Source organism: Phyllostomus discolor, chromosome X (genome assembly GCF_004126475.2).
Source record: "Phyllostomus discolor isolate MPI-MPIP mPhyDis1 chromosome X, mPhyDis1.pri.v3, whole genome shotgun sequence".
Lineage (NCBI taxonomy): Eukaryota > Metazoa > Chordata > Mammalia > Chiroptera > Phyllostomidae > Phyllostomus > Phyllostomus discolor.
The window spans coordinates 68107423-68179511 of NC_050198.1; the positions used below are offsets into that span (position 1 = coordinate 68107423).

The following is a 72089-nucleotide window of genomic DNA, read 5'->3' on the forward strand; positions in this document are numbered from 1 at the left end:
ATATAAAATAGAGGGCAAATTGGTGTGCCTTAAGTTAACCATCAGAACTGCTAACTGAATTTTCCATGGTGATTGCACCCATTGCCCTAAAATATCCCATAGTAGCATGGGCACTCTAATTCAATGAATAATAAATTTAAATTAAATAAAGTAGTTAACACAAATTGATCTGACAAAATGAAATCTCATGGATAGCCCCATACCAGTTAAAATAGTTAATAAGGCCCAATGTAAATTAAACCAGGTCTTCAAGGATTTAAACTTATTATATAAGACCTAGTGAGTGAATGAGGTAATTATCTCAACTGCGTCTCCATTCAACATCCCATTTTGGCTTGACCTTAAACCTGGAAAGAATAGATGATACCTTACAGTGACTTACTGAAAACAGGAGGCCCCCACACCCAGTATTATTGTAATTACTGACTATCTAACCAGCAACTGCCAAATATTTTGCTATTATATATTTAACTAATATGTTTAGTTCAGTGTCTATTTCAACAGCTTAGTGGCAGTTTGGCTTTACCTTTAAAAGGGCAGAATACATCTTTATCAGTTAACACATGGTGCACTGCAGCAACCTGGCCATAACATACACTCATTTCAGGCAAGACCTTAAGTGCATTCACCTTTTTCTAGGAACACAGATATGGCATTACATTGATGACATCCTCCTCTAAGGAAATTCATTTGACATGCTCATTAAGAACATGCAAAAACTCACAAAAGAGCTTACAAAAAGGGGGGAGGTCATTGCCCCACACATAAATCAAGGCTTCACCACCTCTGTTATTTTTCTGAGAGTTATTTAGTAATCCAAGAGCTATTCCATTTTCCTAGCACTTTAGGAAACAGCTAATGACTCTCTCAGCACTCACAATTTTAACACAAGTCGAATACCTTTCAGCCCTTCTTGGCTTCTGCAGGCAACACATTTCTCATTTACAATTTTAGATTATCTCACTGATGCTGTTACTTGAAAATGTGCCCACCTTAAATCGGGTCTTATTCAACAAAAGACTCTGAAATCTTCCCAAACTGAAATCAATAGGTACTGTTGTTAGTCCCTTCAAAGACTCCTTCACTGCAGAGACTTTAGCAATCTCCTCTCATGCCTTCTGGAGTCTCTGGACAACCAATGATGGTCATTAGCTGGCCATAGGCTTCTGATGCAATAAACTACCCTTTTCAGCCTTGCTTTCACAAACTGGAATGGCAACGGCTGGCTATGTACTGGGCTTGCCTATAACTCAGCTACCTATATGCTAATGAAAACAGCACCCTGCAAGGTTAACACAGCTACTAAGAACTCCTTGCTACAGGATGGAGCCAAACCTGTGCCCTCTCCAAGTAAGGGTGGCTTCCCCTGTCCCCAGTTCCTTGCCAGATGCCATGGTGTTGGAGGAGTTTACCTTTCTTTCAGATTCTTTGGCTTCTTAGAGAGTCCCTCAGGGTCAACTGAGTAAATAACACTAGGAATCTGTGCACTTTACAGATGATATTGCCACTAACAAATATGATAAAGTTTAGTGGATAGTTGTTGTTTTTCATCCCTTAACCAGGATAGCCTTAATAAAGGTTGGAGTCCAACGGTCAGCACAAGTGGTCACATGTCAGATAGTCAATGTAGAACTGAATGCTGTGGTCAGTAAATGGCTCTATCTATATATGTTCACAAATTGTTGGGCCATTGCCTCAAAATTGTCCTTTTGTGGGTAAAGAACTCTGCAAAGCTCTTGCCTCACAGATACCCAAAATATAAATCAAGGTCACACGTGTCTCTACATATATTAAAGTCTCAAATATAAAGCCTCATCAGAAAACTCCCTATGCTCTTTGGAACTCCAGCCATTACTGACAATGATCAAAGGACTAACTGCACTTTTCAGAATGTACAATGTTGGGTTATTAAGGAAGGTATTCAATGGAACTTCCACCTTCTCTATAGGTCCCAGGCAGGTGGTTAAATTGGGAAGTATATGAGGCTTCTCAAAGGACTCCTGTTTATGTTTTAAAAAATCTGAAAAGAATCCCATATTTGTTGTTGACTTTGCTAGAGGCATTGATTAATCCAAATTTGTATTCCCTGTGTACATGCACTCCCTACAACAATGCCATACAGGTCCCTTGATATACTTCATTGACCATGAATAGGAACACTTCTAACGTTTATATATTTTTTTGCAACAACCTTTGATGTGGCCCAAGCAGGAACTTTGTTTCCTAGGGAGGTACTTCTGCTACCACTTAGAATTCTCAGTCATCATCTAGGTTTAAATTGATGTCAAGGCATTAAGAGTCAATTGTGGTGTAAGGCATAAAAATAAGGCCTAATATGATGTGTGCCTTGACATCTCTGGAAAACTAGAAGGTCCTCAAATGGCCTAACTGGAAGTTCCCTTCCTCACTGTAATCACATGGATAAGATACCTTAGTCAAATAACCCTTCTTATCACAGGGAACAGACGTAGTGGCTGCTTATGTAGGTTTCAGTTCCCTTCCAGCCAGCAGGATTATTTAGACAAACCAACCATATCCTCCACAGAAACAAGGGTGCATCTCAGTCTCTTGTTGCTACAAAGCCTGCCTTCCACAGCTCCTACTGATTCACTCTCTTCCTGAATGCAACTTCTGTGTGGTCCTGCATGGCATGGTATCCTCCATTCCAGATTGTGAATAGATGTGACTAATAATTTGCTTTGTCTTGACTGTCAAGTATTTGTCATGTGTCTGATAATCCTTATAACCCTCAGGCAGGACTCCCTATCTCACCAAGAAGATGAAGGAGATATGACTAAAACATTGACCACTCTCAAATCAAGGAGGTAAGCAATAACTTTTTAGCTACAACTTAAAAACAAAATGTGCAAAGAAAATTTCTGAAAAAGAAAAGTAATAAGAAGGGCCTCACCTGAACAGATATTAAAAAATATTATGCAGGCACAGCAAATAAAACTGTTTGGTACTGGCACATGAATAGAAAGTCAGAGCAAAAAAAAAACAGAAAATAGTCCAGAATTAGACCCAAGTAAATATAAGAATTTAGTATATGATAAAAAATATTTTTTAAATGAGGAAAACATCAATTGCTCAATAAATGATGTTAGGACAACTGGTAACTCATTTTGAGGGAAAGAGAGACAAACCTGGATTAACTTATTTCTTACTTAAAAATAAATGTCATATGGCTGAAAGATTTAAACATAAAGAAGATATTTGGAAAATGTTTCTTAGAACAAAATGTACAGAAAATGTTTATATCCATGAAATAGAAAAAGCCTTCTTAAAGCAAGACACAGAACCAGAAACTTTAAAGAAAAATAATGATAAATTTAATGACATGAAAAGTTTACAAATTTTCTCAACAGAAAACACTCCAGAGAAGTCCAAAGGTAAATGGAAACTGGAAAATACACTTACAACACATATGACAAAAACAGAACTAGATTTCATATGATACAAGGAACCTTTCCAAGTCTTTCTTTTAAAAATATTTAAAGATTTTATTTATTTTATTTTTAGACGGAAGGGAAGGGAGGCAGAAAGAGAGGGAGAGAAACACCCGTGTATGGTTGCCTCTCGCACGCCCCCTACTGGGGACCTCGCCCACGGTCCAGGCATGCCCTGACTGGGAATTAACCTGGCAATCCTTTGTTTGTTTGTTATTTATTTATTTTATTTATTTTATTTTAATCATTGTTCAAGTACAGTTTTTTCCCTTTTATTCCCATTCCAGCCCACCCACCCAACCCTCCCCACTTCCCTCCCATTACCACCCTGCCCCTAGTTTTTGTTCATGTGTCCTTTAAATTTGTTCCTGTAAACCCTACCCATTCTCCCCTGAAATTCCCTCTTCTCTCCCCTCTGGTCACTTTGGTTCACAGGCTGGTGCTCAATCCACTGAACCACACCAGCCAGGGCAAACCCTTCCAAGTCTTTCCAAATGAAAAGTAATCAACCAATGCAAGAATGAGCAAAGTGCACAAACAGACTAATAATATATATATATATATATATATATATATATATATATATATATATGACTTGTAAATAGGAAATAGAAAAAGATGATTAATCACACCCATAATTTAAAAAATCAAAATGTAAACAAGTATACAATATTATTTCACTTAGATTGCTAAAGATCCAAATATTTCTCCACACATGGAAGAATAGTCACCTACAAAGAAGAGATGAATCTGTGAGCCAATAGGAACCCTCATATTTTATTGATTGAAAGGTATATTGATGGAATTAGTTTGGAAGACATTTAAGAACATCTATCAAGTTAAAAAATGCATATATCTGTTGATTCATTAACTATATTACTCAGGATTTATCCTGTAGATATAACATTCTAAAATATATATGCATTCACACATAAGAATATTTTTTGCAGGTCTGTTTATAACAACAAAAGTGTAGAAATACTCTCCATGCATCCATTCAGGTAAACGTTTTAATAAATTCTGTACAATGTTAAGCTGTTCAAAGAATATGGTGGATTTACATGTACCTATAAAAAAGTTTCTGAAATATATGGTTAACTGTACAAAAGCAGAATATAGAACAGTGTCAATACTATGCTTTCATTTGTGTAAAACAAACATAGATCAACAGATATAACTTTTATATGAAAGTATATAGAAGAAGCTGTTAATACTGAATGCATCCAGGGAAAGGATCTGGGTGTCCTGGGTGGTAGGGATATATCTTATCAAATATATTTCTTGCCTTGTTGAAAAAATTTACCATATGCAATGTGTTACTGTTTTAATAAAACAATGTTGTTAATTAAGAACAGAGAAAGAAAGTCATGAGATATTTGGATTAAGAACCAGACAGAAAATATTCCTCTTAGTATGCATATTATCTGAAATAAAAGAAAATAAATTTACAAGTGTTGAAACAGCAGAGAAAGGGTGTGGTTTAAAAGTTTCTATCATGCAAGGGATGACAAGTGGAAATTAATGGTATTGATGCTGTTATTACTAATTGAAGATTTCTAGGATGTCATTGGTGCACTTTTTGTTTAAAGTAATGCTTCAGTGTTTTAACTACTGAAGAATAATTGACAAATATAATTGTAGATATTGGAGTGATTATTTGTTAAGTATGTATTGTGGAATAATTACTCAGATCAAGATAATTAACACATCTGTCACTTCACCTCACATAATTACTGCTTTTGTTGTTTCTTTATTGTTTAGGAGCTTTTATCAGTTCACATTTTTGTTCCCTGATGCTGTTTTGTCATGCATTTTGCCCAATATTGAAATAACTTTTGGGGGGGTATTCTTCTTCTTATAAAAACAATACACATTCATTATAAAACATTGAGACAATATAGAAAAGTATAAAGAATATATTAAATGTATCTATGAACCTGCTACCAGAACAAATTCTGGTGTCTCTCCTTCTAGAATTATACATTTATATTAGTAAATTAGAAAATTATACATATATAATAAAACATATATATTAGAAAACATATATATGTTTTAATCAATACTATAAATTGCACATTTTGCAGTATCATGTTATACATACTATATATAACCAGTTTTTCAACCAATGTTAAATAATAGACAGGTTTCTATGATAACTAATAAGGATATATATCATATATTTTATATATACATATCATGTGTAATGAATATTCCTCTGTAGGTGTACTGTAGTGTTGAAGTTTTATTATTTATTTACTCAATTTATTATTTGCTGATATAAATAAGATTTTTAATTCCTCAAAGCAGCATCTCATCTGTAGTTGAGATTTTCAGAGGAACTACTTTACAGTCCACACAGTATTCTTTTTTCTTTTTAAAAAATATATTTTATTGATTATGCTATTACAGTTGTCCCATTTTCTCCCCTTTATTCCCCTCTGCCTTGTACACCCCCTCCCACCCTCATTCTCCCCTTTATTCATGTCCATGTGTCATACATATAAGTTCTTTGGCTTCTATGTTTCCCATACTATTCTTAACCTTCTCCTGTCTATTTCCTACCTACCATTTATGCTACTTAATTCCCTGTACCTTTTCCCTTTCCCCTTCCCTGCTGATAACCCTCCATGTGATCTCCATTTCTGTGTTTAGGTTCCTGTTCTACTTGTTTGCTTAGTTTGTTTTTGTTTTTGCTTTTGTTTTTTTAGGTTCAGTTGTTATTTGTGAGTTTGTTGTCATTTTACTGTTTATAGTTTTTATCTTCTTTTTCTTAGATAAGTCCCTTTAACATTTCATATAATAAGGGCTTGGTGATGATGCACTCCTTTAACTTGACCTTATCTGAGAAGCACTTTATCTGCCCTTACATTCTAAATGGTAGCTTTACTGGATAGAGTAATCTTGGATGTAGGTCCTTACCTTTCATGACTTGGAATACTTCTTTTCAGCCCCTTCTTGCCTGTAAGGTTTCTTTGGAGAAATCAGCTGATAGTCTAATGGGCACTCCTTTGTGGGTAACTGTCTCCTTTCCTCTTGCTGCTTTTAAGATTCTCTCCTTCTCTTTAACCTTGACTAATGTAATTATGATGTACCTTGGTGTGTTCCTCCTTGGGTCCAACTTCTTTGAGGCTCTCTGAGCTTCCTGGACTTCCTGGAAATCTATTTTTTTTGTAATATGAGGAAAGCTCTCCTTCATTATTTTTTCATATAAGTTTTCAATTTCTTGGTCTTCCTCTTCTCCTTTTGGCATCCCTATGATTCATACGTTGGAACGTTTATTGTTGTCCCAGAGGTTCCTAAGCCTCTCCTCATTTTTTAAAATTCTTGTTTCTTCATCCTGTTCTGGTTAAATGTGTATTTCTTCCTTCTGGTCAAAATTGTTGAGTTCAGTCCCAGTTTTCTTCCCATCACTGTTGGTTCCCTGTACATTTTTCTTTATTTCACTTTTTAAAGCCTTCACTTTTCACTCTATTTTGTGGCCATACTCAACCAGGTCTGTGAGTATCCTGATTACCTGTGTTTTGAAGTGTGCATTTCATAGGTTGGCTATCTCTTCATAGCTTAGTTGTATTTTTTCTGGAGCTCTGATCTGTTCCTTCATTTGGGCCATGTTTTTTTTCTTTGTCTCTTCATGCCAGTTGTGCGGTAAGGGGCGGAGTCTTAGGTATTCACGAGGGTGGGGCAACCAAAGTCACTGTGTTGTGATGCTGTATGTTGGGGAGGGTTCTAAGTGGGAACAGTGTCACTTGGTCAGCTCTCATCTTTTAGTCACTTCACCCACTTCCCACAAGGAAATTGGGACCTTCTGGTGCTGATTCCTAGGTGGGTGGGTTTGTGTACATTCTAGGACCCTGTGGGTCTCTCCAATGAACTCCCCTGTGAGGCTGGGAGTTTCTCCTGATGCTTCAACCCTTGTAGGTTTTTTTCAGTCAGAAGTTTTGAGGCTTTATTTTCCTGCACTGGAACCCTAGGTTGCACAGTCTGTCTCACTCCCCAGTTGTTCCTCCTGGTTTATCTTCATGCAAATGTGGAACTTCCCACCCCACCAGCCACTGCCTCACCTGGTCCTCCAGCCTCTGCCTTTCCGTGAGTCCTCTCTACATGGGTGCCCATCTCCACCCCTCCTACTGGTCTGGATGAATGTTTCTTCTTTAACTCCTTGGTTGTCAGACTTCCATACAGTTTGATTTTCTGTCAGTTCTGTTTTTTTCTTATTTAAAATTTGTTTTTGTCCTTCTTTTGGTTGTGTGAGGAAGCACAGTGTGTCTACCTATGTCTCCATCTTGGCTGGAATTCTCCACACTATTCTTTGGAAATCAATATACATATGTGAATGAGATATATTAACTGCTCATTAAAGTTATTTAAGTTATTTGGTTGCTTTATTTCCAGGGTTTTTGAAGATTCATAGGTGAATCTAGTTTGAGAATCTAGAAGAAGTGCTTTAAAAATACCAAGGAGGGGTCACTCACTAAAAATACCAAGGAGGGGTCACTCACCACAGCTAGCAAGAAGGATGCTTGGAGGCTGAGGACAGAGCTGGTACACCAATGGCTCTGAGTCAGAAGGAGTTGGGCAATGGGTGGAGCTTGGCAGCCAGGTAGCGGCATTGCTGAATGGACACAGTTTCTGCAGTAGGCCAGGGACCATGGGGTGCTGCCTCCCCCAGTGGCTTCTGCACTGCGGCACTATCCAGGCAGATCCCTGACTCTTCTGTGACATCAGGTTGTCTGCAAGGGCTGGCCCCCCTGCCAGAACTCCCTGACTCTATTATGACTGCAGAGGAGCTGAAATATGTCAATATTCACAACCTGGGGGCCACAATAATCCCTGTTATACTTCCTGGAGGTGAAACTAGGCAAAGAGGCTCCAACCTGTGAAAAGTGAGGTCATTGCTATATTTCCAGGAGCCATTGATTTTTTAAAAGATTTTATTTATTTATTTTTAGAGAGTGGGGAAAGGAGGGAGAAAGAGAGGGAGAGAAATATCCATATGTGGTTGCTTCTTGCACACCCCCTGCTGGGGACCTGGCCCAAAACACAGGCAAGTGCCCTGACTGGATAGAACCTGCGACCCTTTGGTTCACAGGCTTAAGCTCAATCCACTGAGCTACACAAGCCAGGGCCCATTAATTTTTTTTACTAGCCCTACGAAGTGGCCTCTCCTGTCAATGCTTGTCATTTTACTTTGGTGTCCTCAGATACACTATAAACACCAACTCAGTTGAAAAACTGAATCCTCTCATGGATGACCCTCCTCTGCCTGAACAACTCTGGAGCTAGCCAAGTCTCTTTCCCCTCTACTGTGTTCAAAAGACACAATACAACTGGCCTAATGATGGAGCAGATAGACCACTATCTCACAACATACACAAAAATTAACTCAAAGTGGGTCAAATATCTTGTCAACAGAAGAAACATTCAAATCTGTAGAGAATTTTCATTTGAGCCAAACTGATGACAATTTGTGGGAAACAAAATCTCAAAAGATTGAGAAAATGCTCCAGAAAATGGAAGCTTTGCATCTTATTTTACACATTATAATCAAAAGAGAACACATAAGTGGGTTACATGAAATCCATTGGTGATAAATTAGGGAGGTGAGTGAAAAAAAAGCAGGAATTGAATAAAAAGTAAAATGACAGACACATCTTTTACATACATGGGTAGAGGATTTTTAAGTCAACAATTAACATGATAACAATAACAATGAGGGGACTTGTAGTCACCCCCTGGTGTGGTACTTTGGAGGGTCCAGAAAAAGGAAATTTGACAGTCCAAAGGTATGTTATCAGATAGGCAAAAGACAACAGACAGACTCAGTTCAGGTAAAGACTAACCCTTTTTGAGGGTAAAATACCAGCCTAGGACAGGACTACCCACCAGGAACCACTTTTAGTTAGGAAGTTTTAATTTCAAACCATCCTATGTGGTTACTTTAGGTCTCTGAGTTTGTAAGGTCACCATGCAGGCCTCCGCTGAGCTTGTTGGGTTTGTATGTGACCACTTTTCTTTCACAACCTAATGTAAAAGCTAAAACTGCAAAACTCTCAAAAGAAAACAGCAATAAATCTTTGTGACTTTGGATTAGATATGACACCAAAAAGATGAGCAACAGAAAAAATAGCTACCCTGGACATCATCAAAATTGAAAAACTTTTGTGTGTTTTAAAGGACACAAAGTAAAAAGACAAGTCATAGAATGAGAGAACATTTCTGCAAATTATAGACCTGATAAGGGACTTGTATCTAAAATATGTAAAGAACTATTATAAAACTCAATAATAAAAAGACAAATAGTCCAATTTAGAAATGGGCAAAGTATCTCAATGTATATTTCTCCAAAGAAGATTGTGAATGGCTAATAAGCACATGAAAAGATGCTCAACAACATTAGCCATTAAAGAAATACAAATCAAAACCACAATGAAATATGACTTCACATCCATTAGGATGGCTATAATTTAAAAAGACAGATAATATCAAATTTTGGTGAGAACTTGAAAAGAGGTAACCCTCAGAAACTGCTGGTAGGACTCTAAAATGTTGTAATACTTTGAGAAACAGTGTGGCAGTTCCTTAAGAGGCTAAGCTGAATTGTTTGAGAGCCAAGATGTTTAAGAACAGAGTTTTGACTGTATATGAATGTTCATAGCAGTGGTATTCATAATAACAGTCAAACCTCATTTCTCAATTATCTCCCATCTTGAACAATTCAGTTCCTGACCAAGTTGTTCATGGAAAATATGTTTGGTTGTCTAACGAAACTTTGGTTCTTTACCTGTCAACCCTTTCATGATGATACCTGTATGACCAGTCATGCGTCTTTCAAGCAACAAACAAAGGAGATTTGGTTTGCCAACAAATTGCTTCTTGAACAGTTTTCTGGAATGAATTAAGTTCAAGAACCGAGAATCCACTGTATAAGTTTTTGTATGAGCATGTTGTCCTTTCTATTGGGTATATACCCAGAAGTGAAAATGCTATTGTAGTTGTATGGTATGTATCTATGTTTAGCCTCTTAAGGAACTGCCACACTGTTTCTCAAAGTGGTTGTGTTAGTCAGCAGTTGGAAATGAGCAGCTGGAGGAGAAAGAGGGCAGTGCCCTTGTTGTCCTAAGGCAAACAGTTGAAATAGTTTTAGTTTAGATAAAGAACAAACAAGAAGGTGTGAAATCAGAGGGAAGACTGTTGGGAGGAGCTTGCTTAAAAGCCTGTCCTCAAAATACATAGCAAAAATTTCCATTGAGGTTTCACCTCCCCCGGTGGGCAATGAAAGAGGATTATGGGGAAGGGCATGTGCAGAAGAAACAAAAATTTCAAGACCAAGGTATCTGTCAATCAATATAGAACCCCACACCTATGCTAATACAATCATGCATGTACTTAAGGTAGCAGATTCAGAAGACTCTGAAAGGGATGTTCTCGCCTTCCTGGGCAGGCTTGTTCTCTCCCTTGAGAACATACTAATAAAACTTACTCATCCACTTCGCCTTGTTGATTTGTAATTCTTTACTGCATCAGTGAGAGGAACTGAGCTCCAATAACAGTTGCAATCTTTTACATTACCACAAGCAGTTTCTGAGGATTACCACTTCTCTGGTTCTCACCAACACTTGTTATTACTGGTATTATTTTATTATAGCCATCCTAGTGGAGTGGTATCCGACTGTGGTTTTGAACAAATTGCCTCTCAAACAGTCTTCTGGAATGAATTAAGTTCCAGAAATGAGGTTCTACTATATCTCAAAAGTGGAAACAACCCAAATATCCATCAAACAATGAATGAATACATGAAATAGGATATATCCTTACAATGGAATATTATGCAGCCATAAAAAGGAATAAAGCACTGATCCATGCTAAAACATGCATGAACCATGAAAACATTATGTTAAGTGAAAGCCAGTCACAAAGGACCACGTATTATGGGATTCTATTGGTGTGAAATGTCCAGAATAGGCAAATGCATGAGTTTCTTAGTGCTTATAGCTGGGGGAGATAGGTGAAGTGGTAGGCAGGGTGACAGACAAGAGTATGGGGTTTCTTTTTAGAGGTGATGAAATGTTCTAAATCGACTGTGGTGATAATTGCACAACTTTGTGAGTATACAAAAAGTGGTTGAATTGTATATTTTCAATGGATACTCAAATTGTACACTTGAATTGTATGGTATGTGTGAATTGTTTCAATAAAGCTGTTTTTAAGATGGGGGAGCCTTGGTTTGTATAGCTCAGTGGATTGAGTGCCAGCCTGCGAAACAAAGGATCACCAGTTTGATTCCCAGTCAGGGCACATACTTGGGTTGCAGGCCAGGTCCCCAGTAGGGGGCGCACAAGAGACAACCACACATTGATGTTTCTCTCCCTCTCTTTTTCCCCTCCTTTCCCCTCTCTCTAAAAAGAAATAAAATCTTTAAAAAATTAAATTTGGGAAAAAGAGTACAAAGAAGAGAGCAACTTATTTGAGATGGAACTATAGGGAAATCTTTATGGTGACATTAACATTGGCACTAGACTTTGTAGGAGGAAAGAGAAAAGGTAGTCTATGAAGAAGGTTTTTCAGGGCTGTCCAAACTGTGGCCTACAGGCTGCATGCAGCCCAAAATGGGTGTGAATGCAGCCCAACACAAAATCATAAATGTACTTAAAACGTTGTGAGATTTTTCTGTGATTATGTGTCCCAATGTATTTAATGTGCAGCCCAAGGCTACTCTTCTTCTTCCATTGTTGTCCAGAGACACCAAAAGGTTGGACATCCCTGGGTGAGCAAAGAGTCAGCAGGGAGAGGCTCGTTGGCTCTCTAGACAGTCCTGACAAATTGGCAATTAATTTGGGGAATTCTCCACTATCTTCAGAGACTGGCATTCAGGCAGTTTATCAGTAGTATCTCATTTATTTATCATATATATTTTATGTATGTGTGCAATTAATGATATGATTAATAATAACTTGGTAACTTGCCAATAATTTTTCAAAGTATGAAACAAAATTTAAAATAGTCAAAATCATATAAGCATTTGTTAAATATCTCCATAAACTTGACATCAATTTTACCAGTAAAGCATGAAGTTGTATATATCTTTCCAGTTTAATTAAAAGAAAATAAAAATACAGTTTGTATTTTTCACATATTTTTATTATGATGTTATTAGCTATAAATGTACATTTAAGTATAAGATCTATTTTCCCTTTTCTGCCAACCAAACACATCATATTTATTTTCTAAAATGCATTGGAGCTTCTGTTTTCAATTTAGAGATATAGAGAGTTTGAATGAGTATTGCTTCCACCCTGAAAACAAAGAAATAGGTTGGACAAACTGAAAATTAATGACATTTTTTTATCCTTTTAGAGAACTAAGTTTGTAGGTCAAACAAGTAACTAAAAATCAAGAAAAAAAACTGGTACCTAGAAAGGGCAAACAGGACTTACTTAAAAATGTATATAGTAGTCCTTGCCTTTACTATTAGAAACATTATAAAAAGAGGTATGAGTAATATATAATTAGTGGAGATAAAACAGAATTAATTAAACCCAGATAAGGTACAAAAAGGGGAAAAACATAGAACAAGTGGTACAAATACACACCACTCACACACTCGCAACTAATATCATGCATATAAGAAGTCAAATTAGTGTCTGTCTCATTTCTTCCTTTGTTAAAAAGAAATAATACCTTCAACTGGAAGCTAATTACCATAATACCATCTTCTTTATAGGGTGGTTTTGAGGATTAAATGATGATAAATGTTTTTAAATGCCTAGTGCAAGTATTGGCACATAGTAGGGTGTTAGTAGGCTCAGTATTTATTGAATGGAATATAAGCTATAGGAATTGTTGAAATTCAAGTGGTCTGGATTGGCCAAGGTTTGTTATAGACAAGTTTGGACCCATTTTTAGCATTGTTGGATGATCAGGATAACCAAAACACAGAGAGTATTCTTAGACAGGGTGTTGGGAAGAGGTGTGTGTGTGTGTGTGTGTGTGTGTGTGTGTGTAGGGTGAGGATGAAATTAGAAAGGGGAAAGATATGGTTGTGAACCAAGAATGACATATAGGCCAATGAATCCCTGATGCATTTATAGTCACACACACACACACAAAAGTAAGGCTAAGGATCCCTACTTTGTCCAAATAAAACACGAGTTTCCTTTTTTGCTAACTGTCATGGATCCAGCAGTGGTGCCTGTGCCTAAGAAAATCGATCTTGATGCTACTTTGACTTGGTAAACTGTGGGCTATAGGCAGGGTTAAAAGGAGGCTGCCAACTTCTCTTAAGTAACAAAGCACTTTCAAATCTGCCAAATTCAAGGTGAGAGCTGTAGCAGCCATAGGACTAGAGACACCTGGGATGAAATTCACAGAGAGCTTCACATTTTCTCACACCCTGTTATTTGGTTCCCAAAGTGATGTTAAACTTAAAAAAATCTTTTGGGAACCACTGCATTTGGAGTCTCCATCTGTGCTTTGTTTCTATCTGCAAGCTGCTAGCAAGCACCCTATGGTGAGTCTGCATCTGTAGGGCGAGGCCCAGAAGAAGAAATAGGGAAGAATCTCTAAATGCAAAGCTTTTAAAAATGGAAACAATGTAAAGGATCCAGTGAGTCAATGAAGTATAATATCCCTTCTGTATTGAGGACACCATATTGCAATTTTGACTAGCCAAATAGGGTCTTGGTTTGCTTGGTTACTGCCTGCTGAGCTCTGGGGATGGATGGAAATTGAGCTAGTGTGATGCAGAAAGTGCCAAAGAGCTTAAGATAGCACAGTAGATGCCTGGGAGTGGAAACATAGAAAGTTGAATTTTATTTTGGTGTGCACTTATGTAAAAATTGGGACAAAAGTAGAAAGAAGGCAACTGGAACTGGGACTCAGTTATTTTTCAAATCCATGGGAAATAAAAACAGTTGATATTATGATGTGAAAAATGTAGACATTATGCTCTCTCATTCATTATTTCAGCTCTGTCCTGATCCCGTGTCTTGTGTTAGCCTGGCCCTTTCCATCCTCCACTGTGACATTTCTTAAAGGCAAGTCTGAGCATGTGATTCCCCTAGTTGAAAACCTTCAATGACTCTCCATTACCTATAGAAAATAACATAATAATCTCAGTGGATACTTTGTAATCTGACCCCACAAATATCTTCAGCTTTTTCTCTCTCTGAAACTATCCCCACATGTGTATTTGTGCTTTATAAATATTGAAATGCTTGTAATCTCCTGCACATACTCTATTAATAGCATGTCCTCACATATTTGTTCATGCTGTTTCTTCTCTGGATGCTGATTCTGCACCATTCTACCTGGATAACTCCCACTTCATGTACCATGATTCAATAGCTTTTCATCCTCCCTGACATTTCCTTGAACAGTGGCAGCATAAGAAAATGTGCTGCAGCTGTTACTTGTGCATATTTTTTAATTTAAATTATTTTATTGTTGTTCAAATACAGTTGTTTGTATTTTCTCCCCACCCCTCCCCCAACCCCCTCCAAACCCACCTTCCTCCCTTGCTTCCACCTTCTTCCTTGGTTTTGTACACGTGTTCTTTATAGTAGTTCCTGAAAACCCTTCTCCCCACAGTCCCCTCCCCGCTCCCTTCTAGTCATTGTTAGATTGTTCTTAATTTGAATGTCTCTGGTTATATTTTATTTGCTTTTTTCTTTTGTTGATTATGTTCCAGGTAAAGGTGAGATCATATGGTATTTGTCCCTTACCACCTGGCTTATTTCATTTAGCATAATGTTCTCTAGTACCATCCATGCTATCCCTAAGGGTATAAGCTCCTTTTTTCTCTCTGCTGCATAAAATTCCATTGTGTAAACGTAGTATAGTTTTTTTATCCACTTATTTCCTGATGGGCACTTAAGTTGCTTCCAGCACTTGGATACTGTAAATTGTGCTGCTATGAACATTGGGGTGTATAGGTTCTTTTGGATTGGTATTTCAGAGCTCTTAGGGTATAATCCCAGAACCAGAATTGCTGAGTCAAAAGGCAGATCCATTTTTAGTTTCATGAAGAAACTCCATACTGTTTTCCACAGTGGCTGCACCAGTCTGCATTCCCACCAACAGTGAACTAGGGTTCCCTTTTCTCCACAACCTCTCCAACACTTGTTTGTTGATGTGGTTATGTTGGCCATTCTGACTGGTGTCACGTAGTCTCTCATTGTGGTTTTAATTTGCATCTCTCTGATGGCTAGTGATGCTGAGTATCTTTTCATGTGTCTCTGGGCCCTCTGTATGTCCTCCTTGGAGAAGTGTCTGTTCAACTCCTTTGCCCATTTTTTAATTGGGTTTTTTTGTTTTCCTGCAGTAGAGTCATGTGAGTTCTTTGTATATTTTGGAGATCAGCCCTTGTCTGAGGTATCATTGGCAAATATGTTTTCCCAAATAGTTGGTTCTCTTTTCATTTTAATGCTGTTTTCTTTAGCCATGCAGAAGCTTTTTAATCTAATGAGGTCCCATTTGTTTATTGTTTCGTTTATATCCCTTGCATTAGGGGACATATCTGTGAAGATGTTGCTGCATGGAATGTCTGAGATTTTTCTCAATGTTTTCCTCTAGGATTTTTATGGTGTTACAAGTTATATTTAAGCCTTTTATCCACCTTGAATTTATTTTTGTGTATGGTGTAAGTTGGAGCTTGAGTTTCATTTTTTTTTTTTGCATGTAACTGTCCAGATCTCCCAACACCATTTGTTGAAGAGGCTATTTTTGCTCCATTTTATGCTTCTTCCCCTTTTGTCAAATATTAATTGACTGTAGAGACTTGGATTTATTTCTGGGCTTTCTGTTCTGCTCCACTGGTCTATGGGCCTCTTTTTATGCCAATACCAGGCTGTTTTGATTACTGTGGTCTTGTAATACAGTTTGATATCAGGCATTGTGATCCCTCCTGGTATGTTCATCTTTCTCAAAATTGCTGCAGCTATTCGAGGTCATTTATGGTTCCATATAAATTTCTCAAATGTTTGTTCTATATCTGTGAAATATGCCATTGGTACTTTAATATGTATTGCATTGAATCTGTAAATTGCTTTGGGTAGTATGGACATTTTGATGATGTTAATTCTTCTGATCCATGAACACGGTGTATGTTTCCATTTGTGTCTTCCTTGATTTCTTTCTTCAGTGTTCTGTAGTTTTCTGCATACAGGTCTTTTAAGTCCTTGGCTAGGTTTATTCCTAGGTATTTTATTTTTCTTTTTGCTGTATCGAATAGGATTTTTTATTGATTTCTTTTTTTGTTGTTTCATTGTTGGTATACAAAAATGCCTTTGATTTCTAGATATTGACTTTGTATCCCGCTGTTTTGCCAAATTCATTGATTAAGCTGAGAAGTTTTTTGGCAAAGTCTATAGGATTTTCTATGTGCACTGTCATGTCACCTGCAAACAATGACAGTTTTGTTTCCTCCCTTTTGATTTGTATGTCTTTCATTTCCTTTTCTTGTCTGATCGCTGTGGCTAAAACTTCCAATACTATATTGAATAGAAGTGTTGAAAGTGGACAACCTTGTCTTGTTCCTGATCTTAATGGGAAATATTTTAGTTTTTGCTCATTGAGTATGATGTTCGCTGTAGGTCTCTCATATATGGTCTTTACTATGTTGAGGAATGCTACCTCTATTCCCACTTTGCCGAGTGTTTTTATTATAAAGGGTGCTGTACCTTATCAAATGGTTTCTCCACATCTATTGATATGATCATGTGATTTTTGTGTTTGCTTTTGTTTATGCGATGTATTACATTTACTAATTTGTGAATATTGAACCATCCTTGCATCCCTGGGATGAATCCCACTTGGTCATGGTGTATGATCTTTTTAATGTATTGTTGGATATTGTTTACCAATATTTTGTTGAGGATTTTAGCGTCGATGTTCATCAGTGATATTGGCCTGAAGTTTTCTTTCTTTGTTGTGTCTTTATCTGGTTTTGGAATTAGGATGATGTTGGCCTCATAAAAAGAGTTTGGGAGTCTCCCATCTTTTTGGATTTTTTGGAATAGTCTGTGAAGGATAGGGGTTAGCTCTTCCTTAAATGCTTTGTAGAATTCTCCTGTGAAACCATCCAGTCCAGGGCTTTTGTGTGTTGGGACGTTTTTGATTAGTACTTCAATTTCATTTGCTGTTATTGGTGTGTTTAGGCTTTCTGCTTCTTCTTCATTGAGTATTGGAAGATTATATTTTTCTAGAAATTTGTCCATTTCACCTAGATTTTCAAATTTCTTGGCATACAGTTCTTTGTAGTAAATTCTTAAAATCCTTTGTATTTCTGTGGTATATGTTGTAATCTCTCCTTTTTCATTTTTGATTGTGTTAATTTGAGTCTTCTCTAATTTTTTTCTTGATGAGCCTGCTTAAAGGCTTGTCTATTTTGTTTATCTTTACAAAGAACCAGCTCTTGAATTCATTGATCCTTAGAATTGTCCTTTTAGTCTCTGTGTCATTTAATTCTGCTCTGATCTTGGTTATTTCCTTCCTTCTGCTTGCTCTGAGCTGTCTTTGTTGTGGTTCCTCGAGTTCTTGTAGATGTAGGGTTAGGTTGTTTGTTTAAAATGTTTCTAACTTTTTTAGGTGGGCCTGTATCACTATGAACTTCCCTCTCAGGACTGCCTTGGCTGTGTCCCATAAGTTTTGGGTTGTGGTGAGTTCATTTTCATTTGTTTCCAGAAACATTTTGATTTCTTCCCTAATATCATTCTTGACCCATTCATTGCTTTATAGGATGCTATTTAATCCCCATGATTTTGAGTGTTTTGGGTTTTTTCCCTTGGGGTTGGTTTCTAATTTCAGTCCCTTGAGATCTGAGAAAATGCTTGGTATGATTTCAATTTTCTTGAATTTGTTGAGGCTTGTTTTGTGTCCTATCATGTGGTCAGTCTTCGAAAATATTCCATGTGTATTTGAAAAGAATGTGTATTTAGCTTCTTTGGAGTGGAGGGCTCTGTATATATCAGTTAAGTCCATTTCATCTACATCATTGTTCAATACCACAACACCTTTGTTGATATTTTGTTTGGAAGATCTGTCCATTTTTGACAGTGGGGTGTTAAAATACCCCACTATAATTGTTTTGCTGTCAATATGTTTCTTGAAGTCTTCTAAGATTTTTTTATGTATTTGGGTGCTTCTATGTTGGGTGCATGTATATTTACAATGTTTATGTCTTCTTGGTGGATTCTTCCCTTGAGTATTATGAAGTGACTTTCTGGGTCTCTCTTTATGGCTTTTGTTTTTTGGAAGTCTATTTTGTGTTATGTGAGTATTGCTACCCCAGGTTTTTTTTTCCTGTCCATTTTCTTGGAAAATATATTCCTAACTCTTCACTTTCAGCCCGTGTAGGTCCTTTATCCTGATGTGGGTCTCTTGTAGGCAGCATATGTGTGGGTCATGCTTTCTTATCCACTCAGCTATTCTATGTCTTTTGATTGGAACATTCAATCCATTTACGTTTAAGGTTATTGTTGATAGGTGCTTATTCATTGCTATTTTCATACCTGTGTTCCTCTCTCTTTCTCTCTCTCTCTCTCCCCTTTCCTTCTTTTCCTTAAAGAAGTCCCTTTAGCATCTCTTGCAGATCTGGTTTGGTGGAAGTGTATTCTTTTAGACTTCTTTTTATCTGGGAAGCTTCTTATTTGGCCTTCTATCTTGATTGAGATTCTTGCTGGGTAAAGTAGCCTTGGTTGCCAACCTCTAGTTCTCATTACTTGGAATGTTTCTTGCCATTCTCTTCTGGCTTCGAGCATTTCCATTGAGAAGTCAGCTGCTAACCTTAACATACATAACATTAACCATAACCTTAACAGGGAAGTAACCCTGTATGTTACTTCCTGTTTCTCCCTTGCTGCCTTGAAGATTCTCTTTTTGTCTTGAAATTTTGCCATTTTAATTATGATGGGTCTTGAAGTGAGCTTCTTTGGGTTCCTCTTGTTTGGAGCTCTCTGTGTTTCATGGATTTGTGTGACTTTTTCTCTCATTAAATTAGGCAAGTTTTCCATCATTACTTTTTCAAATAGGTGTTCTATTCCTTGCTCTTCTTCTTATCCTTCTGGTATCACTATTATACGGATATTATTATGTTTCATATTTTCTTGCATTTCTCTTAATCCTTCTTCATTCTTTCTGAGCCTCTTTTCCTTTTCTTGCTCTTTCTGCGTGTTTTTTTCTACTTTGTCCTCCAATTTGCTGATCTGGTCTTCTGCTTCATCGATCCTGCTTTTTATTCCTTCTACTGTGTTCTTCAGTTCAGAAATTGTGTTCTTCATTTCCTTTTGGCCCTTCTTGATCGTTTCTGTTTCCTTTTTCATGCTGATACAGTTTGCAGTGAGTTCATTGTAGCTTTCCTGTAGTTTCTGGTAGCTCATTGTGAGCTTGTTAAGCTTCCTAATAATCATTGCTTTGAACTCAATATGTGATAGTTGAGTTGCCTCTATTTCATTTAGCATTCTTTCTGGGGCTTCCTCCTTTCCCTTAATTTAGGGATTGTTTCTTTATCTTCCCATTGTTCATGAGACTCTTCTTGTTAGCCTCTGCTTCTTACATTGACCTGTTCTGGCTCCCTGGGTTTATGATGTGAACATCTGTGGTAGAATCCCTGGGAGATTCAGTGGTGCAGTCTCCTTCATGTATTCTGGTCTTCACAGCTTCCACCTACTCTTGTTTATGATCATTTGGATGGGTAAGGCAAAACGGTTTAAGGCAGCAAGAGAGTATTCTGTCATATTTACAGTGGCAGCCAGTAGAGAAGAAATAGGAGATACTTGGGCTATGTATAGTTTTTCCTGCGATCTTCTACCCAACCAACCACTATTTAGAAAGGATGGGAAGAAGATAATACTTTTGTTAGGGAGGGAAGGATTGTGAGTTGGATGTAGAAAGCAGTGAGGTTGTGGGAGGTCAGATTTTGAGGTAGGGTGAGAGTAGGCAATAGAACATAGGTGTAGTGTGTGAGAGAATAGAGTAATAGAGTTCAGGAAACTGTGAAGTGAGCTAAGATCTGGGAGGAGTAATGTGAAGTATTTACAATTTTATGAAACAGCTATTATTTACAATAATATTAGAGCAACAGTCATATGACAGAATCTATGTGGTCTGGATATCAAGAATAGGGAATGTAGGACCTTAAGTAGTTTGCTCAGGGAACACAAGTGATGTGGAGGACAGTAAATTAGCAATACACTATGTCAGAGAGAACAGGGGAAACCTGTCAAATGATACAATATAACCAGAGAAGCAATGAAGACTATACAGAAAGAAGAGGAGTACAAAAATACTATTAAAATAAAAGATGTAGGAATAATGAAAAATAATAATAGTATAACTATGCAATAACTCTCAGGTTCTCTGTAATAGCAAAGTGAATTTTGTCCTACTGTCTCAACTGTTGGGTTGTCCCCTCTTTGGGTCCATCTCTGGTCTTTTCACAGTTCCAGGTTTTTGTTGTTGTTGTTTTTTTCTTTTTTGTCTCACTTGTGGGTATTCAAAAAAAAAGGTAGAAGAAGGGAGGAAGAAGAGGTAAAATTGGAAAGAAAGGAAGATGGAAAGAGAGGAAGAAGGTATTGAAAGATAAAACAATAATAAAAATTTAAAAAATAAAAGATTTCTTAAAACAAACAAACAAACAAAACCTCCTGCTGGTTTCATACTGGCCAAACCGCAAACTGGTTTTTCTAGTCTTGCTGGCTGAGGGGCAATTGGTATGGCTTTTCTCCCTTCCTGTTCTGCACTCAGCCAGTCTTGCGCCCACTCTCTCCAGAGCTAGTCTGATGCCTCTCTCCAGAGTCCTGGATGTTGGATTCAGGTCTTCCTGAGAGTGTTCTTTCTTCTGGGGTTACTGCTGTGGACTGGGGTGCAGTGCACACTCGCTCGTTCAGGCTGTCTTGGTGCCCTGATCTCAGGAGCACACCCTTCCTAGTGGTATGGAGGTGAGCAGGGCCTTCTGCATAAACTTCCCTGCCACCTGCTGGCTGGGGAGGAGGCCAAGCAGCTGATGCTGGTGTATTCCCCACATAGATTTTCTTTTTGGGAAATTGCTGCTACTCAAGCCTGTGGCTCTGTACAGCCCAATTCTCCAGCCAGACCAGTGATTATCCAAGGCAGTGCTGGTCACTGTGGGACTCTCAACACTCCCAAGCCGGTGTCCACAGACTCTGCAGGTGATCCCTTCTCTGCCACTTCAAGCAACCAGGTGTCTCCCAGTGCCATTTAAACTTTGATTGGCCAGGGAGGGAGGGAACAGTTGACCCGGCTCTCTCCCAAGGACTCTGTGGCAGGCCTGGTGGCGGCACCAGGTCTGGGGCTGCAGCCACCCTGGTTCCTGAGCTGGTCCCTGGGACCTTATTGTCCTGAAGCACTCTCCTTACCATCTGGTTTTTCAGTGTCCGCTACAATTTTCAGTCTCTTACCCTCATATGCTGGGGTGCTGTTTGCTGTTTTTGCTGTTTGTTCAGTTCCTCCATAGATCAGCTAGGTTTTTCTCTCCTGTGTAGGAGGAAGTGGAATCTGCTCCCTCCTACCCTGTCACTATCTTCCTCTCCCCATTTTTGTTTTTTGATCACATTCATTTAATAACATAATCCCATTGTTAAAACTAGTTAAATAGAGAAAAATGTCTGTAACCCCACCACCCTAACAAATTTAATGTTTTATATTGTTTTGTTATATAATAGTTATTTCTCATAAGGTACTATTATCTATTTATAAGATAGAATTTTATTTTGAAGAATGCATTTCAGCCCTCTGAAGCCACACATAAAACATAGGCATATAGAAAAACAGAAACAAACAAAATCCCACTTGTTTTGAGCTGGAAAGAATACTCATGATTTGCTGCTCCTTTGGATGAATTAGCCAATGCAAAATTGTTCAAAGTACTTTGTTTGAAAGTTTCAGACATCCATCTTTGAAGTAAAAATGTTTGGCCTCTCTTTTGTTTCCTGCTATGACTCCCAGCTACCCAGGGGTGACTGCTGCTTCAGTACTCTGTAGCTGTTAAATGAGGATTACTGTATATTACTTCATGTGACTTACTGAGGAACATAACAAGGCTCTCCATGGGGAGGCAACATATGTGGAGGATCTGGCAATTTAATGGAAGACACACAGGGAATTCCCAAGGTTGTGTTATAAACACAATTGTTAGTAAACTTCATAAAATGAGTAGCTCTGGTGCATTTCTGGAAGCTAAGACTTAGTATCACTATTACAAGAGTCTTTGAGAATTAGAATTAAACTAAAGAATATAAAAACGACTATACTACAAATTACTAAGGCTACAACTTTGGAAACTGCAACAATCTATGGGGAGAACAACAACTTTGTTTGCATGTTTTTTTTTAATTTTATTATAATTGTTGTTCAAGTACAGTTTTCTGTCTTTTACTCCCATCCCAGCCCACCCCCCAGTGCTCCCCACCTCCTTTGCATTACCACCCCCCCTAGTTTTTGTCCATGTGTCCTTTATACCTGCTCCTGTAAACCCTTCCCCTTTTCCCCTGAAATTCCCTCCCATCTCCACTCTGGTCATTGTCAGCCTGTTCTCTATTTCAGTGTCTTTGGTTATATTTTGCTTGTTTCTTTGTTTTGTAGATTAGGTTCCTGTTAAAGGTGAGATCATATGGTATTTGTCTTTCACCATCTGGATTATTTCACTCAGCATAATGCTTTCCAGTTCCATCCATGCTGTTGTAAAGGGTAGGAGCTAAAGGAGCATTTTCTTACTGGCACCATAATATGCTTCAGGCTCATCTTGTATTTTCTCTGCTCAGCAAAAGAATCAACTACTTCTGCAAGTCAAAAGGGTACAAAAACAACCTGAAATAAATCTTAGTGGCTTGAGATGCTGTTTTAATCTCTTCCTCTTTACATATTACCAAGGGAAATATTTCCAACCTAGAGTCATACGAATGGCCAAACACATGACCCTCAACACTGGAAAGATGAGACTGGCAAAAGTTTATTAGTCACATATATTCACAGCTTAGGAGAGTAGGGCAATACATGCCACATAAAGACACAAGGGTGTTGCACTTGACAACACAGGGAGCAAGCAGGGGTGATAGGAGGCAGGCTTTGTCATATCAAGAGGGTGGGATGATCCTTGGTTCATATAAGAGGATGTGATTGGCTTGTAGGAATAATTCCACAGTTTGGCAGGGAATTGAAACCTGCTACTCAGGGATAAGCAGACACTGTCCGGTCTCCTTGATAAGGAGGATTATTTAGCTTAGGACTTACCTGCAGGAACAAAATGAGGAAGGAAATTTGTGATTAAACCATTTGAGGTCCTTTTGATTTCACCACATGTCAAGGCAGCACATAATAATATTAGGCTTTAATTTTAGGCTTTACATCACAAATGAAATAAGTTGACCAATAAAATAAATAATAATAATATTAGATTATATTCTATAGAATAAAATAAATATTGATGAGTCCATACTGATAGAAATAAATAATTGAATAAGGAGAAAGTCTTCCTTCTAGAAAAATATACTTAAGAAATATAGAAAAGTGTGTAATAGAACACCACCATTAAAAGACTCAATAATAATTGTTGCTGGAAATATCAGCTGAAGGCTGTTACTATTAGTGGACAAAGTTTTGTAGAGAAATAGCCTGTGTGTATGGTCTCAAAGCATCTTCTCCAAGATATTCATTGCTTAAAAGAGAACAAAGTACAGTAGAGAAAGTTTGTGGGCAGTACTTTAATTAAGTGATCAAGGTTAATATCACCAATAATGAGACATATAAACATCATGTACCCCCAATATGCACTGAGAAGGGCACAAATACCACCTCCAAAGTAGTCTTCCAAAAGGTGCATAACCTCAATTTAATCACCAGAAAACATCAGAGAAACCCAAGTTGAGCAACATCCTAGAAAATAACTGATCAGTACACTTCAAATGTATTAGGACCTGAGGGGGGTGGGTAAGAACAGGGGAGACTAAGAGGGAGGGAGAATGAGGACAACTGCAATTGAACTATAATTTAAAAAGTTCAAAAACAAGTATTAGGACATGAAAGGCAAGGAAAGACTGAAGAATTTCACAACTCAGAGTAGACTAAGAAAATATGGTAAGTCAACACAGTAAAATATACAGGGTTGGATCCTGGAACAGAAAATAGGGTATTAGTGAAATAACCAGTGAAATCTGAATGAAGTCTGTAGATAACTTAATAGTATTATATAAATGTTAATTTCTCAGTTTTGATAAATGTATTGTGATTAAATAATGTACTAACATTAGGAGAAACTGAGCAAAGAGTATATGGAAACTTTCTACTGTGCAGTTGTTGTTTTTTTTTTTTTTGGCTGGAAATACTTATTTAGTCTATTAACACAAAGATCTACCAAAAAAAACCTTCTAAACACATGATAAGAAAACTTGAACATTAACATTCTTCAATTTTGTGAAGCTCTGCAGTATAGAAAATGTACAAACTTCAAACAGCTGCAAAAATAGTGTCTTTGGGAGAAAAATTGAGTTTCCACATTGATACAATAAACAGGCATTTTTCTATTTCACCAGGTCCTGGAGCAGATGGAGGGTGCAGAGTTGCCACTTGCTACCTGGAAGAATGCCAGCTCTGGGCAGGTTGAGCTGCTGTTTAAGACAATCTTAGAATTAAAGCCAGATGAAAATGCCACTTTGAAAAACACTAGCTTCTCCCCTCTGCCAGAAGCTGGATTGGTCAAGTGTTAGACCCTTTTTTTTAAATTTTTTTAAAGATTTTATTTATTTATTTTTAGAGAGGGAAGGGAGGGAGGGAGGGAGGGAGAGAGAGAGAGACATCAATGTGCGGTTGCTGGGGGTTATGGCCTGCAACCCAGGAATGTACCCTGGCTGGGAATCGAACCTGGGACACTTTGGTTCCCAGCCCGCGCTCAATCCACTGAGCTATGCCAGCCAGGGCTAAGTGTTAGACCCTTTAGAGCTGCTTTCGTCAGCTCTTCCAATGAGAGGGAAACATGGGGATGGAGGCTGAGAGAATGGGGGCATCTACCATACCTTCCAGTCTCCTTTTATGTGTCTATGGAGGAGAGGGAAGGAAATCTGTGGTGTCCCCTCTGTGTTGATCATGGCCAGCTTGCTCAATGACAAGGACAAGGGTACCATAAACAATCCTTTGGACTCATACCCAGAAGGACCCAAGCAAGACTTTCTGAGTAATTTTTCCACCAAGCGAGAGAGGTGGCAAGAACACAGGTATGACTTGTGAGTTGCCCAACTGCTAGTGGAGAAGGCAGGACACCTCCCATTCAGAGGGTACAGTACCTACCAGAAAGAGGGCCCAGGGCTTTGACAAAATAAATGAAAGTGCTGGAAGGCCCAAAACAAAGGGCTCCTTTATTCCTCACCTCAAGGGAGCCATGGAGGAGCTTGCCACCAAGGCACTGGTCTCCATGGTAAAGTGTTGAGTGTGGGGCCCTCCGACCACCAGAGAACTCAGGAAAAGCAATGGCTCTTCTGAGGGCAGGGTGTGCCATTGCTTGAATGGCAGCGAGGAGGCCTTGAAGGCCTCTGGATCCTTCTGAGGCCATGGCCTGGGGCTGGTGGGAGGAAGGGAAACTCGGCTTGAGGGGCAGTTATGGAAGATGAAGCCCCTCCTGGGGAAGAGAGGCTTCATCAAGCTTACAGGGCAGAAGGCCAAGCCAGTCAGGTTGAAATTGACTTTGTTCTTGTCAAGACAGGAAGTCAGAAAGGCCAGGTCAGGACTTGGAGAAATAGCTTCTTGAAACACACACACTCTCACAGCCTTCCAGTGTCAGGAGCCGACCAACAGCTGACCTTTGACACAGACAGGTCAGATGAGACGCATCTGCACAGCAGAGGTGACTATGGTCTGATCTCCTATCTCTTCCTGTATACCTGTCCCTGCTAGCAATAGGTGGTGGAATTTTGGGATACCTGTGTGTTATAACAAAAAATTTGAGCCCTGGCTGGCGTAGCTCAGTGGATTGAGCGCGGGCTGGGAACCAAAGTGTCCCAGGTTCGATTCCCAGCCAGGGTACATTCCTGGGTTGCAGGCCATAACCCCCAGCAACTGCACATTGATGTTTCTCTCTCTCTCTCTCTCTCTCTCTCTCTCTCTCCCTCCCCTTCCCTTCCCTCTCTAAAAATAAATAAATAAAATCTTTAAAAAAAAAAATTTGCACGATGCCTCTGATTCTGTGTGAACTGACTTGCTGACCACAGAATAGAGACCCCTAGCAACCCTAATGCTGCCTGCTTCACCCATCTAGGAAGTTAAGGACAAAATTAAACTGTGGGCAGACCAACTGTCAGAACATTGAAAGAAGCTGTTGCTAGGAATGTTTCTTAGGGAGTCACCACTTGAAAGCTTGAGATTTATTAGAGCCACTACCCCTCCCATACCCTGGACAGGAGTGTATAAAAGCAAGGGGTTTTAGTTGAAAAAAATAATCTCAATACATGGAAATGAACACAAAACATGCCCCCCCCCAAGATGTATAAATCAAAAAACCTAGGCAAAAAAACAGTTACCTAACTGAGACAAATTTAACCTTAATGGATAATAGTGGAGTTCTATATACCTACAAATCATCCCTTGCACCCTTTTAATTTAGACCAATTCCTAGAATCTTAATAGATACCTAGTTACTAATTGGCACCTGAAAGTTTGTGCCTGTATAGCTTTGTTAGCTATCTGATTAATGACCTTTTTGGTCAAAATAACCTTTGTTTAATATGGTTGATCTGTGGGACCTACTGTACTTTTCAGTTATTTCTTTGTTGAACATGATTGATCTGTAAAACCTTCTGTGTTTTTAGAAATTATTTCTGTGCTAACCATTTCTGTTTTAATAATCACACTATGCATTGAATGTTGTATAACCTCCCCTATAAAAGTAAAGACTGATTTTTCTCGGTGAGTCAGTCGAGCCCAAAAGGCCTGGCTGTCCTCCTGCACCCCACCAGGTGTTTCGCTTCATTTGCTCCGCCTTAGCCATGCATCCTTCGGGGACCCTGAGACCCCACCGAGGCTGTACCCTGGCATTCCAGTGGCTCCCGTTTGAAGACATAGCTATGATTGGGTGGAGGGGAGGCAAAAAAAGGCAAGGACTAGAGATGGGATGCCATCTTCAAGGCAAGGTGACATGGAGAAAAGACTTTGTTGTTGGAAAATGAATGCCAGCCCCTCCACTATACCTAGATGTTCCTGATGGCTCATCTGGCTCAGAAGGCTGGAGGAATGCCAGGGACATGGAGGAAGAGCTGGTGAGTTTGCCAGGCTCTAGGAGGGGGAGGGAGAGATCACAGCTGTTACTCTGAGGGCATGGGGAGCTAGGGCACGATGCCCATCAGGGATATGAAGGATCCACAGTAGCTCCTCTTCACCTTGCTCCTTCACAAACACCTTCTCCAGCTTTTGGTTGAGCCCTCCCAGGCTTCTGTGCAGGCAGACGCTGAGTTGAAGGACAGGGAAGCCAGAGGGGAAGCTGAGAGGGGACACCTTTAGTGTTCCCCGTATGGCATGGCCCCTTGCAGTGGGGAGTCCTGTTCTTTCTTTTTCCCATTGTGGCTTAGCTTTGCTGTCTGCACTTGTTGCTTCAACTTGGTAGTCTTGTGATGGTCTGTGCTACCTCAGGCTGCTGAGCGCTTATGTGTACAGTGACTGGCCTGCTCACTGTCGATCTCTTGCCAAGATGGTGGGGGGGTCTGAGTGGCCTTGTTGGTACAGCAGGTGAGGACCCCAACAGCATTTCATGGCCACTGGCCCAGAAGGCACATGCTGAGGATGGTGTCTGTGGAGAATGTACGTCTAACCTGGGGTGGCTCAGGACTACATACTAGCTTTTCTAGGGCTACCAACTATGGGATGCTGGCTGTGCCACCATCCCTGTCACAGTGCTGGTGCAGCTGCTACAGATGGAATCAGGATCATGGCCTTGAGTGGCTACAGCTGAGCCAGGGGCTGGGAGAGAGCAGTTTTGGCCTGTCCATGCCATCCTCTCCCATTCAGGCTCCTCCTCTGCCACCCATTGTGGGACACCCTCCATCTCCAGTCTGACTGCCTGCCTGCCTCAGCCCCACAGTGAGCCCCACACAGCCCAGGAACTCTCTACTATTTTTGCAACTTTTTAAAAAATCCAAATTTATTCAAAAATTTTAAAATAAATCAAACCACATCAACAAAAAAAGCACAGGTGAACCAATACCAACTTATCTGTAATGTAAGATGCAGTTCTTGCCAACTTGATCCATACATTCAGTGCAATCCAATAAAAATCCCAGCAAGTTATTTTTTGGATACTGAAAAACAGATTCTAAAGTTTATATGGAGACACAAAAGACCCAGAACAGCCAACACAATATTGAAGGAGAAAAACAAAGCTGGAGGACTGATAGTACCTGACTTGAAAACTATTAATCTCAGTAATTAAGACAATGCAATATTGGCAAAAGAATAGACAACTAAATTAATGGAACAGAATAAAAATCCCAGAAATAGACTCACATAAATATACAGATGGCAAATAAGTACATGAAAAGATCCCCCACATCATATGTCATCATAAAATTACCAATTAATACAACAATGAGGTATCTCCACCCATCTATTAGAATGGCCATAATCCAGAACACTGACAACACCAAATGCTGGCAAAGTGTGGAGCAATAGGAGCTCTCATTAATTGCTGGCAAGAAGGCAAAATAGTACAGCCACTTTGAAAGACAGTTTGTCCATTTCCTAGAAAACTAAATATGTTCACACAATTCAGCAATTGTGCGCCTTTGTTTTTACCAAAAGGAGTTGAACCCTTATGTCCACACAGAAACATCACATGGATATTTACAACAGCTTTGTTCATAATTTCTAAAAAACTGGAAGCAACCAAGATGGCCATCAATAAGTGCATGAACAAATACAGAGTGGTACATCCAGACAATGGAATATTATTTAATTCTAAAAAGAAATGAACTATCAAGGCATAAGAAGACACCCAAGAACCTTAAATACATATTACTAAGTGAAATAAACCAGTCTGAAAAGGGCATATACTGTATGATTCCAACTGGTAAGCTTATTGAGTTAATTAATCACCACCAAGATCAGGTTTTAGAACTTTTCCACCATCCCAGTGCTAAAGTAAACAAATAGACAAAATAGAAACAGACTCATAGATACTGCGTGATGACTGTATGGTTGTCAGATGCCAGGGAAGTTGTGGGACTGGGTGAAAAGGTGAAAAGATTAAGAAATACAAATAGGCAGTTACAGAGTAGTAATGGAGACATAAAGTACAGCACAGGGAATATAGTCAATACTATTGTAATAACTATGTATGGTGCCAGGTGGGTACTTGAAATATCAAAGGGAACACTTTGTAAAGTAAATGATTGTCTAACCACTATGCTGTACACCTGAAACCAATAGAAAATAATATTGAATGTAAACTGTAATTGAAAAAAAAGATTCTTTGTGCTATTTGTGGTCAGTCCCTATTTCCACTCCCAGTCTCAGGCATCCACTGAATCTACTTTCTGTATGGACAATTCAAATAAATGGAACACAATACATAGTCCTATGTGACCAGTTTCTTTTATTTAACATAACGTTTTTGAAATTCATCCATATTGTAGAAAGTATCAGTATTTTAAAACTTTTTGTTGAAAGCTTCAGTTTTCAATTAGTCATTAATTGTACTATTTTTTCTTATTTTGATTCATGAATTTCTGCTTTGGTAATTAATTTTTAAAATATGTTCCTTAGGTTTATTCTGTTGTTGTTTTTCTGGTTTATTTAGTTTATTTAGTTTAAAACGTAGTAAATTTATTTACATCTTCTGGTTTTGAAACAAATCTTTAATTCTATCAAAGTTTTCTGAGTAGTTTTGTTATATTATAAAACTAATTGTCATTATTTTATAATAGCATATACAATACTTGTAATTTTTATTTCTGTTTTGACTTCATATTTTTATTATTTTATTTTATTTTCATAATTATTATTGAATTTATTGGGGTGACATTGGTTAATAAAATTATATAGGTTTCAGGAGTACAATTCTATAATACATCATCTGTATATTGTACTGTGTGTTCACCACCCCAAGTGAAGTCTCCTTCCATCACCATTTATTCCTCCTTGACTCTTTTCTACCTTCCCCTACCCCCAATTTCCTCTGACTCATACGTTCGGAGAACAGGCTGACAGCTGTCAGAGGAGAGAGGGGATAGAGACTTCGATGAAAAAGGTGAAGGGCTTAAGCAAAGAAAAAAATTCATAGGCACAGACAACAGTATGGCGTTTGACTCCATATGTTTTCAAAGATCAATTTAATTTTTCAAAATTGTTTATTTTGTTTCTTTAACACACCAATTTTCAGATTTTTTGTACTACAGTCACCAAAATGACTATTGTAATTTCTGTTACACTGGAAGATTTGTTTATCTACTTAAAAATACCATATTTGTGTTTGAAATTAAAATGCATTTTAATGGTAATATACAGAGTTTAATATCCTTTTAATTTTCACTTATTTAATTTTCACTCAATATCACATAAGTTAGAAGGCTTTTCAATTAGTATTTTTTTTCTGTTTATTTTTGGGAATAATCCTCCCCCCCAAAAAAATTTGCAAAGAACATCAAAACATCTATGTGTTCAACATCAAGAATTGAGAATTATCACATATTTTCATATTTATTTCAACTTATTTTAATATAAGAACAGAGTTGAGATCCCCTTTGTGTACTTCCAGTTCTAATTCCTTATAATTCCCTCTAATTACCTCTAATTTCTTATCCAGAAAAAGCAATTATTATGAATTTATAATGTATCCTTCATGTATATTGGAAATATATTTCATACCATAGATTTGTATTCTTGGACAATATATATTATACAGAAAATGGAGTACAGTACACATTTTATTTAATTTTATGTACATGATCTGAAAGTCTTTCTTTTCACTGAGAATTACATCAGTGAAATGTATGTTGATGTATATCAAGTTAATTACCTTTTATTGTTCTTTAGAATTTCATGGTATAATTAGATTACATTATTATACATGATTTCCATTGGTATACACTTACATTGTTTCCAGTTTTTTCTATAACTAAAAATGTTGGAATAAACCACATAGGTGTATCTTTTCTTTTGCCCAAGTGAAAATAGTTTATTTATCTAGAAGTGGTTTGCACATTTACAATCTTACTGGTTATAGCTAAATTGCCTTTTCTAATTGTTTTACCAGTTTATATGACTTCTAACAGCATATAAACATTCTCCTTTCCCCAATGTTCACCATTATTTGATTTAGTCATATATTTTTTATGTTGTCCATATAATTGCCTTGATATGGTATGATATCACTGTTTCCTGAATATTACTGAAGTTGAGCGTCTTATCAGAAGCTTATTGGTCATTTGTAAAGACTCTGTTATTTCTTATTGCTGTGTTATTACTTATGTATATTTTCTTATGGATTTATAAGAATACATTATATATTTGGGATATTATTTTTTTTTGTAAATTATACTGGTTGCAAATATCATCTCTTAATCTCTAATTTGTTTTTCATAATGATTTAAAAATATATGTCCTAGTTAAATTTATGAATCTTTTTCTTCATGACCCTTGTATTTTGTGCCTGAAGACATTCTTACCCTGTATCACAATTGCATTATTCTCTCTTTTCTTCTATATCTTTTAGAGTTTTGATTTGGACATTCATCTTTGTGTCAAGTATAAGGTAGGGATCTGATATGGATTTTTATTTTGTTAAAGATTTTATTTTTTTATTTTTAGAGAGAGGGAAAGGGAGGGAGAAAGAGAAGGAGAGAAACATCAATGTGTGGTTGCCTCTTTTGTGTCCCCTACTGGGAACCTGGCCTGCAATCTAGGCGTGTGCCCTGACTTGGAATCAAAGCAGCGACTCTTTGGTTCACAGGCTGACACTCAATCCACTGAGCCACACCAGCCAGGGTGTGATCTGATTTTTAAAATGTAAATGAACCTAAATGAACATACGTGTACTCATCATATAGTACACCTAATTATCAATAATTGGCTAGTAGTTCTTTTTCATCTATATCTCCAAAATTCGAGGGACACAGTTGGAGTATTTTAAAGCCAATCCCAGATATCATGTCATTTTATGCATGTCTAACTGAGAACATTTTTAAAACATAGCAACAATGTCATTGTACATAGATGAACAATGGCACTGTTGCTATGTTAAAAAAGTCTATAACATCGCCCAGTATTGAATCCATATTCAGTCCTATCTATTGAATCCTATGTCTTAAAATTTCCACACTGTCTCAAAAATTTTTCTTACTTTAAGTTTATTCAGATTAGAATTCAAATAATGTCAAGGTCTACTTATGAATTTGCCTTTTATTTGTCAGTTACTCTTATCCACTTTATTTTTATGTCATAGATCTGTTGGAAAATCCAGGTCATTTACCTATGACATAACTTATATTTAACAATTGATTGATTGTTTAACTTCATCCTCCTGTTTCTTATGAAGTGCTAGTTAAATCTAAAAGGTAGATTGGAATCAATTTAAACTTTTTTTGTCACAAAACTTTGAAGGTGTTTTTGTATACTTCTTATTATATCATATCATGAGGTACATAATGTCTGTATGTCTCACTTTTGTTTTCCATAATGCTAAATTTATTCAATTTAAATGACTATTCCTTATTCTGAGATTATGTTCTTCCTACTTTTTGTATGTTAAAATATCTTTTATATAATGATAGTAATTTGTTTTTTCTCTTTTTGTTTTATGTTCTTGGTTGACAAAATTAAAAGTTAGAAATACTTAAACACCCCAACTAAACAATTTTTTTGGCTAATTTACTAGTGCTTAGAACTCAGAGCCTTGGAGTCACAGCCTAGGTAAATACTTACTTACTAGGTTGGGTATTTCATAATATTGAATTAGTGTTTGGCAATTTCCCCAAAGGCAGTATAAAGGTGGCCTTAATTTCAAGCACCAATGAAACGTATTTTCAATCAGTGCCATGTTTATATCATTATTCATTAAATGTAATTATATCAATATCTATAGGGTACTAACTTAAAAGTGTAATGCTACTTCTCTGATGTCATTACTGTTCTAGGAGTACCCTGTTGTCACATATCTAAGCAGCATTAGTGCAGTGCAGAAACAGAGGCAGCTGGACTCCAATCAGGTCACTTTCCTGGGTCAGAGTTTTAGTGGTACCATAGGCTAATCTCCATGTACATTTACTTTTATAAATCATACCATATAGCATTAATTATTTACATGCATTTAAACTGAGAAGAACCATGTATTAGAGAAAAGCATATTTTCATGGGCTTCATGTGTCAACAAAACTCTGTATTTCATGAATTATTTTTATGTCATTAGCTACCTTTGCAAAAGAATAGTTCCATATAAATGTGCAAACTGGGGCATGCCTTTAGAAGAGCTTACAAGGAGCTATGCAAATTGCAGTATGTCCTCCCACAAATGAATCCATTAATCTCCACTCTCTCTAAGCATTAAACACAAGAAAGAGTAGTTAGCCATGACTTTTCAAAGTATGTTTCAGAGAAAATACAAGAATCATCATCATTGGCATTTTGGGCCAGATGAAATTGTTGAGCATTATGTCTGATTCTATCATTATGTAGTTGGCTATAAATGTACTCCTTCTTATTAAGCTGTTCATGCTAACAATAGTTCTGTATCCAGTGATATGAGCGTTTATATTAAACCTCAAATAACTGTTAGTAGCATCCAGAATATATGTCAAGAACCCCTGAAAATATCTTCTGCTTTCTTCTTGAGTGTGACTACATTTACCTGTATTAGTACCTATTAAAATGACAACTGTACATTTTGGAGCTGGGTGGTTGATTTGCAGTGAGTGTACAGGCTGGAGCATCTGACCAAGTTACTCAATGCAGTTATCAATGCTTAGTTCTTGGTTTTCTTCAGATGGTGATCCTGCACAGACTTGCCAGATTTTACAAACATTTAAAAATATAACCAAGAAGGCAGGATTGAAATGATTGAGCCCTTAAGAGAATGACCTTCTGTTGGCTTGGGATGCCAAGTCACTGTTTTCATTTCAGACTTCACAAAAAAAAGGGTGTGCAAAGCTGGCTTTCCGATTTTAGCCTTTCATAATTACACAGAATGGCAGGCCATCTGAACCAAGATGCTCTTGCTCTTATATTCTTCATGGATTTATTGAGAGAAGAAATCTATAGAAGTCTTGATTGCAGAGTAGATGGTCAACTGTGGAACAGGGATCATGCCTCAGACAGAAGAGATGTTCAGAATCACCCCTTTAGATCTTTCTACCATGTCATGGCAGCACTGATCCTGTCATCTTATGAACAGAAAGAACATTAATATTTATCAGTTTCTTGATGGTATTGGCCAGATCAAGAATGCCCAAAAAGTATTCAGGATACTCATATCACATTCTCTAGTCATTTAGTAAAACACCAATTTTAAGTCCTGCCAAGCTTATTTTAATTTTATCATAAATATATTCTGATGCAAAGTCAACAGCAATGGTCCTGGTTTCCACTTTGAATTTTTCTTTTATTTCACTGGAAATCTGATTCAGTTTATCCTATGACCTGCTGATAAGTACAACCTTGATTCCATGCTTTGCTAACTCCTCTATATATGATTTTCTAATTCCATCAGTATTACCTATGACAACTGTTTATTTATAAGCTCCAATCCCACACCACCCTTGTGATCCAAACCCCAGACTCAAAGGACCATGAAGCTGTATGTCTCACTTTAATGGATTTTAATCACTCTGTTAAGATGGTATCAGTCTGGTCTCACAAAAATAACTTCCCCCATCCAACTTTCACCTAATAGTTCTAGAATCTACTGGGTAATGTTGCCTATACCCACTGTGCCATTAGAGTTTGTAAATTGGTCATTTCTAAACTTATCATTCATTTGGCATTTATTATCAGGATTTTTTTTAAATTTTATTCTTGTTTATTCTGTTACAGTTGTCCCACTTTTTGCTCCTTTGCCCTCCTCCATCCCAAGTCATTCCCTACTCCCACAGGCTATCTCCACCCCAATATCCATGTCCATGGTCATTCATCCATATTCTTTGACTAGTTCCTTCCCCTGCTTTCCAACTTTCCCCCTGCCACCCATTTTCCTCTGGCAGCCATAAGTCTGTTCCCTGTTTCCATACCTCTGGTTCTGTTTTGCTCACTAGTTTATTTTCTTCATTGAATTCCTCTTATAAGCAAAATCACATGGTGTTTCTCTTTCACCAACTGGTTTATTTCACTTAGCATAATAGTCTCCAGTTCTATCCATTCTGTCGCAAAGGATAAAAGGGTAGGATTCCTATAAAAAAGAATTTCCCATGTTAGCCTATTTGATAACTCTAAAATACAGTTTATACAGGCAAAGTTGTATAAACTGTATTTTAGATAAGGGATGGACTTCTAACATTTTATCAATATTCTTCATGAGTTGATGAAGTAACAACATCCAATGTTGTCTAATGAAGGTTTTGCTTTTGAAATATCAATATAAGCATATTTTTTAAAATTGTTCTAATCATTTTCAAATATTGTTTTTAAATTTCATTTATTTATTTTTAATTTTAATTATAGTTTACATTCTATGAAATTTTGTATTGGATTCAGATGTACAACACACTGGCCAAACAATCAAGTGCCCTAAAAAGTGTTACTCAATTCTACTAGGACACACCTGGCACCACACATGGACATCACAACATTATTGGCTACATTCCCCATGCTGTAGATTATCTCCTTGTGGTCATCCTGAAACTAAGAATTTGTACTTTTGAATCCCTTCACTTCTTTTACCCAGGCCGCCAACACCCCTCCCCTCTGGCAAATCATCAGTCTGTTCTCTGTATCTAGCACCACAGGCATTTTTTAAAATTTCATTTTGTATTAGTCAATAATATTATAATAGCTATGTATGGAGCCAGGTGAGTGCTAGATTTATCACGGTGATCGCTTTGTCAGGTATACAAATATCTAATCACTGGGCTGTACACCAGAAAGTAATACAATATTGTACGTCAACTATAATTGAAAAATAAACAATTATTCCCTGGCTGGCGTAGCTCAGTGGATTGAGTGCGGGCTTGCGAACCAAAGTGTCCCAGGTTCGATTCCCAGCCAGGGAACATTCCTGGGTTGCAGGCCATAACCCCCAGCAACCGCACATTGATGTTTCTTTTTCTCTCTATCTCCCTTCCATCCTTCTCCAAAAATAAATAAATAAAATCTTAAAAAAAAGAAAAATAAACAATTATTTTTAAAAAGATTAACAAACAATAATCATGATGCTGAAGAGATGTGTCCTGAGTTTTGAATTTTATTTGCAACAGGCTCATCCAAAATCAAGCGTTCAAAAGGATGCCCCACAATGGGCCTGTAGAGTTTGGAGAAGAATATTCCTGAAATTCGTGTCTCCTTGCCACTTAACATAACGCCTGTCCCCAGAAAGAAGGTTAATAAAAGCTTTTTTATTATTATTACACATTGTAAGGTTCAAGTTTTATTCTCCATGAATGAAATCTCAAGTGGTAAAATATGAATCTGTACAGTGTGAGCAAGTGTCTGTCTGTATTTAATACCAGCTCGAGCAGCCTGAGGCAAAGAGGTCGCTGTTTCCCTTTCCTTGTTTTGTAAGCTTTGCGTGCACCTCTCTAGCAGTTACATCCAGCGACTCTCTCAGGCTTTCCAATTGTATCTTTTGGGTGCTGCCCCATGACTTGATGCTAATGAGGCTCTGAAGTGGCTGACTCTATTGAGAGTGGCTAACCCCTCTCCACGAGGGGGCACTTGACTTCCCATGAGGAGCGTTGGCAGCCGAGTTGGGTGGAGAGGTCAAGGTTAAAGGTCACACTCTGTTGCGGCGTGCAGTCTGAGGTGAGACGAGTCAGGGACCGCTTCACTCAAAATGGCTGTAAATTTTAAGGACCCAGCCTGTGGCTTCTGTTGCAGGGAGGTTGTAGATTTTATAAATAATAAAATCCTGCAAAATGGAGGCACTCCCTCCTTCTACCTGAGGCACTTGGGTGAGTCCTGGGGTGATACTGAGAGGAAGTTGAGGGATATCCTGACTGACTCAGGAATATCAGGAGCCAGGAAGAATGCGTACGCCTGGAGCACCTTGGCCCTGGCAGTGCGCTTCGCAGAGAGGCAGAGAAAGGAAGACAAAGTAAAGGTAGTAAAGCTCCAGAAGCAGCTTGAAGAGCAGCAGCTGCTCAATGATGCCTTGGTAGGGATGGTGAATAGACTCAGGGATACACAAGAAAGCGAGAGGGGCAAAGCCCAGTTACAACTTCAACAGAACCTCACAGCCCTCCGTGGGGTACAGGCAGAACGAGATGCGATGAAGAACGTGCTTCTTACGGTGTTAAGCACGCAGTCTGACAAGCAGGAAGGGCCTGCGGAAGAGGACGAGAGAAAACAGACAGACACAGGTATGGCGATTTTTGGTCAGACTGCAGCAAGTTACCGGGGTGCGAGCGATAGGGCACGGAGGGGACTGGGCCAAGAGATTGCCGCTATTCCTACGACTGCTGCTAATCCTGGGGCTGCTGCCGCTCCAGGGGCCGCTGCTGTAGGGAGAGAGGCCAAGGAAGGGAAAGGGATTTCTGAATATGGGAACAACAAGCATGTAGCGATTTCTCCTTTCTCCGGGATCTTGGGGGTCCAGTCCCGGGCTAGTCAGTTGCAACCCCTGGATCTCTCTGCATCCTCTCACTCATTCCCACCTACTGTGTCTTTCCCAGGAGCAGCAGCACAAACTGCAGCCGGTCTCACTCTGAAAAATTTCAGGACTAGATGGGCGGGTAAGCATTCCGACAGCCGTAAGTTCTTGCCAGGAAGATTTAAGGGACAGCCTGGCCTCTATCCCTCTGCAAGCGGTAAGGTTAGGCACAAAGTTAGGGACTGGGACTGTGACCTGTGTCATGCGAGGAATTTCCAACGGAGAAAGCAGTGTTTTAAATGTAACACACCCCGGCTCCCAAAGGGAAGTTAAGACTCTGCCCCCAATTAGGGACCTCACTGAATACTGACAAATTCATTTCCTGACATCCTTTTCTGATTTAGAAAGAGGAAAAGAGCATGTTCTTGATTAGACGTTATGTAAACAGACAAGCAAAGAGGAATAAGACAGAAAGATCATCTTAAACCTTGCCACTCAGAAACAATTCGCATTTTTACCTATTTACGTTCAGGTCTGAGTAGAACTACATAGGTGAGTTATAATAAGTTATTATATTAAACAGTTTTCTTAGGAAAATAGAATCATTTTGAAAATTAAGTTTACTACTTAAAAGCATTCTCTTATTCGTTTGATAAATTTTGGGAACCGCAGAGAGAAAATTCAAATAACAATAAAAATCACAAAAACTACCATCACTTAGAAACAATCTTCAGAGCTCGGTTTTGCCAGTTGCACTATCGTTTGCAGACAGACCTACACACATACAACCACACGTGTGTGTGAATGAGGAAACATGCTATTTTTGTGTCTAAAATGGGATCTAACTGAACATGTATTTTGTGAGCCTACCTGAAAAAAAAATTGCATTCATTTAAATTTGGAAAATTCGGGGACACACATGCATAACCCTAAAATGCTAAGTCAACCACCTGAAATCAATTCCTCCAATATTTACACATATATAAAATGTTTAAAATTAACTTTTTCTTCTTTCTAAAGTAAGAAACAGTGGAGAAGCAAAAGATGAAAATAAGTTTTACATATAATCTCATTATTCAGGAAAACATTATTTTTTCTATGTAAATACCTCTTATTTTAAAAATTTCTGTATTTAATGTTAATAAAATGTCAATAATGTTAAGGTAAGTATGTACACATAATTTTTAAAATTTTACATAACATTTAAAATAGTATGTTTATATTCTGAGCTTAACATTATTCCCCATCTTTTATGGAGGGGTATGATTTCTTAGACATGGCCATTCATTTTTTAAATGGGTCTGCTGGAGATGCCTTTTGTTATTTTATTTTCTTCTTTCTTTGGGCCATTCAAAGAGCCAGCTCTTAATTTCATTTATCAGTCCTTTTACTTACATACTGTCAAACTCATTCATTTTTCTCCCATCCCTTCTACTTTCTTGAGGACTTGTTGTTATTTTTGTTTTCAATCTCACTTCCTGATTTTATGTTCAGTTGATTTATTTACGTTTTTTGTGTAATGTTTGAAGATGAGAAATGTCTACCAAATGCAACATGGCCTTAATGCCACACAAAGCGTGTGCATATGTGTATATGAGTGTGTGTGTGTACTTGTAAACATATATCTGTATATAAGTTTGTGTGTGTGTGTGTGTGTGTGTGTGTGTGCCATCCACACACACATACTTGTTTCCCCCTGCCGTGGGATTCCAATTCAACACTCCTAATTAAAATGGTAACAATTGAGAAGGGGAATTTTACTTGGTAAATACTTTTGCCATGTTTTCTGACTGCATTTCAACTCTGTGGTGGGGGTGCAATCACCACAGACTGCCAAATTGGGAGAACAAGCATGGTGTATTTTAATCCATGCAAACATTAGGACATTTGCACTGTTTATGCAATAAGTTTCTGAGTGTTCCACATTTATTTTAGTACAGAACAAAACCTCTTGAAATACCTAAAAATGTCTGCAATTGTTGTGTGGCTTTTGGGAGGGGGGCTCAATGTAAGGTGAATGCCATGAGAATGAGAGTACACTGCAGCCCAGTTTGTGTATCCTCAGACATCGATGTTGCGAAAACTCATAAGAAACTGTAGAAATTAATCCACAGAAACGTACTGCTTGGGGAGTTTAAAAGTTGCGATAGTAAAAAGATTTTTTTCTATTGATTCTTGATATGAATGTTATTGGGTTTTCTGATGTTTTAGGTTGCTGTGTGGGATTTTAAGATGACGAAACACTCTGGTAATAGATCAAAGTTCTATATAGCTAAGAGCCACTGCAATATTCATGTTCACTACTCAAAATCATCTGTGGGGCCAACACTCAGAATAGAATAGCATTAATGAGATAGTTGTGATGGGGGGAAAATCTGTGTTCAAAGTTGGGGACTTAAGTAAAGAAATATAGATTTGCATTCTGGCTGATAAAAATAAAAATGAAGAAGACTTTCTTTAATCAAAAAATGTCTTTATTTTAAGTTTTATTTTTCAATTACAGTTTACATTCAGTATTATTTTATGTTAGTTTCAGGTGTACAGCACAGTGGTTAGACAACCGTATACTTTACAAAGTGTCCCCCCGGCCTCAATATTTCAAGTACCTGCCTGGCACCACATAGACAGTTATTACAATATTGCTGACTCTGTTCCCTATGCTGTACTGTACACCCCCATGACTGTTCTAGAACAACAGATTTGTACTTCTCAATCCCTTCATTTCTGTATACCCACCCCTCCCCAACTCGCCTCCATTCTGGCAACCATCAGTCTATTCTCTGTAAAAATTAGTAAGATTTTGAAAAGAGCCTTGAAAACCAGTAGTTTCATGGTTTCCTTTCAATTCACATAGACTACAGAGTATTAACGGATGTTATCTGTGATACTAAGTGACCTACGCTGTTAGATTTCTTACTCTTCGCTTGGTGGCAGGCTTTCCAGTAAATTCAGGATGTCCAGTTAAATCTGAAGTTCAGAAAGAAGTGACATATTTTATTTTAAAATAAGTATGTGCCAAATACTGCATGTATTTTTATTTGCTGTATCTGACAACACTACCTGGAGGGAGACTGGCACTTGTTTTCCCTCTCAACTGAAAATGGCACTGATGATTCTGGAAGAGAGGAGCATTTAGACCTGTGCAAGTTTGGAGGGAATTCCAGGATCTGCAGTTGAAGAGCCAAAAGGAAGAAAAAGAAAACGGAAGCTTCTGAACATTTGTCAGCAGTGAACTCTAAATGCATGAGTTGGGTATGACAATATATAGCATGGTACGGTAGTCGTGACTGGGGAAAAGAGATTTGGAAAAAGTAGAGATAAATTGGAAATATGTGCTCTTGCCCTGAGATCTCTTGCTCTGTCACTGCAGTCACCGAAATAGTCTCTAACGTCACCTTACCCATTGTCAGTAGCATGGTGGAAAATCTGTGCTGTAGCCTGGCGCCCAGAGTTTGGCTCCTTAAACTAGTCTCCGAAAGAGGAACCAGGGCTCCTTGGAGGGTAGCTGGCACCAAGCCTTGGGGCAGGAGAAAGCAAGATGAGCCTGGAACATCTTGCCATTCACAGAGAGTGAGGATGCTGACTTGGGGGTACAAAGGACAAAGAGACTCGAAGAAGGCCGTGACCCAACAGAGTGACATATTGAGCATTAAGAGAGATGCCTGCTTGAAGAAGTGTCTCACTGGGCAGAGAGAGAAAATTGAGCATCAAAAAAAAAAAAAAAAAGAAAAGAAAGAAAAGAAAAGAAAAGAAGCAACAATTGCAATCAATTGAAGCAGCTGAGTCCATTAAAATATAACCCCACGAAGACACTCAAAGCGCACAGGTAGTGTAAAGCATGCACAAAGATGCTGTGATGCACACAAGAATTTCCGATGCTGTCTATAAAAATGCTATATGTTGATCAACCCACTTTATGCAACCCCTACACTCAACGTTTTTGTCCTGAAGAAGTTCACACCAATGGTGCAGACATGTGGAGTGCATGATTAATCAATATATGAAAAGGTAGCAATTTTAACTTGCAGAGGGTAACACGTGGGGGAATGCAAGGGTGAGCTTCTTTGTGTAAAGAGATGATATAGAAAGGCATGTACACAAGTGAGAGTAATACTCTTCGGAATAAAAATGTACTGTTTTGGAACTTGAGAATCTGGTGGGTTAGAGAGTTTGTAAAGGCTTTACAATATTTTGAGTGTTGTATTATTAGAAACAAAATGTTATAAATTTCTGGATTTAACAAGATTTCCTGGTCCATGAAATACATGAAGACACATAAGAAGTAAGATGCTGGATTGTTTTCATTTTGTGACCACACATTGAGCTTGCATGCTCAAGAGTGTTTCTGAGTATAGCACTTGTCTGATGTTCATCAAGATGGTGTTACCACAGCGAGCATAAATAAACCAGTTATTGTGAATACACATTGCCTCATGTGCTCTGTGTTGCTTGCTGTCACATGGAAAGAAATCTTAGAGGGAGGAGGGTAGAGTCAACAGATTTGCACTACATCAGTTCTCTTAACAGCTGGACATCCCCCTCCCCCAAAAGGGGTGAACACCCATGAAGTCTTTTTCTCTGTCTGCTCCCTCCCCTCAAATATCATTAAGTTGTGATTTGGTTTGTGTCTAACAACAGGAATAAGGGTCCAGACTGTAATAGGTCTTGGGTTCTGAGATGACATATTTATGATGGGAAATTTCAGGACTTGGTTTTCAGATTGTAAATTTATTGAAAGCTCTTTTATTCTGGGAAATCACCTGATTTATCTATCCTTTTGCAGGTGGGGCCAGTGTTGGGATGCTTTTGTGTCCTAGTAATTAAGGCATTTAGGCAGATTATATAGATGATTGACTGCAGGTCAGAATATTCAATCTCTAGATGTGCTGCAAACGAGGAGGAGGTGTATAGACTGGAGCTCCTCTAAACAGGAGAGCGTACAGCAAGTACTCCCCCCGCCATTTCATCCTTTCCATGTGACTCAGTGAGCCATACGGCCAGGACAATACACAGTATGTATTTTTTTCCATCTGTATTCCATGACTCGTTGGAAAATCAGTTGCAAGTTTACTTCCGCCCAGCCCCTGCACCACCCGCCGAAATTCCCTCAAACTGATTTACACAATTGAATCACGCTAAATCAAGGTGCATGCCAAATAGGGCTGCGATCTCATTTGAGACTGGGAATTCTTCTCCAAACACTCAGGTTGCTGGCCGAATTTAGTTTCCTGCAGTTGTACATGGGCTGCATGAGAGCAGGGTAGATATGTAAACAAGAGTTCATAGCTTTTGCCTAAATCTGAATCAGTATTTTCATCTTATTGTCAATATTGTTACTTTCACAATAACTTGCATTGAAAACATGTGCATGGATTATCTTTGTCATTAACACATTAAAGTGGAAATTCAAGAAAAGGTTCCTAGATACCATGAAATCAGTTGTCATTTCTTCATGGTACCCATTTTGGGAACACATATGGACAGAATAGAGCTCTTCTTGGGCCCACCACACTCAGGAGCACGCACGGGGCCCTGGCTGCAGTGGTGGGTGGTGCAGGTTTAACACTTGGGGCACTGGCTGTGCCCAGGAGCCAGGTGGGGAATGCTGGGGTGAGGATTCCCCAGCAGCTTGTGGGCAGCCTTCTTGCTGTAGTCCTTAGTGCACTCAGGACCCTCATCCTGTCAATACCAAGTGATAGTATCTGCCTCTTTCCTGATCTCCTCTTTGCCTCCCAGTCTTGGAGGTACTACCCCAGTACTCGGGGTGCTGCTGGAGAGAAATAGGTTTCTCCAGCAGTGTCCTGGACAGGGTCCAGACTTGTAATGTTTTTCTCTACAGTGAAGTGCTGGAATCTCTCCTGGGGAAGCCTGAACTTCTACAAAGTCTCTCTCATCTGTGGCTATGTGCCCAAGTCAGTACCTCCAGGTTTTCCCCTATGGCTGTCCAGAGGGTTTGGGGCCCCTTTAGTAGTTCCTGCTAGTTCTGCAGCCCATGCCCAGGCCTGTCTGCTTATTACCTGACACGCAGATGGATGGGACTCCTCCCTGGTCCCTTGACATACGGTGCTGCCTCCCACAACTCCCACACAGGCAATTTGTTCGTGGACGGGTGCCAAACTTTAGTTGTTAGAAGGCAGGGAAGGTGTGGCAGAAGAAGGGACGTCTTGTGGAGCCATGACGCTGACGCCACTCTTCTCATGTCACAATTTATTGAAGCATCTCCTGGTAGTGGGAATTGAAAGTTTTTGCTACAACAAACAATGGGCTACTAGGAATTCTTTCACGCACATTCCTATGCACTGCTGCTCTTATTTCTTTATGATAGCTGTACAGAATTGGAAAAATCTGTGTGTGTTCTTCTTTTTTAAAAAATAAAAAAGCCCTCGCAATGTATGTGTTCATCACCAGGACCTCTTTCATGAAGAACCCTTTGTCTGCATTCATCAGCGTTTTCAGTTGCCTGTGGTGTTGTTTTGCAGTTTGATGAGGGTAGGTACATCCTTTTTTCCCCAGAATAACGTGCATTTAATTGAATGCTTGAGAAGTATCATTTTACACGTTTGTTTGGTCATTTAAATTTTGTCCCCCCGTGGGATGTCTCTTTTCAGCCTTAGCACATGTTATAGTGGTTTCTTTGCCTTTTTACTTTTCAATTTACAGGAGCTCTTTCTATATTATAGGTGTGAATGTTCTGCCTGAGTATATGTTACAATATTTCCCCTCCAGTTTTGTTGTCTTTTAAGGTGATTTATGTTACATTTTATCAGAAAATACGTTATCTTTTGCACACCAAAAATCTTTTATGCCCTATCTTTTCTAGATTTTAGTTTTACGATTACTTTAAGAAGTAATTGTCTACCTCCAAGTTCCTTTTTTGTTCAGAGGTCTCTGATGCACCTGGAACTTATTTTTCATTATGGTACGGCATCTTTTCTATCAAGTGGATAACCAATGATGCCAGGATCTATTATTAGATATTTCCTTCCCCTGAACTGAAATTAGGTCTTTCTTTTTTTGAAAGATGTTATGGGCTAATATTTTAAAATTTTATTTATTTATTTACTTTTAGAGGGAGGGAAAGGGATGGAGAAAGAGTGGGAGAAGGACATCGATGTGTGACAGAAATATCATTAGGTTACCTCTCATGTGCCCTCAGCCTCCTACCTGGCCTGCAACCCAGGCGTGTGCCCTGAGCAGGAAACGAATCAGCAACTGTTTGGTTTGCTGGACGACACCCAACTCAGGGTGCTCTACCAGTCAGGGTGAAATTACCAGTAGCTTTTCTTAATTACTAAATAGTTATACATATTCCCTGGACACTCTGTTGTAGTCAACTCATCTGGCTTTTTAAACATTGATTTTTTTTTTCCTTTCAGGAAGTCTGAAGAATTGTATAATTCACTCCCATATGCCATTTACTCAGATCCACAGATTATTTCTTGTTGAGTTTTGATGTAGAGTCTTTATCACAGTGTTTCATGACATTTCCATCTTACTTATGGTCTTTGTTTCTCATGAAGAATGCATGCTACTTTTTTCAGACACTTTTGCTGCATTCATCACATTTTGGTCCTTTAGTTTGTTGATAGATTTTGCTAAAGGTGACTAGTTTTTGCACTCCCAAACAAATTGCACTTGGTCGTGATCTAATCTTTGATGTATTAACAGTTCTGATTTCTAACACTTTGTATATAATTTTTGCATCTGTTTTTAAAAGGTTGATAGTTCTGCATTTCTTTCTTTTCAACTACCTGTATGCGGTGCTGGTGTTAGGGCTGTATTAGCTGCAGGAAATAAATTTCTAAGCCTACTGTCACATACTGGATGGTAACAGTATAATTTTCATTTAAATTATGTTCTTCTGAATTGGTTCTACATTAATATGATTCAAAGAGCAAAATGATCCAAAAAGGCAACATTAAGAAGTCTCACTCTCAGCCTGTTCCTATCTACCCCTTCCCTGCTTCATCTTGCTGCCCCTACAGGTACACACAGTTCAGTTCTATGAATCCATTCAATGACCCTTCACGCAAATACGCTCAAACATAAATACGTGTTTTTATTTCCACCATAATATTTTATTCTTTCATGTGGCTGTAGCACACTTACTGGTGGACATACTTGTTCCCAGTATGTGGTTATTACAAATGAAGCATTCAGATAGAGCATTACACAGAGAGCATTTCTTACATGTGCAGGCATCTCTACAGGATAAATTCCCTGAACTAGGCTCCTGGATCATTAGGCAAAACATTTGTAATTTTGGTTGCCATTGCTAAATTCAGCTCTCTAGTTACTGAATCCCTTTTGCACGCCCCCAAACAATGTCTTCTGACACTGACTGTTTCCCCACCGCCTGGAAGGGGCTGAAGGGGCTCCACCAGTTTTAGGAAAGGTATTCTAGGTTGCTGTGTGGCAGCTGCTGTAGCAGTTGCTAAAGTGCTAAACAAAAGAGGTTCTAACCGGGCATTCTTCTTCCCGGGCCTCAGTAGAATAAGAAGATACAAAATAAGAGGAGGCAGATGTTTTGTATACTTTTCTCCCACCGTGGGAGCAAGGGAGTAGAGATGTGCTTTGTGAGAAGTTTCATTTGTCTCTGGGACGAAAAGATGGGAAATAATTTGGACTCTACAGGGATCAATTTCATGGAGAGATGAAAGCTGTTGGACATTGTATTTGCATGTGTCTGCTTTTCTCTGATCAACATTTTACAAGTTTCTGTGATGAGCTGTGTTAGATAATTGAGCATAGGTGAAGATGGGCAGAAGACAAGGTTACTTCTTGGCCTAATTAGTATTAAGAATGTACACTGGCTGATGTTTGCATTTTGAGGTGTGTATGTCTTCAGTGAATATGCTATGGCAGGACTCACAGGTGTGGGGCCTGACTCGACATCTATGTCATGAAAAGGTATGACCAAGAGGGGTTACTCCTCTTTCTTCTTGGGAACTCCCTCTGCCTGCCTGTGGATTTACTTCTCTTTCCAGGTTCTCCTGCATGCAGCCAACTCAGTTTCAGTCTCTCCCTCTGATTCCTCCTCCTCTGACCCCTCTCTAAGAATTTCCATCCTTTAGGGTTCTTCAGCCTTCCTCTCTGCTCACTCTGCACTTTCTCTGGGAATGGTTGTGCCGCCCTTTCCCCATTTGCCTCCCAAATTCTGTGTCTGTAGGCTGACCTCCCGACCTGTATTTTGAGCTAGATGTACCTGTTACAAACTGAATTCGTTAACCCTTCAACTTGCTTTTAAAATTAGTTCCCTTGATTAATTTTGAAATCTTGGGTTCACTTTTGGTTATCTTCTCTCTCAGACCCCCCCATCCAATCAGTTACAAAGTCTCGATGATGACTGTCTCGGGGCTTGCTTTCTCCATTCTCACTGCCCCTACTCCAGGGCAGACCATTATTCTGTCCAGCCAGGTGTGCTCAAACAAGTAGCTTTTGAGTAGTCTCCACACCTGTAGTCTCTGCTACCCACCCATTGCCAGGGCCCTGCCTCAGAATATAGTCTGCGCTTTACGGCCAAAGTAATCATTTCAAAACAAACTTGAGCATGCCCACCCTGTGATAGAAAGCCTTTAAGGATGCCCTATTGTTCTCAGGACAATGTCCAAGGCCATTAGTTGGTCACTGAGGGCCTTCATATTTGGTCCCAGTGTGCCTTTTCGGCTCTATTTCCTGCCATTGGTTTCTACGAGAATGCAAGTGTCATAAAGCATAACAGATTTTGTCGGTCTCGTTCATTTGTATCTATGATGCCTAGAAGAGGGCCTAGCACATAGAGGCACCCAGTAAATATTTGTTGAATGACAGCTCTACCATTACCAGAGAGATGCTAAGAAGTACCATATACTTTGACATCACCAGCCCAAGGCTCCCAGACACCTCAAGGCTCCTCTGCCTGCTGGCTGCCTGTTAGGCTCAGTCTCTGAAAGAGCCTCTGGAGGCACAGGAGTTGCTTGAGGACGTTCTCAGTGACTCACCAGGTAGTGGTGAGTGGTGTTCAGCAGATTGATCCAGGTTCAAAGTCAACATCAGTGCTGAGTCTGAGGCCACCCATCAAGAGTCCTCAGGTAGCTGCCACCCCCTGAGTGCCTGTGGACCTGGTGGTGGGTCAGGGTCTCAGGATTTCCCTCAGGGTGTGGGCAGCAGAATACAGCAGGCTCAAACAGACCAAGAGGTGGTCTTATGGAAGGGGGCTCTGCACATGACCAGTGGTGCTGGTCTGGCTTGTGAGGGAAAAATGGCTTCCACCCAAGAGCCACACAACTCAGTTTTGCCCAGATTCAGCCGGGCGCTCCCAGAACGTCTTCTGCAGGGCAGGACGAGGCTGGCCACAGTGTGCTGAAAATATTGCAGGACAGAGCCATGGGAGTCCCACTTGGCAGGGCGGAGCTAGTGGCTCTCCAATGGTGAGGCTAGTGCATCTGTCTCCCACTGAAGGCAGAGTGCCACTGTGGTGGCTCCTGAGGCTCCTCTTCTCTAGGACTCAGGGCCTGTGCAGCAGGGAGGGGGACATGCCACTGCAGAGGCCCTGGAAAGGTGGGGAGGGTGCCAGTGCTATAGCCTTCAAGGCTGCACCATTGGCCTGCAGAGGTTGGAGCTGGGCGAGGAGTCACTGCTCTAACCCAGCTTGAGTCCACTCTGGCCCTAGTGGTGGAGGTCTGGGGGCAGTGTGCCACTGCTCCAGTGCTTGGGACGGTGCCCTGTGCCACGGAGTCGCTGCCTGGGACCAAGCGGGTCTGGTCCACGCGGTAGGGGATGGGGAGAGGGGGGTGCGAGCGAGGGTCCACTGCTCTATTGCCAGGACCTTCTACTCGGTCCTGGATGGGGGAGGCCCGTTCCTAGCTCGTGGTCGGACAGCCACTCTTGCTGGGAAGGGGGTGGGGCTTGGCGAGGAGTCACTGCTCTAACCCACCTTAAGTCAGCTCTGGCCCTAGTGGTGGAAGTCGGAAGGGCAGCCTGCGGTTGCTCTAGTGCATGAGATGCTGCTCTGACCCACAGGGCCCTGGCCTTGGATCAAGGGGGTGGGGGGGGACGCTGCTCAGGACCGTGGGGTGGGGGTGGGGAGGAGCTCGGTGCCACTGCCCTCTTGGGAGGACCGACTCCTGGGCCCCAGATGGGGGGCGCTGTCCTAGGTTGTAGGTCAGCTGCTCTGGCCTGCAGGGGGCGAGGTGCGGTGCGGTGCCCTGCTGTACTCTGGAGGGCCTGGGCTCTGCCCTCCCCCGACCCCAGGGGGTGGGGGGCGGGGGGAAGGGGGAAAGGATGGGGTGGGGAAGTGGGGGGGGGGGAGGGCAGGCGAGGGCAACAAGCCACCGCTCTATCGTTCTGTCTGGCCTGGAGGAAGGCGGAGGAGCACCGATGCTCCTGAGCTGGCCCACAGATGCTGTTTGTGAAGTTTGCAAAGTCAAGTTCTTAAACGTTTTAGTCAGTTTCACAACATTGTAGGGCTGATATTTCTGTTTCCTTGCTGGCGTTCATCTGGGGGCCACAATTAGCTTCTACAGACCTCTCTCTGGTCTCTGTACATACCTCCCTAATTCTCAGAACTAGCGATGTGGCATCAAATCCTTCTCAAGTGGCCATCTCTCTGACGCTCATTCCAGCATCACATCCCTGTAACCTCAGCAGGGAAAGGGCCTTCGTGAGCTTCTAAGGATTTATGCGATTACATTGGGGCCACCCCGATAATCCAGGATAAACTCTGCACTTTGAGGTCCATAACTGAATTTGACCCGGAAAGTCCCTTTTGTCTGTAACAGCTGCCAGGGATGAGGACGTGAACATCTTCTGTGAGCCATCATTCTGCCCATCACACAAGAGGTGAGTGGTGACTTGTGAGAGAAATAATAAAGTATCGGACTTGGTAGCTACTGAACTTACTAGCGCTTGCCATGAGACAGGGTTCAGACTTATTTGTACGAAACAGGATGTGGAGAGTGGTGGCATCATCATTCCAGGAGTGGAAATGGGCCTCTATGCATAACTTGTGTTTGAGGTCATAAAGTTTTCAGATAGTTTCAGATAGTTTTGTTTCAGAACACAGCATGTGGCAATGTCCTGCTGACTACTAGAAGGTGATATTTGTTCCCGTATCCTGTGATACTGATTGCTTTACATCCAGTGCCGGACTATCTGTAGTATTAGTCTGCATGTCAAAGATACATTTAGCTAAGAAGCAGAGGAGATGATTTTTAGTGGGACTGACTGAAAATTAGATGAAGAGTTTTCTGTGCGCGAGACCTTGCCCTCAGTCTTGTAGGCTCAGAAATCAGATACTCCTTCGTCTTGTGATGCTCTGATTACCTCCCTCAGTTTTCTTTTATCTCTGTAACTTAAGTAATATCTTATCACACTATAGATGTTTTAAGAGAAATAATTTTTTCACTGATTTCCTGTGTTGCTGGAACTGGGATCCAAACCTGTGATAGGGTATATGGTGCCCAAGCTCGGGAACAAGGAAATGCTGAAAGAGTAAGTTCCCAAATGGCACAGTGGTTTCTGCAAGAGTTCCTGCCCTTCACAAAGTGAGCAGTTTTTTTTTTGGTCTTGTCACCAACTGAATTTAGCCTTTGATGTTGCTCTGCCTTCTCCGCATTAGCCCAGGTGTATTTCTCAAAACAGTCCTCAGAAGGATGGTAGCCTTTGTCTCCGAGTATCAAATTTCAGAGCTCTGATGGCCCAGCACTGATTCCCTTGGTTCAGAAGGGTGTATCTTCCCCCTAAGAAAGCTGAGTTAAATGGTATTGGCCCTGCCTCAGGGAGCAGAAAGCCCCTAACGCAAGTATTGGTAGTCATCTTTTCTCACTTTCCCCTATATCCCAAGGCCTCCTGATCTGTTTCCTCCAGTATTTCCTACTTCATTTAATGGCATCAACATTCACAGAGGTTTTCCATTCGCCTTCATTTACCTCACTCCCAGTAATCAATCAACGGGTCTACCTGATTTTACCTCCAAAACATATGGTAACTATGTGAGGTGATGGATGTGTTGATTAGTTTGATTGTGGTGCTTATTTCCCAATGTACATTTATATCAAAACATCAAGTTGTACATCTTAAACATATACCATTTTTATTTGTCAAGTATACCTCAGCAAAGCTTGGAAGATGTAGAATAAATAAGTAAATGGATAATGCTCCTTACCATGTAATTCTCTTGCTTGAAATCATTCACTGACAATCCTTCACCTCCAGGGAGGATAAAAGTCAAAACTTCTTAGCACAACTTACTGCGTCGTTTATGTCTTGACTACCTCTGCAGTACATATCACACCACAATTCCACAAAACTGCTTGGAGACCCCTGCATACCTCACATAGTTATTGGCCTCCAGTCATTCTGTGCCCTCTGTCTGCCGTGTCTTTACCTTTCCTACAGAACAACCGCAGATAGTATTTTAAGACTCAGGGAAGGTACCACCTTCCCACGAAGCTTTCCATGACTAGCTCTCCCAGCTAAACCTAGTGTTGATTTCCCTCTTCTGAATTACTGTAGTTCATAGTGCCTACCTTTACCCTAGAGCTGAACATGTTATAGAGTGCTTCCACGAGTGTTTTATCCTTGATGACAGGAAAATGCCCTCTTCGTCTCTATTTGTGCAATGCATAAAAGACTCTTTGGCACATGTGTAAATTCCATAAAATAGTTGACAAACAAATCAGTAATATAATGAATGCATTTACTGGAACTTTATTCAAACTGAAGCATGAGTATATGATAGAGGGTAGCTGTTGAAGTAGGGAAAAGAGGAATACTGAGAGCCTAGATCATAACGAGTAATGGTGCAGCCTGACTTACCCAATCAAACACCTTATTGTGGTTACAGAGCTGAAACAACTTCAGGCAGATTCGGGGCACCCTGACTGATTCCGGTGTCTCAAGGCATACCTTGGTGGTGAATTCCTCCTTTCATTCCAACATACTTCATGTTGGCTCAAATGACTTCACCTAAGGAGCTCCACAGTGTGGCACAATGTCAGGCCAGGAGTCTGCCTCCATTGGGGTGGGTTCCGCTGAGCATTAGTCAAAGGTGATCACCATTGATGACGAAGGCTTATGACATCAAGAACGCAGTGTAACACTGAGTACCTCAACTACTAACTACCCATCCTGATATGGTCCCTCAGTCAGCTGGGCTGCAGTGGGCTATGGAAGTATGTCTCCTGACAATCTCACTGACATTGACAGGATGCCTTCTATCCTGGGTTTAAAAATAGTATGGCCTGAAAAAAAAAATGGCATATAATAAGCAATGGACTATAATGCCAAGGAAACCTGACTTGGAATTCAACAATGTGTAGGGTTAATAAAATAAATCCACATCTCTAATAGGATTCAATGTCAATTCATTAATGTTGTACAACAGAACAACTACTGGTACTGTTTCTGGTCTGTTTTTAAGGCTGATGCAGCACAACTAAAAGTTAAGGTTCTACCCAAGGAATGATCCTGAGCGATGAGACCATGTTTTGTCCTTGTGATTGTACAATTGCATCAAATGCATCAGAAAATGGTAGGTGCATATTTTCTGTCAAAACCCAGACTACACCTGCTTCTGAGATGTGGGCAGCTTATCAGGTTGCCATCTCTGTCTTGTTTTGTTCCCCACCGGGCAAGTGTTTATCTATTTCTGCTTTAGGTTCTAAAGGTGAACCATCACCCCACAGTGGTAAACACAGCGCTACTCACTGACCATACACCTCAAATAGTGACTCAAATAGCTAAACACATAGTGGGAGGAATGGTGAATATTGTCTTTATGCAAGTCTCAGGCTACTTTCCTGACTTTCTATTTCTCTCTCACGATTATTAAAAGCAAGATAATCATGTGAAGACCAGTGCTCAAAGCTATAAGCAAGTGCTTATCTATCTCAATAGGCACTTAAATGTTAAGAAAGCAATTGCCAGAGACTCATTTTTAAACACAGACAAGGCCACATAGTTATATTTTTCAAAGGCCTTTTGTTATCGAGTTCTTACATGTGATTTGTCCAACTTATGATTCGAGGACTAGAATCCAGAAAACAAAATGGAACTAAATCTAAAGGTGGACATTGGCTAATTGTGCCAATAGTTGGCTTCTCATATGGAACATACGGAAGCAGCTTATTACATTTTCTCATTCTACCTCTTGAGAGAATCTTAAGGAGACAACACTGAAACTGATGAACACCTTAGCCATAAAGCTACAAGAAAGGGATTTTAGGTCTACTTTTATGTGGATGTGGATTTTTATTTTCCCTCAGTATCCTGGGGAAAGTATTACCTTATCAAAACAGTATGATGAACTTGAACTAGAGCAACCCGATTCTTGTCCCTGATTTGTTTTTCTCTCACCTCTGAGGAACTAGCAAAGCGATGTCAGATAAACTCTGTGACCTTCTTTCACTCATCTTTAGAATGAAGAGGCTGCACTATTTTGTATTACAAATTTCAATAGATGCTTGTTGACCTGAATGAATTTATGAATGGATCTAATGATGATACGTAAAGTTTGTTCTTTCTAGGATAATGGATGGGTCTCTCATTAGTCCTGTCATTGAGCTTAGCTGTGCAGAAGCTCCATCTGTAGTCGATGCTACCAGCGGAATTCTTGCATTGGGCATTGACTGGCTGGCAACTCCTCAGGGCTCTTCCACCTCTGCTTATCTATGGTGCTATCAACACACAAGACACTGTTCTTGGAGCTATTGTTAAGCCATCCTAGTCAAAACTGTGAGGGCATAGAACCATTCAAATGGTGTACAATGTTTAAAAATTAGTCTCATTAATAATTCCAGAAAAGCAAATTGAAGAAGTAACACGATGTCACTTTTTCCTAGCCAATTGGTTTACATTCAACCATAAAATGATAGTGTTCCATATTGGCAAGGGTGTTGGGTACCCTCACAATCCCCTGTGGATTGTAATTTGATCCAGATTTTCGGAAGGCTCTTCCCCTGCCTGGCTGCTTCTTATGCTTCACATCTCAGCCTAGAAGGCTATTCATCAGACTTTCCTTGCCCACCTGGGTAGAGTCTCCTTCAGTCCCCACTCTGTGCCACCCCGTGCCACCCCTGCCAGTTCTTCCTTTCATGGTATGTATTGTAACTAATAATTGCATATTTATTTGTGTTTTTAAAGATGTATCAGGACTCTACAGATAAAAAGAACCAATAGGAGACTGTGTGTGCATCTCCCATTGTGTGTCTGTGCACACACACACACACATATATATTTAGAGAAATTCATTGTCGCAATTGTCGTGTGTGATTGCGGGAGGCTGGCGAGTTTGACAGTTTCAAGGCAAACCGGCAGGCCAGAAACTAGGCAGGAGTTGATGTCGTGCTTCTGAGATGGAATTTCTTCTTCTCTGGGAAACTCATTTTTTGCTCATAAGACCTTCAACTGATTAGATGAGGCTCACTCAAGCTGTGAGGGCTTATTTACTTTATGTGAAGTCGACTCATTATAGATGTTCACCGTATCTACAAACTACTTTCAAAGCAACACCTGGATTATTGTTTGATGAAAGAACTCACTCTTATATAGCCTATTCAACTTGACATAAAACTAACCATCACAACAGATATAAAAAGTTCCATCAAAGAGCAGAGTTGATGGCTTTCTTGGCGTACTGCTAGTGCTATACCAGTAACACAGTATGTGTTCAGTACTTATGGTAGTTTCTCTACATTTGTTGAATGAATAAATGAATGCATGGTCTGATGACCACTGGAGGTCTCACATCCTATGGTTTGGTGATCAAATGGTAGTTTCTTTTAAAATATTTAATTAATTGCCCTGGCTGGTGTAGCTCAGTTGATTGAGCGTGGGCTGGGAACCAAAGCATTGGAGGTTCAATTCCCAGTCAGGGCACATGCCTGGGTTGCAGGCCATGGCCCTCAGCAACTGCACATTGGTGTTTCTCGCGTGTGCACACGCTCTCTCTCTCTGTCTCACCCTTCCTTCCCTCTCTAAAAATAAATAAATGAAATCTTAAAAAGAAAAAGAACATTAAAATATTTAATTAATTAATTTATTTATAGAAAGAGGGGTAAGGTGGAGATAGACATGGGCTGAAACATCAATATGAGAGAAAAACTTCAATTGGTTTCCTCTCATAGGTACTCTGACAAGCAACCAAAACCTCAACCCAGGCATATGCCCTGATTGGGAATCAAGCCAGCAACCTTTTGCTTTGAGGAGTGACCCCCAACCAACTGAATTATTCCAGTCAGGGCGGTACTTTTTGGTCATGACCATACTCAGTACCTCAGTTGGATAGAATCATGAAAATGCATTTGAGTGCTTTGTGGGGTTTCTTTAAAATATTATTAGAACTAAAATACAAGCAGCAAACTTATAAATGAATAGTCAAATCATAAAATGTAAAAACATGCATAATGTATGGTAGGTTTACTTTACTCCTTATAGGTTTATATCTTTTTAAAATTATATTTTATTATATTTTATTGATTATGCTATTCTGTTGTCCTGATATTTTCCTCTTTGTCTTTACCCAGCAGCCCCCATTGCCTCAGGCAATCACCCTGCCATCGTTCATGTGCATGGGTCATATGTGTAAATTCTTTGGGTACTCCATTTCCCACACTGTACTTTACATCCCCATGGCTATTCTTTAACTACTTATTTGTACTTCTTAATCCCCTCACCTCTTCAGCCATTATCCCACATCCCTGCCTATCTGGCAACCATCAAAATGCTCTCCATATCCAAGATTCTGTCTTTGTTCTTTTTGTTTGCTTCGTTTGTTTTTTATATTCAAGTGTTGATAGACATGTATTTTTGCCTATTTATTGTTCATAGTTTTGGTCTCTTTCTTACATAAGTCCCTTTAAGATTTCATATAATAATGGTTTGGTGATGATGAACTCCTTTAAATTTTCTTGTCTGGGAAGCTCTTTATCTGCCTTTCAATTCTAAATGATAGCTTTACTGGGTAGAACAATCTTGGCTGTAGGTCCCTGCTTTTGATGACTTTGAATATTTCTTGCCAATCCTTTCTAGCCTGTAAATTTTATTTTGAGAAATCAGCTGACAGTCCTGTGGGAATTCCCCTATAGGTAACTAACTGCTTTTCTCTTACTGCTTTTAAGATTCTGTCTTTATCTTTTACTTTTGGCATTTTAATTATGGAATGGGCCTCTTTTAGTCTTGGAATGGGCCTCTTTACATCCACCTTGTTTGGGACTCTCTGTGCTTCCTGGACTTGCATGTCTGTTTCCTCCACCAAATTAGGGAAGTTTTCTTTCATTTTTTTCAAGTACATTTTCAATATCTTGCTCTTTCTCTTCTCCTTCTGGCATCCTTATAATGTGAATATTGGACCTCTTGAAGTTGTCACAGAGGCTGCTTATACTATCCTCACTTTTTTGGATTCTCTTTTCTTCTTCTTGTTCTGATTGGTTGTTTTATTCTTCCTTATGCTCCAAATCATTGATTTCATTCTCAGTTTCATCTACTCTACTGTTGTTTTCCTATAAATTGTTCTTCATTTTAATTAGTGTATCCTTTATTTCTGACTGGATCCTTGTTATGCTGTTGAGGTCCTCACTAAGTTCCTTGAGCTTCCTTATAACCATTGTTTTGAACATTGCATCTGATAGACTGCTTATCTCTATTTTGTTTTGTTATTTTTCTGTAGTTTTGATCTGTTCTTTCATTTGGGCCATGTTTCTTTGTCTCTTCATTTTGGCACCCTCTCTGTGTTTGTTTCTATGTATTAAGTAGAGCTGCTTTGACTCTGTGTCTTGATAGTGTGGCCTAATGTAGTAGATATCCTGTAGGGTCCAGTGGCATAGCTTCACTTATCACCCCAGCTGGGTATTTGAGGTACACCCTTTGTATGGGCTCAATACACCCTCCTTTTGTAGTTGAGCCTTGGTTGCCTTTGGCATAATAATGGGAGGAATTAACCCAGGTTAGTCAGCTGTGAGGACTGTCTGTGATCACTGACTGCCAACTCCTACTCTCTGTGGAGGTCAGCTTTGTGTAGCAGGGTGGTCTATACTTGTCCATGGGGTAAACAGACTCTGGTGTTTCCCAGGTGGTACAGACCAAGTTCAGTCCCCACCTGTGTATTTCCTGGGGCCACCTTGCCTGATTTATAAAGCAGTCTGAGGTGGTAGATACTTTCGCTGGGCTTGGAGATTCCCAGGCAAACCCAAATTGTGAATCTCGACTGGTTTCTGCTAGTAGCGGGCTTGTGGCCACTTTCAAGTGTAAAGGGGCTGGGACCTCATTGAGGCTGGATGTTACTTGATAGGATTTAGGAAGTTGTGAAACATGAGCCCAAACCAACCATTCATATGGAAAAACAAATTGGGTGGGCCCATAAGTTGGTTAGGAAGGAGTCTCTGGGGATCTCTAGAGCAGGGAGGGGGCAAAACAGTGCCATATCAGAGATTCCAGGTTGATGGAATCTCTGATATGGCACCACCCTGACGGCTCTGTTGCTCTTTGGGGAGGTTTCAGAAAAGGGACAGTGGCCTCAGCACGCCTTTCTCTTTGGGAGAAAGGTGTTCCCCAGCTCTCACCATGACACCAGACACTTCAGTTTTTCCCTGAGTGCCATGGGTGCCTTTCAAGCTGCTACCCTGGCTCTAGAGCTCAGAGGGAGTGAGTCTGATTAAGTGTATGTGTGGGTTCTTTAAGAGGAATTGTTTGATACTCCAGAAGTTTCTCCCACTGATTCAATCCCTACCCCACAGTAGTTTTTGCAGCTAGAAGTCATGGGACTCTGGGCTGGGAGTCCTGGTGTAGGGCTGGGACTCTTTGCCACCAAGATATCCCTCATGAATTTTTATCTACCACACATGGGTGTGTGATCAGCCCATTGCATGCCTCTGCTCCTCCTGCCAGCTCTGTGGATTTGTTTTCTTTAATTCCTTAGTTGTAAGACTTCCATTCAACTGATTTCTGATGGTTCTGAGTGCTGGTTGTTCTATATTTTAGTTGTAATTTTTTTATTTCTAAATATTTTATTTATTTATTTTTAGACATGGGGAAGGGAGGGAGAAAGAGAGGGAGAGAAACATCAGTGTGTGGTTGCCTATTGCATAACCCCTACTAGGGACCTGGCCTGCAACCTAGGCTTGTGCTCTGACTAGGAATCGAACCGACAACCCTTTGGTTCACAGGCTGGCACTCAATCCACTGAGCCACACCAGCCAGGACTATTTTAGTAGTAATTTTTAATTATAGCCTTGCTGGGTAAAGTATTCTTGCTTTTCTTTACTTTGAATATTTTGCCACCTTATTTATATCTGTAGTAATGGGACTTTTGTTCAGCTAGATTTCAGGTGATTCTGAATGATGGGTTTTTCTGTAGTTTAGATGTAATTTTGATGTGGCTGTTGAGTTCCTGAGTGTTGTGTTTACCTATGCTGGTGTCTTGACCAGAACTCTCTATATATAGTTTCTATGGCTTTTATAGCAAATATTTATCATAAGAAACTTTGGAAGTCTCACAATTAGGTTCTTTAAAAAATCTCTTTTTAGCCCTGGGCAGTGTGGCTCAGTTAATTGGAGCATTATCCCATAGACCAAAAAGTTGTTGGTTCAATTCCTGGTCAGGTCCCGGTTGGGGCATGCACAAGAAGGCAGTTGATCAAAGTTTTTGTCTCACATCAGTATTTCTCTCTCTACCTTTCTCTCTCTAAAAATCACTGTTTTATTAGGTCTGAAGGCATGTAATTTTAACTGATTTGTGTTAAAATACAGATATTCGAATGGCTTGACATAATAATAAAAAACTATTGTATTTATCTTACATCTTTAACTGAAATGCCAGTACATTTTAAAAGGAAAATATAATTCTGGAAAACCTCTCTTTGTTCACATCATAACTAACATTTTTGATTAGGTCAAAGTTTGATACAGTGATTAAGAATCAAATTTCTACCAAAATACTTGAAGCTAAAGAAATAGAGAAAGAAGCTAACTTCAGATAAACAAGAAATTTATGGGACTAAATAAAACCACAAGTTCTCCTTTCCTCCAGCTTTATTGAGATAAAATTGGCAAGTAACATTCTGTAAGTTTGGTGTGTACAATGTGATGATTTGACATACATATATGTGGCATAATGATTACCAAAATAATGTTAGTTAACACATCCATCGCCACACATAATTACTTGTGTTTGTGTGTGTGTGGTAAGAACTTTTAAAATTTATTCCCTTAGCAACTTTCAAGAACACAATAGTTTGTTAACTATAGTCACCATGCTGTACATTATATCCCCAGAAGTTATTCATCTTATAACTGAAAATTTGTACCCGTTGACTAACATCTCTCAATTTTCCCTATTCTTCAATTACTGGCAACCACCATTCTATCCTGTTTCTATGAATTTGGTGTTTTATATTCCACATATAAGTGAGATCATGCAGTATTTGTCTTTTTCTGTTTCACTTATTTCATTTAGCACAATATCTTTTGAGGTTCATCCATGCTGTTGTAAATGACAGGATACCTTTCTTTATCATTGTTGAATAGTATTCTACTATTGTGTGTGTATACTCTAGTGTAGCTGTAATTTTATATTTTAGTTTAGTTGTAATATATCTATATAATTATACCTATGTAATTATAATTATACAATTATATCTATTTAATTATATAATTATATATATTTACATCTTCTTTATTTATACATCCATTGATAGATAATTTGTTTTCATACTTGTTTATTGTAGTAATACTGCAATGATCATGGAAGTAAAAATATTTCTTCTTAGAGATTCTGATTTCATTTCCTTTGGCTACATACTCAGAAAGTGAAATTGCTGGATCTTATGGTTGTTCTATTTTTTTTTTTTGAGGAACCTCCATACTGTTTACCATAATGACTTAGCCAATTTATATTTCCACCAACAGTGTAAAAGGGTTCCCTTTTCTCCACATTCTGACTAGCACTTGTTACTCCTTATCTTGTTGATAATAGATATGAGGTGATATCCCATTGAGGTTTTAATTTGCATTTTCCTAATTAGGAATGTTGAGCACTTTTTCATGTACCTCTTGGATATTTGTTTATCTTTGGAAAAATAACTGTTTGGACCCTTTGTTCATTTTTAAATTACATTATTTATTTTTTGGTATTGAGTTGTATTAGTTTCTTATATACATTTTTTAAATATTAACCCCTTATCGGATAGTGGTTTGAAAATATTTTGTCCAATTCTTTAGGTTGTTTTTTCATTTTGTTGATCGTTCCTTTTGCCATGCAGAGGATTTTTAGTTTATATTATCCCATTTGTTTACTTTTTATTTTGTTCCTTGTGCTTTTGATGTCATATCCAACAAATCATTGGCAAGACTAATGGCAAGGATATTTCTCCGTATGGTTACTTCTTGGAGTTTTCTGAATTCAGTTCTTACATTTAAGTCTTTAACTCATTTTGGGTTAATTTTGGTGAGTGTTATAAGACTGGGAATCAGTTACATTCTTTTCCATGTGAACATCTAGTTTTCCAAACATTATTTATTGAAGAGATTCTCTTTTCTCCATTGTGTATTTTTGGTTCCCTTGTCAAATAATGGTTGACCATCAATCTGTGGATTTATTTCTGGCCTCTAAAATCTGTTTCATTTCTCTGTGTCTGTTTTTATGCCAGTGCCATACTTTTTGGATTATTATTGCTTTGTTCTAAGATCAGAATATGTGATATCTTCACTGTTTTTCTTCTTTCTCAATATTGCCTGGTTAAGGTAGAGGAGGGAACATGAAATATGTCTTTCTGTCCTGAATAAGAGTCTTTTCCCAAACTTCTAACTATCTTCATCTCAGTTTATTTTACATTTTTCACTTGACTGTAATTTCTCTGATGGCAGTCACATGTTGGCACATTCAGTCAGGAGGTGGGACCAATACTCTGTCCCTGTAAAATGTTCTGTCTCATGTCCAGGGGATTTCACAGACCTCTTCCCCTTCCACTTTATTCATACACATGCTTTCAGGTGACTACTCTTGCAGTTCAATATCTTACAAGCAGCTAAAGGATAGAAGCTAAAATGATGCTGAGAAGTGGTTTGGTAAGCCTTTGTTTGAATTACCAATTGAGGCAGTGGAACTAATTAATCTCAAGGAAAACAAAACTTATGTTTAATTTTCCATCCTATGACTATCATCATGGCAGTAGGAGAGCATTATTACAGAACATCAAGGGTCTCTTTACTGCCCCCAAACCACGTGTGCCTCTGAAAGAAACTTGAAGGAGAAATGAGTTGCTCTGAAAGCATGGGTACAAGGTACATTACTACCTGGAAAATCATTGCTATTGTGTTGTTTATAGGAAAATTGTCAAATAGTTTTTGAGTAAATTATTTTTCTCCTTTCATGAATGCATCAAGATCAGCAACATAGTTTGATTTCCTGCAAGGAATGGATAGAAAGAGATTTTCTCAGTGAGGTAAGTTGAGAGAGACATGGCACACATGTATTAGAATGGCAAAAAGAAAAAGCATGTAAAACTGATAATACCAATTGCTGACAAGGATGCAGAACAACAAGGACAGTACAAAGAATGAACCTTAGTACATGCAAATTTTAAAAAGTCTATTAGGAAGTTAGGGAGTCCCAGGAAATTAGGAAGTATTTCAGAATGTAACACAAGAATCTAACTGTATGGAACTGGAGAGCATTATGCTAAGTGAAGTAAGCCAGGCAGTGGAAGACAAATACCATATGATTTCACCTATAAGTGGAACCTAATTAACAAAACAAACAAGCAAGCAAAACATAACCACAAACACTGAAATAATGAACAAACTGAACAAATTGAATAAAATACTATTGGATTTTAACACAAATTATAATAATAAATATCTATGAATTCATACTAATACAAATAAATGGTTGACTAAAGAAATAAATGGAGGAGAACAGAAAAATCTCCCTTGTGGAAGATTTATGTAGATACTCTGCTCTCAAGGATGTGGAACATAATGCAGGTTGTGCATAGTGACTTCCAAAGAGTAAAGTATGGAAAGGGTGGGGAGGGGAGGGATAGTAAATTTATATTAGAGAAACCTGAAACACCTGGCTGGCGTAGCTCAGTGGATTGAGCGCGGGCTGCAAACCAAAGTGTCACAGGTTCGATTCCCAGCTAGGGTAGATGCCTGGGTTGCAGGCCATAACCCCCAGCAACCGCACATTGATGTTTCTCTCTCTCTCTCTCTCTCTCCCTCCCTTCCCTCTCTAAAAATAAAAATGAATTAAATCTTAAAAAAAAAAAAACCTGAAACACTACTTCATCCAGATGATCAAGATTAAGATCATTGGTTATAGGACACGGGGAGGGCACATACCTTTAATATGATATGATGAGAATAGTTTACCTCTCCAATCTTTCTCCCTAAAGCCCATAACCTTGGCCCAGTCATGAGAAAAACAGTTGAGGGAACTTTCTAGAAAACACCTGACCAGTACTCTTCAAAATTGTCAAGATCTTCAAAAACAAGTCTGAGAAAGTGTCACAGCCAAGAGAGCCTAAGGAGACATGACAACTAAATGAAATGTGGTGTCCAAATGAAATCTGCCAAAGAAAAATAACAGTAGGTAAAAACTAAGGAAATTTGCGTGAAATATGAACTTTAGTTAGTAATAATGTGTCATTATTGTTTCATTAATTGTGGCACATATACAGAATATCCTTAAGTAATGTTGTTTTGTCCAAGTTGTTTTGCTATAATATTGATGAGAAAAAAATATCTATTCAAGAAAAAGTATATGCTGCCAGGGCCACTGTCAATGTAGTTTGTATGTTCTCCCCATGTCTGTTTGGGCCTTCTCCGGAGACTTGTCCCACATTCCAAACATGTGCACATTAGGTACATTAGCATGTCTAAATTGTTCCAGTCTGAGTGAGTATGAGTGTACCCTGCAATGGAAGAATATCCTATCTAGGTTTAGTTCCTGTCTTGCATCCTGGGCTGCCAGGACAGGCTCTAGTGACTGCTACCTTGAATTTGAATGAGCAGGTAGGAAAATAATTATCTTACTTATTTTAATTGATCTTTCTCAAATGGAGGTATAACTCACATTTATTTCAATGTTTAATATTAGAAGTGTTTTAGATCTTTATTTAAAAGTTTGGTGAAACTTACACCATACACAAAAATAAATTCAAGGTGGATAAAAGGCTTAAATATAAGTCATAACACCATAAAACATTGGCAGAAAAATCTCAGACATTCCATGCAGCAACATCTTCACAGATGTGTCCCCTAATGCAAGGGACATAAAGGAAAGAATAAACAAATGGAACCTCATCAAATTAAAAAACTTCTGCATGGCTAAAGAAAATAGCATTAAAATGAAAAGAGAACCAACTATTTGGGAAAACATATTTGCCAATGATACCTCAGACAAGGGTTTGATTTCCAAAATATATAAAGAACTCATATGACTCAATGACAGAAAGATAAATAATCTGAATAAAAAATGGCAAAGGACCTGAATAGATAGTTCTCCAAGGAGGACACACAGAGGGCCCAGAGGCATATGAAAGAATGCTCAGCATCACTAGCCATCAGAGAGATGCAAATTAAAACCACAATGAGTTACCACCTGACACCAGTCAGAATGGCCAACATAAATCAACATACAAGTGTTGGAGAGGATGAAGAGAAAAGGGAACCCTAGTGCACTGTTGGTGGGAATGTAGACTGGTACAGCCACTGTGGAAAACAGTATGGAATTTCCTCATGAAACTAAAAATGGAACTGCCTTTTGACCCAGTAATTCTGCTGCTGGGATTATATACTGATCTCTGAAACACTAATCCAAAAGAACTGGTGCACCCCAATGTTCATAGCAGCACAATTTATAATACCCAAGTGCTGGAAGCAATTTAAGTGCCCACCATCAAATGAGTAGATAAAAAACCATGGTACATTTACACAATGAAATTCTATGCAGCAGAGAGAAAGAGGGGGCTCCTACCCTTTGGGACAGCATGGATGGAAGTGGAGAGCATTATGCTAAGTGAAATGAGCCAGGCAGTGAGGGACAAATACCATATGATCTCACCTTTAACTGGAACATAATCAACAAAAGAAAAAAGCAAACAAAATATATCCAGAGGTATTGAAATTAAGAACAATCTAACAATAGCCAGAGGGGAGGGGGGAGGGAAGAGTGGGGAGAAGGGTTTTCAGGAACTACTATAAAGGACATGTGGACAAAGCCAAGGGGGAGGGTGGAAGCAAGGGAGGGAGGTGGGTTTGGCTGGGGTTGGTGGGGACCGATGGGGAGAAAATTCAGACAACTGTAATTGAACAACAATGAAGTAATTTTAAAAATGGTTTTGTTAGGGTTAAGAAAAATGTTATTTCCTGTCAAAATAAAACTGGGAAGAAGTCCAGAAAAAGTAAAATGAATGAATGAATGAATGAATAAATAAATAAATAAATAAAGTTTGGTGATATTTTTGTGACCAGAAATAGGCATGGGAACTTACCTTTTATTTGTATCAATTAGCCTATGATAAAATTGGTTTCATTACATGTTATTCTGCTTAAAGTTGCAGTTTCCAAAAACCTACCAAGGATTTAAATCAGAACTTATTGTACTATACTAAATTAAAATGTTTAAATAGGCAAAAGTAGGTGTGGGGCACTCAGGAACTTTGTACCAACTCTAGTAATTTTGCAAATCTAAAACTGTTCTAACATAAGAAGTTATTTAACTAAAAAACATTGCAGCAGAGTTTGAGGTTATTAAAATCAATTCATTATTAATTATTAATAAGGTGTTTAACTAAGGGTCAGAATTTGTTGACTTTTTTCTGACTACAGTAAGTCCTCAATGTGTTTGTTAGATTCTGTGACTTTAAGTGAAACTTTTAACAAAACTAATATCATCACAGGTGAATTGATATAAACAAGAGTTATGTTCCAGGGGCATATCATCAATATAATGAACACTGAACAAAATGATGTAATTGGAGAACATGCTGTATTTCCTTCCTTCTACAGAACCTTCATCTGAGTATTTTCTTAGTGTCTATTTAGGTTTTTTAGAGATGTTAGGCTTGAATTAAGCATAAAAATGGCTCAGTCATAAATATAACCCCTTTACTGCAAGGGACCAACCTTAAAAGCTGATTATAACTTTTATATGGTACTTGCACTTAGCTTGATCTGAGAAATTAAACCATTGCAAACTCCACATAGAGAAGGAAGGTGTCAGATGGAGCCTGATGTTTTCATTTTCTTTGAACATTAGCCATCCTGAAGTCAATGTCAGTTAGCCAGTTATTGAAGAATGTACTCTGTCATTTCAGGTAGCTTACTGAATGACAAAACGGTAAATTAGATGAATTCTCAAACCTTGGGAAATGTTTTCTGGCTTATTTTAATGGATGATGTGAAAGCCTTCTGTGCATATTGGGTTCACCTAATGTCACCTAAATAGAAACACCCAAAGGCCCTAGCTTCTTCAAGGATCCTAATCTTACTTCTGCACAGGTGCTATAAAGAAAAGAATGGTGCTGACCTTGTCAGAGAGAGGAGTTTATGTCTAAGGTAACAATTAGTGAAACTCCTTTAAAGAAAAGCTCACCGAGCCTGTGGAATGATTACATCAATAGAAAGAGGCAACACTACAGGACTATTTAACCAATATCAAAGTTAACATCCAAAAGGATGGGCAGATCTAAGATGGTGGAGGAATAAGTAGAAGCTACACTAACCTTCTCCCAGGACCAATCTGGAATTACAACTAAATTGTATATAAGTCATCCAGAATAACCATCTGAACACTAGCTGGAGAGAACCCTTATAACCATGGACAGACATAAGAAACCACTTCACAACAATGTGACTGGTAGGGAGTGTGGAAAAGGCACAAGAAGACTGGCTGGGCTCCCACAGGTGGCAGCTGAAGTTCTGGAGGGATATTTCAGCAGCCAGGGAGTTCCCCTTGAGAAGTGTGGGGTCTAAACTGCAAGCTGGGCTCCCCAGCTTATAGCACCAGAGGTGAAAAGAAACCCACATAACATTCAGCTTTGAAAAGCAGCACAGTTTCTGTCTGCCAGGAAGAGGTGGCTGGAAATGCTGAGAGGCTCTTAAAGGGCCAAAGCACAAAATTTCATTTGCAGCCACTTACCCTGGGCTCCAGCAGAGGGAGTGCAGAGTGGACTAGAGATGTTTGAGGAGAGTCTAGGGCTGGTGGCTCTGAGGAGAGAACTGAAGGAACAGCTACCAGGATCCCTATATTGCATCATTCCCTGTACTGCAGGAGCCATCTTTCTTAGGCAGAGCACTCCCCTCCAAGTGGCATCAGCTTGAGGGTAAGCAATAGCCTTGCCCACAGGAATTACTCTGCCCCACCCAGTGGTACTTAGGCCTGACTGCTGATTACAGCTTGATTAGTTTAACAACTGGTCAGTTTCAGGGCTGATTAGTTTTTTTAAAGATTTTATTTATTTATTTTTTAGAGAGGGAAGGGAGGGAGAAAGAGAGAGAGAGCGAGAAACATCAATGTGCGGTTGCTGGGGGCCATGGCCTGCAACCCAGGCATGTGCCCTGACTGGGAATCGAACCTGTGACACTTTGGTTCACAGCCCGCGTTCAATCCACTGAGCCATGCCAGCCAGGGCCAGCGATGATTAGTTTTAACATCTGAGGTGGAAAATACAAAGCAGCCAAAATGGGAAGACAAAGAAACAGACCCCAAGAGAAAGAACAAGAGAATTCTCCAGAAGAACTAGATGAAATGGAGGCAAAAAATTTATCAGATACATAATTTAGAGTAATGATTATAAAGATACTTAGCAGCATGAAAAAATATATAGAAAACATAAAAAAGGGCCAGTTGGAAATAAAGAATGCAACGTCTGAGATAAATAAGACACTGGAAGGAATAAACAGTAGGTTAGATGAAACAGAGGGAGAATTAGTGTTTTGGAAGACAAGGTAGAAAAAACAATCAGGCAGAGCAGCAAAAAGAAAAAAAATAATTTTAAAAAATGAGGAGAGCTTAAGAAGCATCTTGGACAACATGAACATAACATCCACCTCATGGGGATACCAGAAGGAGAGGAGTGGGCAAGGGGTTGAGAATCTACTTGAAGAAATAACTGAAAACTTCCCTAACTGATGAGGGAAAAAGCCATACAAGGCCAGAAAGCACAGAGAGTCCCAAACAAATTGGACCCAAAGAAGCCTACACTGAGGTACATCATAATTAAAATGGCAAAGCTTAAAGATGAGAGAGTCCTAAAAGCTGAAAGAGAAATGCAGGTAATTACCTACATGGGAGCACCAATTAGACTGTCATCTGATTACTCAATATAAACATTTCAGGCTGGGGGGAATGGAGTGAAATATTTAACTCAGAAGACCCATCTCAGATCAAAACATACATGCAGAGTAAAAGTAAAGGGTTGTAAAAAGATATTTTGTGCAATTAGAAAAGAAAAAGTGCCTGAGGTAACAGTACTTATATATGACAAAATATGCTTCAAAACCAAGGTTATAGTGACAGAGAAGGACACTACATAATGACAAAAGGAACAACCTAACAAGAGGATATAACCCTAGTAAACATTTATTCATCCAACATAGGAGCACCTAAATATGTAAAGCAAATCTTGATGGACATAAATGGAGAGGTCAACAGAAATACATTGGCAGTTGGAGATTTTTACACCCCATTAAGTTTAATGGATAGATTTTCCAGACAGAAAAACGAGGAAACAGCGGCCTTAAATGACACACTAGATCAAAAGGATTTAATTGATATCTTCAGAGCATTTCACCCCAAAGCAGCAGACTATACACACTTTTCAAGTGCACATGGAATATTTTCTAGGATAGATAACAAATTGGGACACAAAATAGACCTCAGTAAAGTTAGGAATATTGAAGTCATATCAAGCATCTTCTCTGACGACAATTCCATGAAGCTAGAAGTCAATCACAAGAACACTGAAAAATATGCAAGGACATGGAAGCTAAATAACATCTAGTTAAACAATAAATGGGTCAACACTGAGATCAAGAAAGAAATAAAAAAATACCTTGAAACAAATGAAAATGAGGACACAACAATCCAAAATCTGTGGGATACAGGGAAAACAATCTTAAGAGGGAAATTCATAGCATTGCAGGCCTATCTCAGAAAACAAGAAAAAGCTCAAATAAACAATGTAACTTTACATTTAAAGAAACTTGAAAGGGAACAACAAACAAAACCCAAAATGAGTAGAAGGAGGGAAATAATAAATATCAGAGCAGAAATAAATGATAAAAAATATACAAAAGATCAATGAGTCCAAGAGCTTGTTCTTTGCAAACATAAATAAGATTGACAAACCTTTAACCATACTCATCAATAAATAAGAGAAAGGACCCAAATAATAAAATCAGAAACAAAAGAAGAGAAATAACAACTGACAACAAAGAAATACAAAGGATTGTAAGAAAATATTATGAACAATTATATGTCAAAAACTGGACAACCTAGATGAAATGGATAAATTCTTAGAAACATACATTCTTCCAAAAATAATCAGGAAGAATCAAAGAATCTGAATAGATAGATTACACCTAATAAAATTGAAGCAGTAATCAAAAAACTCCTGTACCAGTAACAAACAAAAGCCCTGAACCAGATAGCTTCAAGGGTGAATTTTACCAAACACTGTGAGAACAACTTACACCTCTCTTTCTCAAACTATTTCATAAAATTAAAGAGCAGGGAAGGCTCCCAAGCTCATTTTAAAAGCCCAGCATTATCCTAATTGCAAAACCAGATAAAGACACTACAAAGAAAGGAAATTATAGGCCAATATCCCTGGTGAACATAGGTGTTAAAGTCCTCAAAAATATATTAGCAAACCAAATACAGCAATGCATCAAGGGGATCAAACACCATGATCAAGTGGGATTTATTCCAGGAATGCAAGGTTGGTACATTTGCAAATCAATGAATTTGATTCACCACATAAACAAAATGAAGGATAAAAACCACATGATCATATTAAGGGATGAAGAAAAAGCTTTTGATAAAAGCCAGCACGAATTTATGATCAAAACTCTCAACAAAGTGGGAACAGGGGGAACAAAGCTAAACATAATAAAGGCCATAAATGACAAACCCATAGCCAACATGATCTTCAATGGGCAAAAACTACAAGCATTCCCCTTAAGGTTGGGAACAAGACAGAGATGTCCACTTTCACCTCTCTTATTCAACATAGTACTGGAAGTCCTAGACACAACAATCGGAGAAGAAGAAGAGACAAAAAGCATCCAAATTGGAAGGGAAGAAGTTAAATTGTATTTATTTGCAAATGACATGATACTGTACATGGAGAACCTCAAAGATTCCACCAAGAAAGTACTAGATCTGATAAATGAATTCAACAATGTAGTAGGATACAAAATTAATATTCACAAATCAGTTGCATTTTTATATAACAGTAACAAACTAAAAGGGAAATTTAAAAAAAATCCCATTCACAATTGCTTCAAAAAGAATAAAATACTTAGGAATAAACCTAACCAAGAATGTGAAAGACCTGTCTGTACAAGGACAATTATAAAACACTGAAGAAAGAAATTGAAGAAGATAGAAATAAGTGGAAGCACAAACTGTATTTATGGATAGGAAGAATTAACATCATTAAAATATCCATACTACCCAAAACAATCTATATATTCAGTGCAATCCTCTCAAGATTCCAATGATGTATTTCATAGAACTAGAACAAATATAGGGTCTGGTACAAATAACACCCCTTCCTTATTACAAAATCTTTTGGTACAAAACCATAGGCATGTAATTCTGTAACATAATAATATCACACTCAAGCACACCATATGACATTTTAGGTGAAATGTTCAACTTAAAACTATAAATTATTACACCCTTATATTATTGCCCTACCAACCACACTCAAGCAGGTGTTACTTCTGTCAGACCCCATATTTCAAAAATTTATATAGAACCACAAAAGAACCCACATAGCAACAGTGATTCTGAGAAAGAACAAAGTTGGAGGATTCATGCTACCTAATATCAAACTATATGACAAGGCCATATTAATCAAAACAGCCTGGTACTGGCATAAAAACAGCCACATAGATAAATGAAACAGAATACAGAGCCCAGAAATAAACCCACACCTTTATAGTCAATTAATATTTGACAGATAAAGTAAGCACATACAGTGGGCTGAAGATAGTTTATTCAATAAATGATGTTGGGAAAATTGGACAGATATGTGCAGAAAAATGAAACTAGATCACCTTCTTATACCACAAATGAGAATAAATTCAAAATGGATCAAAGACTTAAATGTTAGACCTGAAACCGTAAAAGTCCTAGAAGAAACATAGGCAGCAAAATCTCGGATATTGCCCATAGAAATTTTTTATCAGATATATCTCCCCAGCCAAGGGAGCCAAAAGAAAAAAAGTAAACAAATGTGACTACGTTAAACTAAAAAGTTTTTTCACAGCAAAGGAAAACACCAACAAAATAAGACAACCCACAGAATGGGGGAACATATAAGCTCATACATCTAATAAAGGGTTAATATACAAAATCTACAAAGTAATGATAAAACTCAACATCAAAAAAAGCAAACAACCCAATTAAAAAATGGGCAAAGGACCTGGATAGACCCTTCTCCAAAGAGGACACATAGATGGCCAGTAGACAAATGAAAAGATGCTGAATGTCACTAATCCTCAGAGAAATGCACATTAAAACCACAATGAGATATCATCAATACATCAACTAAGAAGTGCTGGTGAGAATGAGGAGAAAGAAGAATGCCTTGGCACATAATATTGGTCAGAATGCAGACTGGTGCAGCCACTTTGGATAGCAGTATGGAGATACCTCAGAAAATTAGAAATGGATCTGCCTTTTGACCCAGCAATCCTACTTCTGGGAATATATCCAAAGAAATCCAGAACACTAATTCGAAAGAACATAATCACTCCTATGTTCATTGTAGCATTATTTACAATCACCAAGATACGGAAGCAGCCCGAGTGTCCATGAATAGATGAGTGGATAAAACAACTATGGGAAATTTACACAATGGAATTCTACTCAGTTATAAAAAAGAAGGAAATTTTGCCCTTTGCAACAGTATGGATGGACCTGGAGAACATTATGCTAAGTGAAATAAGCCAGTTTGAGAAAGACAAATACCATATGATTTCACTCATATGTGGAATCTAAGGAACAAACTGAACTAACAAGCAAAACAGAGACAGACTTATAGATGGAGTGCAGATGACAGCTATTGGCGGGGAGGGTAGTGGGTGAAGGGACTGAGTAAAAAGGAAAAAGGATTCACAGACATGGACAACAGTGTGGTGTGTTCTTGGGTTGGGGGGTATTAGGGGACTAAATGATAATGAAAAAAATACAATTAAGAATAAAAAATTATTAAATAAATAAATGACACTTAAAAAAAGTTAATGGCAGAGAGAAAGGCAGTGTTAGGAGAAAAAACAACCACAGCCAAATAACTAAAATATTTAGGTATCTCCCTCCATTGAATCATGAAACAAGTTTCCACAAAGAAGACTAAAAGACTACAGTATTTAGCAAGTATAAAAACTAGTATTTGAGAGGAGAAAAGCTACCTTGCTAAATGGAACTTTGATAAAGAAAAATCAAAACTTGAAAATATCTGAAATTCACAGCCTGATCAAATATATTGGTGTACTGTGCTGATAATTTTTAGAATTTATTATTCTCTTTATTATGTCTCTTTAAATCCCCACCACAACTCCTTTTTTTAAAACTGTTTTTCTGCCTTAACTTGTGTGACTCAGTGGATTGAGGTCGGGCTTGCAAACCAGAGGGTTGCCAGTTCAATTCCCAGTCAGGGCACGTGCCTGGGTTGTGGGCCAGGTCCCCAGTAGGAGGTGTCTGAGAGGCAACC

At 38.9% G+C, this 72089-nt stretch overlaps 1 long non-coding RNA gene and 2 pseudogenes across 1 annotated transcript; all 3 read right to left on the bottom strand.

Annotated features, from left to right (window-relative positions):
- Positions 1-2180: 2180 nt before the first annotated feature.
- Positions 2181-24935, bottom strand: LOC118498454. Its single transcript, XR_004900942.1, has 4 exons — positions 24814-24935; positions 21113-21118; positions 3433-3442; positions 2181-2191 (listed from the first exon to the last, which is right to left on the bottom strand). It is a non-coding gene; the product is annotated as an uncharacterized LOC118498454 (long non-coding RNA).
- Positions 24936-25817: 882 nt separating this feature from the next.
- On the bottom strand, positions 25818-30621 carry LOC114505529 (annotated as a pseudogene).
- A 3771-nt stretch (positions 30622-34392) lies between these two features.
- LOC114505528 lies at positions 34393-37219 on the bottom strand (annotated as a pseudogene).
- Positions 37220-72089: the final 34870 nt, after the last annotated feature.